At 42.5% G+C, this 72089-nt stretch overlaps 2 protein-coding genes across 2 annotated transcripts in view; one reads left to right on the forward strand and one right to left on the reverse strand.

Moving 5' to 3' along the window:
• Positions 1-19874: 19874 nt before the first annotated feature.
• Positions 19875-39849, forward strand: mex3a (mex-3 RNA binding family member A). Its single transcript, XM_061916584.1, has 2 exons — positions 19875-20390; positions 36237-39849. The coding sequence occupies exons 1-2, from the start codon at positions 19904-19906 to the stop codon at positions 37295-37297; spliced, it is 1548 nt and encodes a 515-aa protein (XP_061772568.1). The 5' UTR covers positions 19875-19903; the 3' UTR covers positions 37298-39849.
• Positions 39850-55569: 15720 nt separating this feature from the next.
• Positions 55570-72089, reverse strand: part of rab11al (RAB11a, member RAS oncogene family, like) — a 39336-nt gene continuing 22816 nt past the window's right edge. The window contains exons 2-5 of the mRNA XM_061916585.1: positions 62653-62848; positions 62387-62580; positions 60098-60178; positions 55570-56216 (exon numbers count right to left, since the gene is read on the reverse strand). Of these exons, the coding sequence (XP_061772569.1) occupies positions 56077-56216; positions 60098-60178; positions 62387-62580; positions 62653-62848 (611 nt within the window). The 3' untranslated portion in view covers positions 55570-56076. The remainder of the gene's footprint in view (positions 56217-60097; positions 60179-62386; positions 62581-62652; positions 62849-72089) is intronic.

Raw genomic sequence — 72089 nt, forward strand, 5'->3', positions numbered from 1 at the left:
CTTTATGTCCATACTTTAGATACTTTATGTCCATACTCTAGATACTTTATGTCCATACTTTTGATACTTTATGTCCCTACTTTGGATACTTTATGTCCATACTCTAGATACTTTATGTCCATACTCTAGATACTTTATGTCCATACTTTAGATACTTTATGTCCATACTTTAGATACTTTATGTCCATACTTTAGATACTTTATGTCCATACTTTAGATACTTTATGTCCATACTCTATATACTTTACGTCCATACTCTAGATACTTTATGTCCATACTTTTGATACTTTATGTTCATACTTTAGATACTTTATGTCCATACTCTAGATACTTTATGTCCATACTTTTGATACTTTATGTCCATACTTTAGATACTTTATGTCCATACTCTGGATACTTTATGTCCATACTCTAGATACTTTATGTCCATACTTTAGATACTTTATGTCCATACTTTAGATACTTTATGTCCATACTCTAGATACTTTATGTCCATACTCTAGATACTTTATGTCCATACTTTTGATACTTTATGTCCATACTTTAGATACTTTATGTCCATACTTTAGATACTTTATGTCCATACTCTAGATACTTTATGTCCATACTTTTGATACTTTATGTCCATACTTTAGATACTTTAGTTCAGGGGTGTATAAAGTGGGGTGGCCACATACTGAAAGGTCAAAGTATGTGGGGGCCAGTTTGATACTTTTTATTTGAACAAAAATGCTAAAACAGATATTGTGTCAGCTATGTGTTAGAGGTGAATAAGTATATTATTAATAATAATTATTATTATTTTGCTCTTTTTTCTTAAATTTTTACTATTGTTTTTCCCCATGTAAGAATATAATAATAATAATATTAATAATAATACGATTGTTTAACTTAGTGTTTAAAAATTCTACCTGTATGAAAAAAATAAATAAATCTATATATACATACGTATGTATGTATGTTTATATATATATACATATATATATATATATATATATATATATATATATATATATATATATATATATATATATATATATATATATATATATACACCCTGTTTCCATATGAGTTGGGAAACTGTGTTAGATGTAAATATAAACAGAATACAATGATTTGCAAATCCTTTTCAAGCCATATTCAGTTGAATATGCTACAAAGACAACATATTTCATGTTCAAACTCATAAACGTTTTTGTTTTGCAAATAATTATTAACTTTAGAATTTGATGCCAGCAACACGTGACAAAGAAGTTGGGAAAGGTGGCAATAAATACTGATAAAGTTGAGGAATGCTCATCAAACACTTATGTGGAACATCCCACAGGTGTGCAGGCTAATTGGGAACAGGTGGGTGCCACGATTGGCTATAAAAACAGCTTCCCAGTCTTTCACAAGAAAGGATGGGGCGAGGTACACCCCTTTGTCCACAACTGCGTGAGCAAATAGTCAAACAGTTTAAGAACAACCTTTCTCAAAGTGACATTGCAAGAAATTGAGGGATTTCAACATCTACGCTCCATAATATCATCAAAAGGTTCAGAGAATCTGGAGAAATCACTCCACGTAAGCGGCATGGCCGGAAACCAACATTGAATGACCGTGACCTTCCGTACCTCAGACGGCACTGTATCAAAACCCCACATCAATCTCTAAAGGATATCACCACATGGGCTCAGGAACACTTCATAAAACCACTATCACTAAATACAGTTGGTCGCTACATCTGTAAGTGCAAGTAAAGGCTCTACTATGCAAAGCCAAAGCCATTTATCAACAACATCCAGAAACGCCGCCGGCTTCTCTGAGCCCGAGATCATCTAAGATGGACTGATGCAAAGTGGAAAAGTGTTCTGTGGTCTGACGAGTCCATATTTCAAATTGTTTTTGGAAACTGTGGACGTTGTATCCTCCGGAACAAAGAGGAAAATAACCATCCGGATTGTTCTAGGCACAAAGTGTAAAAGCCAGCATGTGTGATGGTATGGGGGTGTATTAGTGCCCAAGGCATGGGTAACTTACACATGTGTGATGGTATGGGGGTGTATTAGTGCCCAAGGCATGGGTAACTTACACATGTGTGATGGTATGGGGGTGTATTAGTGAACAAGACATGACTAACTTACACATGTGTGATGGTATGGGGGTGTATTAGTGAACAAGACATGGGTAACTTACACATGTGTGATGGTATGGGGACGTATTAGTGAACAAGACATGACTAACTTACACATGTGTGATGGTATGGGGGTGTATTAGTGAACAAGACATGGGTAACTTACACATGTGTGATGGTATGGGGGTGTATTAGTGAACAAGACATGGGTAACTTACACATGTGTGATGGTATGGGGGTGTATTAGTGAACAAGACATGACTAACTTACACATGTGTGATGGTATGGGGGTGTATTAGTGAACAAGACATGGGTAACTTACACATGTGTGATGGTATGGGGGTGTATTAGTGAACAAAACATGGGTAACTTACACATGTGTGATGGTATGGGGGTGTATTAGTGAACAAGACATGACTAACTTACACATGTGTGATGGTATGGGGGTGTATTAGTGAACAAGGCATGGGTAACTTACACATGTGTGATGGTATGGGGGTGTATTAGTGAACAAGACATGACTAACTTACACATGTGTGATGGTATGGGGGTGTATTAGTGAACAAGGCATGGGTAACTTACACATGTGTGATGGTATGGGGGTGTATTAGTGCCCAAGGCATGGGTAACTTACACATGTGTGATGGTATGGGGGTGTATTAGTGAACAAGACATGACTAACTTACACATGTGTGATGGTATGGGGGTGTATTAGTGAACAAGACATGGGTAACTTACACATGTGTGATGGTATGGGGGTGTATTAGTGAACAAGACATGACTAACTTACACATGTGTGATGGTATGGGGGTGTATTAGTGAACAAGACATGGGTAACTTACACATGTGTGATGGTATGGGGGTGTATTAGTGCCCAAGACATGACTAACTTACACATGTGTGATGGTATGGGGGTGTATTAGTGAACAAGACATGACTAACTTACACATGTGTGATGGTATGGGGGTGTATTAGTGAACAAGACATGGGTAACTTACACATGTGTGATGGTATGGGGGTGTATTAGTGAACAAGACATGGGTAACTTACACATGTGTGATGGTATGGGGGTGTATTAGTGAACAAGACATGACTAACTTACACATGTGTGATGGTATGGGGGTGTATTAGTGAACAAGGCATGGGTAACTTACACATGTGTGATGGTATGGGGGTGTATTAGTGAACAAGACATGACTAACTTACACATGTGTGATGGTATGGGGGTGTATTAGTGAACAAGACATGGGTAACTTACACATGTGTGATGGTATGGGGGTGTATTAGTGAACAAGACATGACTAACTTACACATGTGTGATGGTATGGGGGTGTATTAGTGAACAAGGCATGGGTAACTTACACATGTGTGATGGTATGGGGGTGTATTAGTGAACAAGACATGACTAACTTACACATGTGTGATGGTATGGGGGTGTATTAGTGAACAAGGCATGGGTAACTTACACATGTGTGATGGTATGGGGGTGTATTAGTGCCCAAGGCATGGGTAACTTACACATGTGTGATGGTATGGGGGTGTATTAGTGAACAAGACATGACTAACTTACACATGTGTGATGGTATGGGGGTGTATTAGTGAACAAGACATGGGTAACTTACACATGTGTGATGGTATGGGGGTGTATTAGTGAACAAGACATGACTAACTTACACATGTGTGATGGTATGGGGGTGTATTAGTGAACAAGACATGGGTAACTTACACATGTGTGATGGTATGGGGGTGTATTAGTGCCCAAGACATGACTAACTTACACATGTGTGATGGTATGGGGGTGTATTAGTGAACAAGACATGACTAACTTACACATGTGTGATGGTATGGGGGTGTATTAGTGAACAAGACATGGGTAACTTACACATGTGTGATGGTATGGGGGTGTATTAGTGAACAAGACATGGGTAACTTACACATGTGTGATGGTATGGGGGTGTATTAGGGAACAAGACATGACTAACTTACACATGTGTGATGGTATGGGGGTGTATTAGTGCCCAAGGCATGGGTAACTTACACATGTGTGATGGTATGGGGGTGTATTAGTGAACAAGACATGGGTAACTTACACATGTGTGATGGTATGGGGGTGTATTAGGGAACAAGACATGACTAACTTACACATGTGTGATGGTATGGGGGTGTATTAGTGAACAAGACATGGGTAACTTACACATGTGTGATGGTATGGGGGTGTATTAGTGAACAAGACATGGGTAACTTACACATGTGTGATGGTATGGGGGTGTATTAGTGAACAAGACATGACTAACTTACACATGTGTGATGGTATGGGGGTGTATTAGTGAACAAGACATGGGTAACTTACACATGTGTGATGGTATGGGGGTGTATTAGTGAACAAGACATGGGTAACTTACACACGTGTGATGGTATGGGGGTGTATTAGTGAACAAGACATGGGTAACTTACACATGTGTGATGGTATGGGGGTGTATTAGTGCCCAAGGGATGGGTAACTTACACATGTGTGATGGTATGGGGGTGTATTAGTGAACAAGACATGGGTAACTTACACATGTGTGATGGTATGGGGGTGTATTAGTGAACAAGACATGGGTAACTTACACATGTGTGATGGTATGGGGGTGTATTAGTGAACAAGACATGGGTAACTTACACATGTGTGATGGTATGGGGGTGTATTAGTGAACAAAACATGACTAACTTACACATGTGTGATGGTATGGGGGTGTATTAGTGAACAAGACATGGGTAACTTACACATGTGTGATGGTATGGGGGTGTATTAGTGAACAAGACATGACTAACTTACACATGTGTGATGGTATGGGGGTGTATTAGTGAACAAGACATGACTAACTTACACATGTGTGATGGTATGGGGGTGTATTAGTGAACAAGACATGGGTAACTTACACATGTGTGATGGTATGGGGGTGTATTAGGGAACAAGACATGACTAACTTACACATGTGTGATGGTATGGGGGTGTATTAGTGCCCAAGGGATGGGTAACTTACACATGTGTGATGGTATGGGGGTGTATTAGTGAACAAGACATGGGTAACTTACACACGTGTGATGGTATGGGGGTGTATTAGTGAACAAGACATGGGTAACTTACACACGTGTGATGGTATGGGGGTGTATTAGTGAACAAGACATGGGTAACTTACACATGTGTGATGGTATGGGGGTGTATTAGTGCCCAAGACATGGGTAACTTACACATGTGTGATGGTATGGGGGTGTATTAGTGAACAAGACATGGGTAACTTACACATGTGTGATGGTATGGGGGTGTATTAGTGCCCAAGACATGACTAACTTACACATGTGTGATGGTATGGGGGTGTATTAGTGAACAAGACATGACTAACTTACACATGTGTGATGGTATGGGGGTGTATTAGTGAACAAGACATGACTAACTTACACATGTGTGATGGTATGGGGGTGTATTAGTGAACAAGACATGGGTAACTTACACGTGTGTGATGGTATGGGGGTGTATTAGTGAACAAGACATGACTAACTTACACATGTGTGATGGTATGGGGGTGTATTAGTGAACAAGACATGGGTAACTTACACATGTGTGATGGTATGGGGGTGTATTAGTGAACAAGACATGGGTAACTTACACATGTGTGATGGTATGGGGGTGTATTAGTGCCCAAGACATGGGTAACTTACACATGTGTGATGGTATGGGGGTGTATTAGTGAACAAGACATGACTAACTTACACATATGTGATGGTATGGGGGTGTATTAGTGAACAAGACATGGGTAACTTACACATGTGTGATGGTATGGGGGTGTATTAGTGCCCAAGACATGGGTAACTTACACATGTGTGATGGTATGGGGGTGTATTAGTGAACAAGACATGGGTAACTTACACATGTGTGATGGTATGGGGGTGTATTAGTGAACAAGACATGGGTAACTTACACATGTGTGATGGTATGGGGGTGTATTAGTGAACAAGACATGGGTAACTTACACATGTGTGATGGTATGGGGGTGTATTAGTGAACAAGACATGGGTAACTTACACATGTGTGATGGTATGGGGGTGTATTAGTGCCCAAGACATGGGTAACTTACACATGTGTGATGGTATGGGGGTGTATTAGTGAACAAGACATGACTAACTTACACATGTGTGATGGTATGGGGGTGTATTAGTGAACAAGACATGGGTAACTTACACATGTGTGATGGTATGGGGGTGTATTAGTGAACAAGACATGGGTAACTTACACATGTGTGATGGTATGGGGGTGTATTAGTGAACAAGACATGACTAACTTACACATGTGTGATGGTATGGGGGTGTATTAGTGAACAAGACATGACTAACTTACACATGTGTGATGGTATGGGGGTGTATTAGTGAACAAGACATGACTAACTTACACATGTGTGATGGTATGGGGGTGTATTAGTGAACAAGACATGGGTAACTTACACATGTGTGATGGTATGGGGGTGTATTAGGGAACAAGACATGACTAACTTACACATGTGTGATGGTATGGGGGTGTATTAGTGAACAAGACATGGGTAACTTACACATGTGTGATGGTATGGGGGTGTATTAGTGAACAAGACATGACTAACTTACACATGTGTGATGGTATGGGGGTGTATTAGTGAACAAGACATGGGTAACTTACACATGTGTGATGGTATGGGGGTGTATTAGTGAACAAGACATGGGTAACTTACACATGTGTGATGGTATGGGGGTGTATTAGTGAACAAGACATGACTAACTTACACATGTGTGATGGTATGGGGGTGTATTAGTGAACAAGACATGACTAACTTACACATGTGTGATGGTATGGGGGTGTATTAGTGAACAAGACATGACTAACTTACACATGTGTGATGGTATGGGGGTGTATTAGTGAACAAGACATGGGTAACTTACACATGTGTGATGGTATGGGGGTGTATTAGGGAACAAGACATGACTAACTTACACATGTGTGATGGTATGGGGGTGTATTAGTGAACAAGACATGGGTAACTTACACATGTGTGATGGTATGGGGGTGTATTAGTGAACAAGACATGGGTAACTTACACATGTGTGATGGTATGGGGGTGTATTAGTGAACAAGACATGACTAACTTACACATGTGTGATGGTATGGGGGTGTATTAGTGAACAAGACATGGGTAACTTACACATGTGTGATGGTATGGGGGTGTATTAGTGAACAAGACATGGGTAACTTACACACGTGTGATGGTATGGGGGTGTATTAGTGAACAAGACATGGGTAACTTACACATGTGTGATGGTATGGGGGTGTATTAGTGCCCAAGGGATGGGTAACTTACACATGTGTGATGGTATGGGGGTGTATTAGTGAACAAGACATGGGTAACTTACACATGTGTGATGGTATGGGGGTGTATTAGTGAACAAGACATGGGTAACTTACACATGTGTGATGGTATGGGGGTGTATTAGTGAACAAGACATGGGTAACTTACACATGTGTGATGGTATGGGGGTGTATTAGTGAACAAGACATGGGTAACTTACACATGTGTGATGGTATGGGGGTGTATTAGTGAACAAGACATGGGTAACTTACACATGTGTGATGGTATGGGGGTGTATTAGTGAACAAGACATGACTAACTTACACATGTGTGATGGTATGGGGGTGTATTAGTGAACAAGACATGACTAACTTACACATGTGTGATGGTATGGGGGTGTATTAGTGAACAAGACATGGGTAACTTACACATGTGTGATGGTATGGGGGTGTATTAGGGAACAAGACATGACTAACTTACACATGTGTGATGGTATGGGGGTGTATTAGTGCCCAAGGGATGGGTAACTTACACATGTGTGATGGTATGGGGGTGTATTAGTGAACAAGACATGGGTAACTTACACATGTGTGATGGTATGGGGGTGTATTAGTGAACAAGACATGGGTAACTTACACACGTGTGATGGTATGGGGGTGTATTAGTGAACAAGACATGGGTAACTTACACACGTGTGATGGTATGGGGGTGTATTAGTGAACAAGACATGGGTAACTTACACATGTGTGATGGTATGGGGGTGTATTAGTGCCCAAGACATGGGTAACTTACACATGTGTGATGGTATGGGGGTGTATTAGTGAACAAGACATGGGTAACTTACACATGTGTGATGGTATGGGGGTGTATTAGTGAACAAGACATGGGTAACTTACACATGTGTGATGGTATGGGGGTGTATTAGTGCCCAAGACATGACTAACTTACACATGTGTGATGGTATGGGGGTGTATTAGTGAACAAGACATGACTAACTTACACATGTGTGATGGTATGGGGGTGTATTAGTGAACAAGACATGACTAACTTACACATGTGTGATGGTATGGGGGTGTATTAGTGAACAAGACATGGGTAACTTACACGTGTGTGATGGTATGGGGGTGTATTAGTGAACAAGACATGACTAACTTACACATGTGTGATGGTATGGGGGTGTATTAGTGAACAAGACATGGGTAACTTACACATGTGTGATGGTATGGGGGTGTATTAGTGAACAAGACATGGGTAACTTACACATGTGTGATGGTATGGGGGTGTATTAGTGCCCAAGACATGGGTAACTTACACATGTGTGATGGTATGGGGGTGTATTAGTGAACAAGACATGGGTAACTTACACATGTGTGATGGTATGGGGGTGTATTAGGGAACAAGACATGACTAACTTACACATGTGTGATGGTATGGGGGTGTATTAGTGAACAAGACATGGGTAACTTACACATGTGTGATGGTATGGGGGTGTATTAGTGAACAAGACATGACTAACTTACACATGTGTGATGGTATGGGGGTGTATTAGTGAACAAGACATGGGTAACTTACACATGTGTGATGGTATGGGGGTGTATTAGTGAACAAGACATGGGTAACTTACACATGTGTGATGGTATGGGGGTGTATTAGTGAACAAGACATGACTAACTTACACATGTGTGATGGTATGGGGGTGTATTAGTGAACAAGACATGACTAACTTACACATGTGTGATGGTATGGGGGTGTATTAGTGAACAAGACATGACTAACTTACACATGTGTGATGGTATGGGGGTGTATTAGTGAACAAGACATGGGTAACTTACACATGTGTGATGGTATGGGGGTGTATTAGGGAACAAGACATGACTAACTTACACATGTGTGATGGTATGGGGGTGTATTAGTGAACAAGACATGGGTAACTTACACATGTGTGATGGTATGGGGGTGTATTAGTGAACAAGACATGGGTAACTTACACATGTGTGATGGTATGGGGGTGTATTAGTGAACAAGACATGACTAACTTACACATGTGTGATGGTATGGGGGTGTATTAGTGAACAAGACATGGGTAACTTACACATGTGTGATGGTATGGGGGTGTATTAGTGAACAAGACATGGGTAACTTACACACGTGTGATGGTATGGGGGTGTATTAGTGAACAAGACATGGGTAACTTACACATGTGTGATGGTATGGGGGTGTATTAGTGCCCAAGGGATGGGTAACTTACACATGTGTGATGGTATGGGGGTGTATTAGTGAACAAGACATGGGTAACTTACACATGTGTGATGGTATGGGGGTGTATTAGTGAACAAGACATGGGTAACTTACACATGTGTGATGGTATGGGGGTGTATTAGTGAACAAGACATGGGTAACTTACACATGTGTGATGGTATGGGGGTGTATTAGTGAACAAGACATGGGTAACTTACACATGTGTGATGGTATGGGGGTGTATTAGTGAACAAGACATGGGTAACTTACACATGTGTGATGGTATGGGGGTGTATTAGTGAACAAGACATGACTAACTTACACATGTGTGATGGTATGGGGGTGTATTAGTGAACAAGACATGACTAACTTACACATGTGTGATGGTATGGGGGTGTATTAGTGAACAAGACATGGGTAACTTACACATGTGTGATGGTATGGGGGTGTATTAGGGAACAAGACATGACTAACTTACACATGTGTGATGGTATGGGGGTGTATTAGTGCCCAAGGGATGGGTAACTTACACATGTGTGATGGTATGGGGGTGTATTAGTGAACAAGACATGGGTAACTTACACATGTGTGATGGTATGGGGGTGTATTAGTGAACAAGACATGGGTAACTTACACACGTGTGATGGTATGGGGGTGTATTAGTGAACAAGACATGGGTAACTTACACACGTGTGATGGTATGGGGGTGTATTAGTGAACAAGACATGGGTAACTTACACATGTGTGATGGTATGGGGGTGTATTAGTGCCCAAGACATGGGTAACTTACACATGTGTGATGGTATGGGGGTGTATTAGTGAACAAGACATGGGTAACTTACACATGTGTGATGGTATGGGGGTGTATTAGTGCCCAAGACATGACTAACTTACACATGTGTGATGGTATGGGGGTGTATTAGTGAACAAGACATGACTAACTTACACATGTGTGATGGTATGGGGGTGTATTAGTGAACAAGACATGACTAACTTACACATGTGTGATGGTATGGGGGTGTATTAGTGAACAAGACATGGGTAACTTACACGTGTGTGATGGTATGGGGGTGTATTAGTGAACAAGACATGACTAACTTACACATGTGTGATGGTATGGGGGTGTATTAGTGAACAAGACATGGGTAACTTACACATGTGTGATGGTATGGGGGTGTATTAGTGAACAAGACATGGGTAACTTACACATGTGTGATGGTATGGGGGTGTATTAGTGCCCAAGACATGGGTAACTTACACATGTGTGATGGTATGGGGGTGTATTAGTGAACAAGACATGACTAACTTACACATATGTGATGGTATGGGGGTGTATTAGTGAACAAGACATGGGTAACTTACACATGTGTGATGGTATGGGGGTGTATTAGTGCCCAAGACATGGGTAACTTACACATGTGTGATGGTATGGGGGTGTATTAGTGAACAAGACATGGGTAACTTACACATGTGTGATGGTATGGGGGTGTATTAGTGAACAAGACATGGGTAACTTACACATGTGTGATGGTATGGGGGTGTATTAGTGAACAAGACATGGGTAACTTACACATGTGTGATGGTATGGGGGTGTATTAGTGAACAAGACATGGGTAACTTACACATGTGTGATGGTATGGGGGTGTATTAGTGCCCAAGACATGGGTAACTTACACATGTGTGATGGTATGGGGGTGTATTAGTGAACAAGACATGACTAACTTACACATGTGTGATGGTATGGGGGTGTATTAGTGAACAAGACATGGGTAACTTACACATGTGTGATGGTATGGGGGTGTATTAGTGAACAAGACATGGGTAACTTACACATGTGTGATGGTATGGGGGTGTATTAGTGAACAAGACATGACTAACTTACACATGTGTGATGGTATGGGGGTGTATTAGTGAACAAGACATGACTAACTTACACATGTGTGATGGTATGGGGGTGTATTAGTGAACAAGACATGACTAACTTACACATGTGTGATGGTATGGGGGTGTATTAGTGAACAAGACATGACTAACTTACACATGTGTGATGGTATGGGGGTGTATTAGTGCCCAAGACATGACTAACTTACACATGTGTGATGGTATGGGGGTGTATTAGTGAACAAGACATGGGTAACTTACACACGTGTGATGGTATGGGGGTGTATTAGTGAACAAGACATGGGTAACTTACACATGTGTGATGGTATGGGGGTGTATTAGTGCCCAAGACATGGGTAACTTACACATGTGTGATGGTATGGGGGTGTATTAGTGAACAAGACATGGGTAACTTACACATGTGTGATGGTATGGGGGTGTATTAGTGCCCAAGACATGACTAACTTATACATGTGTGATGGTATGGGGGTGTATTAGTGAACAAGACATGACTAACTTACACATGTGTGATGGTATGGGGGTGTATTAGTGAACAAGACATGACTAACTTACACATGTGTGATGGTATGGGGGTGTATTAGTGAACAAGACATGGGTAACTTACACGTGTGTGATGGTATGGGGGTGTATTAGTGAACAAGACATGACTAACTTACACATGTGTGATGGTATGGGGGTGTATTAGTGAACAAGACATGGGTAACTTACACATGTGTGATGGTATGGGGGTGTATTAGTGAACAAGACATGGGTAACTTACACATGTGTGATGGTATGGGGGTGTATTAGTGCCCAAGACATGGGTAACTTACACATGTGTGATGGTATGGGGGTGTATTAGTGAACAAGACATGACTAACTTACACATATGTGATGGTATGGGGGTGTATTAGTGAACAAGACATGGGTAACTTACACATGTGTGATGGTATGGGGGTGTATTAGTGCCCAAGACATGGGTAACTTACACATGTGTGATGGTATGGGGGTGTATTAGTGAACAAGACATGGGTAACTTACACATGTGTGATGGTATGGGGGTGTATTAGTGAACAAGACATGGGTAACTTACACATGTGTGATGGTATGGGGGTGTATTAGTGAACAAGACATGGGTAACTTACACATGTGTGATGGTATGGGGGTGTATTAGTGAACAAGACATGGGTAACTTACACATGTGTGATGGTATGGGGGTGTATTAGTGCCCAAGACATGGGTAACTTACACATGTGTGATGGTATGGGGGTGTATTAGTGAACAAGACATGGGTAACTTACACATGTGTGATGGTATGGGGGTGTATTAGTGAACAAGACATGGGTAACTTACACATGTGTGATGGTATGGGGGTGTATTAGTGAACAAGACATGGGTAACTTACACATGTGTGATGGTATGGGGGTGTATTAGTGAACAAGACATGGGTAACTTACACATGTGTGATGGTATGGGGGTGTATTAGTGAACAAGACATGGGTAACTTACACATGTGTGATGGTATGGGGGTGTATTAGTGCCCAAGACATGACTAACTTACACATGTGTGATGGTATGGGGGTGTATTAGTGCCCAAGACATGGGTAACTTACACATGTGTGATGGTATGGGGGTGTATTAGTGAACAAGACATGACTAACTTACACATGTGTGATGGTATGGGGGTGTATTAGTGAACAAGACATGACTAACTTACACATGTGTGATGGTATGGGGGTGTATTAGTGCCCAAGACATGACTAACTTACACATGTGTGATGGTATGGGGGTGTATTAGTGAACAAGACATGGGTAACTTACACATGTGTGATGGTATGGGGGTGTATTAGTGAACAAGACATGGGTAACTTACACATGTGTGATGGTATGGGGGTGTATTAGTGAACAAGACATGACTAACTTACACATGTGTGATGGTATGGGGGTGTATTAGTGCCCAAGACATGACTAACTTACACATGTGTGATGGTATGGGGGTGTATTAGTGAACAAGACATGGGTAACTTACACATGTGTGATGGTATGGGGGTGTATTAGTGAACAAGACATGACTAACTTACACATGTGTGATGGTATGGGGGTGTATTAGTGAACAAGACATGGGTAACTTACACATGTGTGATGGTATGGGGGTGTATTAGTGAACAAGACATGGGTAACTTACACATGTGTGATGGTATGGGGGTGTATTAGTGAACAAGACATGGGTAACTTACACATGTGTGATGGTATGGGGGTGTATTAGTGAACAAGACATGGGTAACTTACACATGTGTGATGGTATGGGGGTGTATTAGTGCCCAAGACATGACTAACTTACACATGTGTGATGGTATGGGGGTGTATTAGTGAACAAGACATGGGTAACTTACACATGTGTGATGGTATGGGGGTGTATTAGTGAACAAGACATGACTAACTTACACATGTGTGATGGTATGGGGGTGTATTAGTGAACAAGACATGGGTAACTTACACATGTGTGATGGTATGGGGGTGTATTAGTGAACAAGACATGGGTAACTTACACATGTGTGATGGTATGGGGGTGTATTAGTGCCCAAGACATGACTAACTTACACATGTGTGATGGTATGGGGGTGTATTAGTGAACAAGACATGGGTAACTTACACATGTGTGATGGTATGGGGGTGCATTAGTGAACAAGACATGGGTAACTTACACATGTGTGATGGTATGGGGGTGTATTAGTGCCCAAGACATGACTAACTTACACATGTGTGATGGTATGGGGGTGTATTAGTGAACAAGACATGGGTAACTTACACATGTGTGATGGTATGGGGGTGTATTAGTGAACAAGACATGGGTAACTTACACATGTGTGATGGTATGGGGGTGTATTAGTGAACAAGACATGGGTAACTTACACATGTGTGATGGTATGGGGGTGTATTAGTGCCCAAGGCATGGGTAACTTACACATGTGTGATGGTATGGGGGTGTATTAGTGAACAAGACATGGGTAACTTACACATGTGTGATGGTATGGGGGTGTATTAGTGCCCAAGACATGACTAACTTACACATGTGTGATGGTATGGGGGTGTATTAGTGAACAAGACATGGGTAACTTACACATGTGTGATGGTATGGGGGTGTATTAGTGAACAAGACATGGGTAACTTACACATGTGTGATGGTATGGGGGTGCATTAGTGAACAAGACATGGGTAACTTACACATGTGTGATGGTATGGGGGTGTATTAGTGCCCAAGACATGACTAACTTACACATGTGTGATGGTATGGGGGTGTATTAGTGAACAAGACATGGGTAACTTACACATGTGTGATGGTATGGGGGTGTATTAGTGAACAAGACATGGGTAACTTACACATGTGTGATGGTATGGGGGTGTATTAGTGAACAAGACATGGGTAACTTACACATGTGTGATGGTATGGGGGTGCATTAGTGCCCAAGGCATGGGTAACTTACACATCTGTGAAGACACCATTAATGCTGAAAGGTACATACAGCTTTTGGAACAACATATGTTGTCATCCAAGCAGCGTTATCATGGACCCCCCTGCTTATTTCAGCAAGACAATGCCAAGCCACATTCAGCACGTGTTACAACAGCGTGGCTTCGTAAAAAAAGAGTGTGGGTACTTTCCTGGCCCGCCTGCAGTCCAGACCTGTCTACTAATGAAAATGTGTGGCGCATTATGAAGCGTAAAATAGGACAGCGGAGACCCCGGACTGTTGAAGGACTGAAGCTCTACATAAAACAAGAATGGGAAAGAATTCCACTTTCAAAGCTTCAACAATTAAGTTTCCTCAGTTCCCAAACATTTATTGAGTGTTGTTAAAAGAAAAGGTGATGTAACACAGTGGTGAACATGCCCTTTCCCAACTACTTTGGCACGTGTTGCAGCCTTGAAATTATAAGTTAATTATTATTTGCAAATAAAAAAAAACGTTTATGAGTTTGAACATGAAATATGTTGTCTTTGTAGCATATTCAACTGAATATGGCTTGAAAAGGATTTGCAAATCATTGTATTCTGTTTATATTTACATCTAACACAATTTTCCAACTCATATGGAAACGGGGTTTGTATATATATACAGTATATATATATATATATATATATATATATATATATATATATGTATATATATATATGTATATATGTATATATTTATATACAAACAATAACTGATTATATATATATATATCTATATATATTCATATTGTATTGTATAAGTGTGTGTACTGTATGTGTGTGTGTACTGTATGAGTGTGTACTGTATGTGTGTGTATTGTATAAGTGTGTGTAGTGTATGAGTGTGTGTACTGTATGAGTGTGTGTGTACTGTATGTGTGTGTATTATATAAGTGTGTGTACTGTATGAGTGTGTGTACTGTATGTGTGTGTGTACTGTATGTGTGTGTATTGTATGAGTGTGTGTACTGTATGTGTGTGTATTATATAAGTGCGTGTACTGTATGAGTGTGTACTGTATGTGTGTGTGTGTGCTGTATGTGTGTGTATTATATAAGTGTGTGTAGTGTATGAGTGTGTGTACTGTATGAGTGTGTGTGTACTGTATGTGTGTGTATTATATAAGTGTGTGTACTGTATGAGTGTGTGTACTGTATGTGTGTGTGTACTGTATGTGTGTGTATTGTATGAGTGTGTGTACTGTATGTGTGTGTATTATATAAGTGCGTGTACTGTATGAGTGTGTGTACTGTATGTGTGTGTATTGTATAAGTGTGTGTACTGTATGTGTGTGTGTACTGTATGTGTGTGTATTGTATGAGTGTGTACTGTATGTGTGTGTGTGTGATTTATGTGTGTGTATTATATAAGTGTGTGTACTGTATGAGTGTGTGTACTGTATGAGTGTGTGTGTACTGTATGTGTGTGTATTATATAAGTGCGTGTACTGTATGAGTGTGTACTGTATGTGTGTGTGTGTACTGTATGTGTGTGTATTATATAAGTGTGTGTACTGTATGAGTGTGTGTACTGTATGAGTGTGTGTGTACTGTATGTGTGTGTATTATATAAGTGTGTGTACTGTATGAGTGTGTGTACTGTATGTGTGTGTATTATATAAGTGCGTGTACTGTATGAGTGTGTGTACTGTATGTGTGTGTGTGTACTGTATGTGTGTGTATTGTATAAGTGTGTGTACTGTATGTGTGTGTATGTATGTGTGTGTACTCTATGAGTGTGTGTACTGTATGTGTGTGTGTACTGTATGTGTGTGTACTGTATAAGTGTGTGTACTGTATGTGTGTGTATACTGTATGTGTGTGTGTGTACTGTATGTGTGTTTATTGTATGTGTGTGTACTGTATGAGTGTGTACTGTATGTGTGTGTGTACTGTATGTGTGTGTATTATATAAGTGTGTGTACTGTATGAGTGTGTGTACTGTATGAGTGTGTGTGTACTGTATGTGTGTGTATTATATAAGTGTGTGTACTGTATGAGTGTGTGTACTGTATGTGTGTGTATTACATAAGTGCGTGTACTGTATGAGTGTGTGTACTGTATGTGTGTGTGTGTACTGTATGTGTGTGTGTACTGTATGTGTGTGTATTGTATAAGTGTGTGTACTGTATGTGTGTGTGTACTGTATGTGTGTGTATGTATGTGTGTGTACTCTATGAGTGTGTGTACTGTATGTGTGTGTAATGTATGTGTGTGTACTGTATAAGTGTGTGTACTGTATGTGTGTGTGTGTACTGTATGTGTGTTTATTGTATGTGTGTGTACTGTATGAGTGTGTACTGTATGTGTGTGTGTGTACTGTACCTAATTAGTTGCAGCACGCGTGTCCTGTAACAGTCGGTCATGTGACCTGACTAGTGGTGGCACAGGTAACACACATGAAGATGACTAGTGGTGGCACAGGTAACACACATGAAGATGACTAGTGGTGGCACAGGTAACACACATGAAGATGACTAGTGGTGGCACAGGTAACACACGTGAAGATGACTAGTGGTGGCACAGGTAACACACATGAAGATGACTAGTGGTGGCACAGGTAACACACATGAAGATGACTAGTGGTGGCACAGGTAACACACATGAAGATGACTAGTGGTGGCACAGGTAACACACATGAAGATGACTAGTGGTGGCACAGGTAACACACATGAAGATGACTAGTGGTGGCACAGGTAACACACATGAAGATGACTAGTGGTGGCACAGGTAACACACATGAAGATGACTAGTGGTGGCACAGGTAACACAGGTGAAGATGACTAGTCTTGGGGGAGGGGGTCCCTATCTTCAATCCCACAAGGAGATTGAAGGCGGGTCCAAGCAGGTCCAAGAAGGATGGAGGATTGTGCAGAAACCTGATCCCAGATCTGGTATTGATCCGGCTTCTCCCTTCCCGGCGGACTTCTAATGGACTTGTGGACAGAGCCTCCTATATTAATAAATATACATGCAGACAGTCCCTCCTATATTAATAAATATACATGCAGACAGAGCCTCCTATATTAATAAATATACATGCAGACAGTCCCTCCTATATTAATAAATATACATGCAGACAGTCCCTCCTATATTAATAAATATACATGCAGACAGTCCCTCCTATATTAATAAATATACATGCAGACAGAGCCTCCTATATTAATAAATATACATGCAGACAGTCCCTCCTATATTAATAAATATACATGCAGACAGAGCCTCCTATATTAATAAATATACATGCAGACAGAGCCTCCTATATTAATAAATATACATGCAGACAGAGCCTCCTATATTAATAAATATACATGCAGACAGAGCCTCCTATATTAATAAATATACATGCAGACAGTCCCTCCTATATTAATAAATATACATGCAGACAGTCCCTCCTATATTAATAAATATACATGCAGACAGAGTACAGTAACACTGTCATGCTGCTGCAAAGCTGCTTTACATCCCAGCAGTTATTATTGGGAAGAACACCGGAAATACTCCCCACCCCACCCCACCACACCCCAAACCACCACTCCCCACCCCTCCCCCATCCAATACGAGGAGGAATAAAGTTGACATCATTTGTTCTTCATCCAGCAGCATCTTGTGCAGCCTCACTTCTGCTCTGTCTACATCTTTACGTGGGTTCCTGCATGTAAGAAGAGCCTCCTGTAGAAGGTGGTGGTGGTGGGTTCCTGCATGTAAGAAGAGCCTCCCGTGGAAAGTGGTGGTGGTGGTGGGTTCCTGCATGTAAGCAGAGCCTCCTGTAGAAGGTAGTGGTGGGTTCCTGCATGTAAGCAGAGCCTCCTGTAGAAGGTAGTGGTGGTGGGTTCCTGCATGTAAGCAGAGCCTCCTGTAGAAGGTGGTGGTGGTGGGTTCCTGCATGTAAGAAGAGCCTCCTGTAGAAGGTAGTGGTGGTGGTGGGTTCCTGCATGTAAGCAAAGCCTCCTGTAGAAGGTGGTGGTGGTGGTGGGTTCCTGCATGTAAGCAGAGCCTCCTGTAGAAGGTGGTGGTGGTGGTGGGTTCCTGCATGTAAGCAGAGCCTCCTGTAGAAGGTAGTGGTGGTGGTGGTGGGTTCCTGCATGTAAGCAGAGCCTCATGTAGAAGGTAGTGGTGGTGGTGGGTTCCTGCATGTAAGCAGAGCCTCCTGTAGAAGGTAGTGGTGGTGGTGGGTTCCTGCATGTAAGAAGAGCCTCCCGTGGAAAGTGGTGGTGGTGGTGGGTTCCTGCATGTAAGCAGAGCCTCCTGTAGAAGGTGGTGGTGGTGGTGGTGGTGGGTTCCTGCATGTAAGCAGAGCCTCCTGTAGAAGGTAGTGGTGGTGGTGGGTTCCTGCATGTAAGAAGAGCCTCCTGTAGAAGGTGGTGGTGGGTTCCTGCATGTAAGCAGAGCCTCCAGTGTGATTCTGGAACAGAGAAGATCCACCAAAAAAAAAAAAAACACGGTTGGCGTTGCTCTTTCTTCAGGAGGAGGGGCGCGGCTCGGCGGCCAGACGGGGCGGGGCGTTGCCAAGCCCGGCCCCCGGAGTGTGCAGACGCCCGCCTTCTTCTTCTGTTCTCGCCGACACTGGAGTCACTCTGGGGGTGTGGCAGGGTCCGGGGGCGGGACCAGCGTAGAAGAAGAGGAGGGAGGGGCGGGCAGTGGGCGTGACTAGCGCAGAAGCAGAGGAGGGAGGGGCGGTCAGTGGGCGTGACTAGCGCAGAAGCAGAGGAGGGAGGGGCGGGCAGTGGGCGTGACTAGCGCAGAAGCAGAGGAGGGGGTGTCGCCTGCTCTCCAGTCTCTTTGCCCTCGTCTTTGTCTCCCACACTCTTTGTTAGCCATGCCGAGCCTGCTGGTGCTAGCAGGCATCATGGAGAAGAACGGGGGCTACGCCGGGGATCTGGCCGGCTCCGGCTTCGGAGGCGAGGCTCTCCTGGTGCCGCCCGACGACGAGGAGGACGACTCCCGCGCCCTGCGGGTCGCGCTGGGCCAGCTGTCTCTGCTGGGGCTCGGCGAGGGCGAGGACGGCGGTGGTGTTGGCGGTGGAGGTGGTGGAGGTGGAGGTGGAGGTGGTGGAGGTGGAGGTGCCCCCACGGCGGGAGTGCAGGACCGGAGCAACAACAACAACAACAACAGCCAGCAGCAGCAGCAGCAGCAACATCATCATCAGCATGGCGGGGACGCCAGCATCCTGTCCGGCAAGAGCAAGTTGTGCGCGCTGTACTCCGAGAGCTCGTCCGGCGAACCCAAAGGACGCGGCTGCAACATCACTGAATGTGTGCCGGTGCCCAGCTCCGAACATGTGGCCGAGATAGTGGGCAGGCAAGGTAAAGGGCAAACTTTGTCTCCACCTCGTGTTGTTGGACAAAGAAAAGGGAGTGGTGGGTGCTCCTCTGCTTCTTTGCATCAGTCTCCCGCTTTCAACTTCCAGTCTGCATCAGCATCAACATTCAATATTATATACACCACATTTATACCTCATTCTTACATTCAATATTATATACACCACATTTATACCTCATTCTTACATTCAATATTATATACACCACATTTATACCTCATTCTTACATTCAATATTATATACACCACATTTATACCTCATTCTTACATTCAATATTATATACACCACATTTATACCTCTTTCTTACATTCAATATTATATACACCACATTTATACCTCATTCTTACATTCAATATTATATACACCACATTTATACCTCATTCTTACATTCAATATTATATACTCCACATTTATACCTCTTTCTTACATTCAATATTATATACACCACATTTATACCTCTTTCTTACATTCAATATTATATACACCACATTTATACCTCATTCTTACATTCAATATTATATACACCACATTTATATCTCATTCTTACATTCAATATTATATACACCACATTTATATCTCATTCTTACATTCAATATTATATACTCCACATTTATACCTCATTCTTACATTCAATATTATATACACCACATTTATATCTCATTCTTACATTCAATATTATATACTCCACATTTATACCTCTTTCTTACATTCAATATTATATACACCACATTTATACCTCTTTCTTACATTCAATATTATATACTCAGCACCACATTTATACCTCTTTCTTACATTCAATATTATATACTCAGCACCACATTTATACCTCTTTCTTACATTCAATATTATATACTCAGCACCACATTTATACCTCATTCTTACATTCAATATTATATACTCAGCACCACATTTATACCTCATTCTTACTCCTCTTTGCACTTCCACGCCATCCATGTCACTCAGCACTTGCTCGGCTTCCTTTGTCGTCTGAGACCCACATGCTCTCCACAAGGCAACGTGCTGGGGGGGGGGGGGGGCTTATTGATGTGGCCCACTCACACATTGTTGTTGTTGTTGTTGATGTGGCCCACTCACACATTGTTGTTGTTGTTGTTGATGTGGCCCACTCACACATTGTTGTTGTTGTTGTTGATGTGGCCCACTCACACATTGTTGTTGTTGTTGTTGATGTGGCCCACTCACACATTGTTGTTGTTGTTGTTGATGTGGCCCACTCACACATTGTTGTTGTTGTTGTTGATGTGGCCCACTCACACATTGTTGTTGTTATTGTTGAAGTGGCCCACTCACACATTGTTGTTGTTATTGTTGATGTGGCCCACTCACACATTGTTGTTGTTATTGTTGATGTGGCCCACTCACACATTGTTGTTGTTATTGTTGAAGTGGCCCACTCACACATTGTTGTTGTTATTGTTGATGTGGCCCACTCACACATTGTTGTTGTTATTGTTGAAGTGGCCCACTCACACATTGTTGTTGTTATTGTTGATGTGGCCCACTCACACATTGTTGTTGTTATTGTTGAAGTGGCCCACTCACACATTGTTGTTGTTATTGTTGATGTGGCCCACTCACACATTGTTGTTGTTATTGTTGATGTGGCCCACTCACACATTGTTGTTGTTGTTGTTGATGTGGTCCACTGACACATTGTTGTTGTTGTTGTTGATGTGGCCCACTCACACATTGTTGTTGTTATTGTTGATGTGGCCCACTCACACATTGTTGTTGTTATTGTTGAAGTGGCCCACTCACACATTGTTGTTGTTATTGTTGATGTGGCCCACTCACACATTGTTGTTGTTATTGTTGATGTGGCCCACTCACACATTGTTGTTGTTATTGTTGATGTTGCCCACTCACACATTGTTGTTGTTATTGTTGATGTGGTCCACTGACACATTGTTGTTGTTGTTGTTGATGTGGCCCACTCACACATTGTTGTTGTTATTGTTGATGTGGCCCACTCACACATTGTTGTTGTTGATGTGGTCCACTGACACATTGTTGTTGTTGAAGTGGCCCACTGACACATTGTTGTTGTTGAAGTGGCCCACTGACACATTGTTGTTGTTGATGTGGCCCACTGACACATTGTTGTTGTTGAAGTGGCCCACTGACACATTGTTGTTGTTGATGTGGTCCACTGACACATTGTTGTTGTTGAAGTGGCCCACTGACACATTGTTGTTGTTGATGTGGTCCACTGACACATTGTTGTTGTTGAAGTGGCCCACTGACACATTGTTGTTGTTGATGTGGCTCACTGACACATTGTTGTTGTTGATGTGGTCCACTGACACATTGTTGTTGTTGAAGTGGCCCACTGACACATTGTTGTTGTTGATGTGGTCCACTGACACATTGTTGTTGTTGATGTGGCTCACTGACACATTGTTGTTGTTGATGTGGTCCACTGACACATTGTTGTTGTTGAAGTGGCCCACTGACACATTGTTGTTGTTGATGTGGCCCACTGACACATTGTTGTTGTTGAAGTGGCCCACTGACACATTGTTGTTGTTGATGTGGTCCACTGACACATTGTTGTTGTTGAAGTGGCCCACTGACACATTGTTGTTGTTGATGTGGTCCACTGACACATTGTTGTTGTTGAAGTGGCCCACTGACACATTGTTGTTGTTGATGTGGTCCACTGACACATTGTTGTTGTTGATGTGGCTCACTGACACATTGTTGTTGTTGATGTGGCCCACTGACACATTGTTGTTGTTGAGGTGGCCCACTGACACATTGTTGTTGTTGAAGTGGCCCACTGACACATTGTTGTTGTTGATGTGGTCCACTGACACATTGTTGTTGTTGAAGTGGCCCACTGACACATTGTTGTTGTTGATGTGGCTCACTGACACATTGTTGTTGTTGAAGTGGCCCACTGACACATTGTTGTTGTTGAAGTGGCCCACTGACACATTGTTGTTGTTGACGTGGCCCACTGACACATTGTTGTTGTTGATGTGGCCCACTGACACATTGTTGTTGTTGAAGTGGCCCACTGACACATTGTTGTTGTTGATGTGGCCCACTGACACATTGTTGTTGTTGAAGTGGCCCACTGACACATTGTTGTTGTTGATGTGGTCCACTGACACATTGTTGTTGTTGAAGTGGCCCACTGACACATTGTTGTTGTTGATGTGGCTCACTGACACATTGTTGTTGTTGATGTGGCCCACTGACACATTGTTGTTGTTGAGGTGGCCCACTGACACATTGTTGTTGTTGAAGTGGCCCACTGACACATTGTTGTTGTTGATGTGGTCCACTGACACATTGTTGTTGTTGAAGTGGCCCACTGACACATTGTTGTTGTTGATGTGGCTCACTGACACATTGTTGTTGTTGAAGTGGCCCACTGACACATTGTTGTTGTTGAAGTGGCCCACTGACACATTGTTGTTGTTGAGGTGGCCCACTGACACATTGTTGTTGTTGAAGTGGCCCACTGACACATTGTTGTTGTTGAGGTGGCCCACTGACACATTGTTGTTGTTGATGTGGTCCACTGACACATTGTTGTTGTTGAGGTGGCTCATTGACACATTGTTGTTGTTGAAGTGGCCCACTGACACATTGTTGTTGTTGAGGTGGCCCACTGACACATTGTTGTTGTTGAGGTGGCTCATTGACACATTGTTGTTGTTGAAGTGGCCCACTGACACATTGTTGTTGTTGAGGTGGCCCACTGACACATTGTTGTTGTTGATGTGGTCCACTGACACATTGTTGTTGTTAATGTGGTCCACTGACACATTGTTGTTGTTGAGGTGGCCCACTGACACATTGTTGTTGTTGAGGTGGCCCACTGACACATTGTTGTTGTTGATGTGGCCCACTGACACATTGTTGTTGTTGAGGTGGCCCACTCACACATTGTTGTTGTTGAAGTGGCCCACTGACACATTGTTGTTGTTGATGTGGCCCACTGACACATTGTTGTTGTTGAAGTGGCCCACTGACACATTGTTGTTGTTGAGGTGGCTCACTGACACATTGTTGTTGTTGAAGTGGCCCACTGACACATTGTTGTTGTTGAAGTGGCCCACTGACACATTGTTGTTGTTGAGGTGGCCCACTGACACATTGTTGTTGTTGAAGTGGCCCACTGACACATTGTTGTTGTTGAGGTGGCCCACTGACACATTGTTGTTGTTGAAGTGGCCCACTGACACATTGTTGTTGTTGAAGTGGCCCACTGACACATTGTTGTTGTTGAGGTGGCCCACTGACACATTGTTGTTGTTGATGTGGCTCACTGACACATTGTTGTTGTTGAAGTGGCCCACTGACACATTGTTGTTGTTGAAGTGGCCCACTGACACATTGTTGTTGTTGAGGTGGCCCACTGACACATTGTTGTTGTTGAGGTGGCCCACTGAGGAGTGGAAAGGTCACCTGACCTGGTCCTGCATGTTGTCAAGTTGAGTGCAGGTGTGAGAGTGGCAGGGTGAGGTCAGGCCATCTTCTAGAAAACTAGCAATTAATGTTGGCCTTTTTTGCAAACCGCATGTTGTGTCTCTGGCCTCAGTTAAGTTGAATCGTCCGTGGCTGAAATGGAACTTTTGTCACTTGTGTCTCTTTATGGTGCGGCACGCAGATGAAAAGGACTTGCAGACTGTCAGCTCTGTGTCGACAGCAACTTCATTCCCACAACTCTGTCCTTTTTATTGGACACCTTTGGAGCAGTTTTAGCAGCAGTTTAAGCAGTTTTAGCAGCAGTTTTAGCAGGAGTTTTAGCAGGAGTTGGAGCAGTTTTAGCAGGAGTTTTAGCAGCAGTTTTAGCAGCAGTTTTAGCAGCAGTTTTAGCAGCAGTTTTAGCAGAAGTTGGAGCAGTTTTAGCAGAAGTTGTAGCAGGAGTTTTAGTGGGAGTTTTAGCAGTTGTTGTAGAAGTTTTAGCAGTTGTAGCTGTTGACTTGCACTCTGGATCCATTTATATGGACAATCCGTTTTCACAATTAGTGAACAAGCCTAATTCAGTTGCAGAAAAAATTGGAATATCACTTATGACCAATAAAAAGAATAATTAGAAAATAGTATGAAGGTGTACTTCATTCAGAATGGCGTCCAGTGTGTGGCCTTCTGCAGATTACATTTCTTCCTGACAACATGGCTGGCCAATTAAGGACCAGGAGACCAGGAGACCAGGAGACCAGGAGACCATGGTCCCTAAAGCAGGTACTGCTAGTGTCGGCACTGTTTGGATTGATTGATTGATTGATTGATACTTGTATTAGTAGATTGCACAGTACAGTACATATTCCCTACAATTGAGCACTAAATGGTAACACCCCAATAAGTTGTTCAACTTGTTTAAGTCGGGGTCCACCTTCATCCATTCCTGTGTGCAGGTGTCAAGTCCTGTTGCAAAATACAACCTGCATCTGCATTAAAGTAGCAGGAGAGTTGCCCCTACATTCCAGCTATTATCATAGAAATATACTTTATCCCAGCAAAAGACTTCTAAAATTGTGGAATAAAGAGCTATAATGAAAATAGTATCAAGGTCAGGGAGATTCCACATCTATTTGGAGACTTAACGAGGGGGCCGGCCATGTGATGGGTCCGCCGTGTCCAAACTTTCCCCCTGAGGGCCACACACTGAAAAATCAAAGCATGTGGGGGCCAAGTTGATATTTTTTCATTTTCAAAACCAATACAAGATACAATTTTTTTTTTTCAATTGTTGGGGCTCCCTCAAGTTAGGTCTTAAGGACCCAGAAGGGTTTCAGTCTTAAAAAAGGTTCAAAATAAGTCATATATTATTTTTTTCACAAAACCCTTGAATCGCTACTTCTTCTTCATTATTTGTTTTACTTTTTACAAACTTTTTGTCGAAACCCTATTTTTTGAGGCATAATACACAAGATTTTTCCCAGAAAGATTTTCAAAGTGGAATTTTTAATGTGAAGTAATTGGATCCCTAAATAAGTCAAAAGTTCATATCAAAATTTATTTGAATGTATTATTATTGTTTATTATTATTATTATTATTTTTTTAGCAAAGACAGTTATTAAAATCCACTAAAATCCTTAGGGATCCAAAAGTGCCTCACTCATAAAAAGTCATGGTTTAAAAAAAATAAATTTCATTGAACACTTAAATCTCTATATCAGCTTCAGAAAATATATTGTAATTGGTTTAGTATAGTTATAATAACAACCCATAGGATAATTAGTATTTGTATATAATTAGTATGGATTATTTTTTCTAATTTTCATATTTTTCATGTTTTTATGTTTGTTGTATTTATTTCCTTTTTGTCCTTTAATCAATCAATAATTTATAGCAACATTGATTTTTATTCATTATTATTTTTTGAGAAATTATTTAAAAAAAATGGTGTTATTAGAGTCAACAATGCAACTTTTTCTCGTTGCATTTCACCTATTTCCTCTTTTATTCCAATTTTTAATGTTTAAAAAATCGATATATATTTTAGTCTGATGTGCCGCAGGCCAGTAAAACATGAGCTGCGGGCCACAAATGGCCCCCGGGCCACACTTTCGACACCCTTGTGATAGGTGATGTGGAGGAGGACCACAGATCCCTTCCCCATCAACAACAGTGTTAATCCAGCAGACTTTGTGCGAGTAAACATTTACTTTGGAACAAATGATGATCCAGAACCTCATTATTTTGAGCCCGAAGACAAAGAGGATGAGTAATAAGTTTTAGAAGCTGAGTGCTGAGAGGATGTAGTTTTATTGTGACACACTGAATTGATGAAGGTGGACCCCGACTTAAACAAGTTGAAAAACTTATTGGGGTGTTCCCATTTAGTGGTCAATTGTAGGGAATATGTACTGTACTGTGCAATCTACTAATACAAGTCTCGGTCAATCAATGCAGCATTAGCAGCTTTGCTAGGTGCTACGAAAACAAAGACTCACTGTAATAGTTCCACTCTCGCTGGGATGCTAACCAGCAGGATGCTCACATTCTCCCGTTTAAATGAAGAATCAATTACAATCCTCACCAAGGGTTAAACAAAAGTTGCAGCCATTAGTGTCTTTTTCACCATTTCTGGTGAGGTGATGTGGACCAGCCTGTCGGTCCATGGTCACATGTGTCTACTAGCAGGTGAGACATGCAGGAATTATCATCCAGAATGGACTTTTAGCAACTTTGACACCAAGCAGAAGCAGCTGTCTGCTCAGGGGGTCCACAATAGCAGCTAAGCTAGCATTAGCTCACTGCTATCAATGCACGGCTAAAATAGTCCGTCTGTGTCAGCGCTTGTAATAACAATATCACTCATGTTTGTAATAACAATATCACTCATGTTTGTAATAACAATATCACTCATGTTTGTAATAACAATATCACTCATGTTTGTAATAACAGTATCACTCATGTTTGTAATAACAGTATCACTCATGTTTGTAATAACAATATCACTCATGTTTGTAATAACAATATCACTCATGTTTGTAATAACAATATCACTCATGTTTGTAATAACAATATCACTCATGTTTGTAATAACAATATCACTCATGTTTGTAATAACAATATCACTCATGTTTGTAATAACAATATCACTCATGTTTGTAATAACAATATCACTCATGTTTGTAATAACAATATCACTCATGTTTGTAATAACAATATCACTCATGTTTGTAATAACAATATCACTCATGTTTGTAATAACAATATCACTCATGTTATTAATAACAATATCACTCATGTTTGTAATAACAATATCACTCATGTTTGTAATAACAATATCACTCATGTTTGTAATAACAATATCACTCATGTTTGTAATAACAATATCACTCATGTTTGTAATAACAATATCACTCATGTTTGTAATAACAATATCACTCATGTTTGTAATAACAATATCACTCATGTTTGTAATAACAATATCACTCATGTTTGTAATAACAATATCACTCATGTTTGTAATAACAATATCACTCATGTTTGTAATAACAATATCACTCATGTTATTAATAACAATATCACTCATGTTTGTAATAACAATATCACTCATGTTTGTAATAACAATATCACTCATGTTATTAATAACAATATCACTCATGTTTGTAATAACAATATCACTCATGTTTGTAATAACAATATCACTCATGTTTGTAATAACAATATCACTCATGTTTGTAATAACAATATCACTCATGTTATTAATAACAATATCACTCATGTTTGTAATAACAATATCACTCATGTTATTAATAACAATATCACTCATGTTATTAATAACAATATCACTCATGTTTGTAATAACAATATCACTCATGTTTGTAATAACAATATCACTCATGTTTGTAATAACAATATCACTCATGTTTGTAATAACAATATCACTCATGTTATTAATAACAATATCACTCATGTTTGTAATAACAATATCACTCATGTTATTAATAACAATATCACTCATGTTTGTAATAACAATATCACTCATGTTTGTAATAACAATATCACTCATGTTTGTAATAACAATATCACTCATGTTTGTAATAACAATATCACTCATGTTTGTAATAACAATATCACTCATGTTTGTAATAACAATATCACTCATGTTTGTAATAACAATATCACTCATGTTATTAATAACAATATCACTCATGTTTGTAATAACAATATCACTCATGTTATTAATAACAATATCACTCATGTTTGTAATAACAATATCACTCATGTTTGTAATAACAATATCACTCATGTTTGTAATAACAATATCACTCATGTTTGTAATAACAATATCACTCATGTTATTAATAACAATATCACTCATGTTTGTAATAACAATATCACTCATGTTATTAATAACAATATCACTCATGTTTGTAATAACAATATCACTCATGTTTGTAATAACAATATCACTCATGTTTGTAATAACAATATCACTCATGTTTGTAATAACAATATCACTCATGTTTGTAATAACAATATCACTCATGTTTGTAATAACAATATCACTCATGTTTGTAATAACAATATCACTCATGTTTGTAATAACAATATCACTCATGTTTGTAATAACAATATCACTCATGTTTGTAATAACAATATCACTCATGTTTGTAATAACAATATCACTCATGTTTGTAATAACAATATCACTCATGTTTGTAATAACAATATCACTCATGTTTGTAATAACAATATCACTCATGTTTGTAATAACAATATCACTCATGTTTGTAATAACAATATCACTCATGTTTGTAATAACAATATCACTCATGTTATTAATAACAATATCACTCATGTTTGTAATAACAATATCACTCATGTTTGTAATAACAATATCACTCATGTTTGTAATAACAATATCACTCATGTTTGTAATAACAATATCACTCATGTTTGTAATAACAATATCACTCATGTTTGTAATAACAATATCACTCATGTTTGTAATAACAATATCACTCATGTTTGTAATAACAATATCACTCATGTTTGTAATAACAATATCACTCATGTTTGTAATAACAATATCACTCATGTTTGTAATAACAATATCACTCATGTTTGTAATAACAATATCACTCATGTTTGTAATAACAATATCACTCATGTTTGTAATAACAATATCACTCATGTTTGTAATAACAATATCACTCATGTTTGTAATAACAGTATCACTCATGTTTGTAATAAAAATATCACTCATGTTATTAATAACAATATCACTCATGTTTGTAATAACAATATCACTCATGTTTGTAATAACAATATCACTCATGTTTGTAATAACAATATCACTCATGTTTGTAATAACACTATCACTCATGTTTGTAATAACAATATCACTCATGTTTGTAATAACAGTATCACTCATGTTATTAATAACAATATCACTCATGTTTGCTTCCTTTTCAGTCAACAGAGTATTGTTGTTGGTCAAATGGGAGGAGCTTCTGTCCGTTGACTCAGTTGTTAGATTTTTATTTAACATTTGGAATGCATAAAAACATATGTTTTGTAATCTTACATAAGGTTTGTTAATGATAAACACCACACCTTATGACTGATTTAATAATATTATGACTGATGTAATAACATGATAATAATGATAATAATATTATGACTGATGTAATAACATGATAATAATGATAATAATATTATGACTGATGTAATAACATGATAATAATGATAATAATATTATGACTGATGTAATAACATGATAATAATGATAATAATATTATGACTGATGTAATAACATGATGAGAGTGTAAAAGTGTTACTAGAGTGACTAGAATGTACGGAAATTGGCAAAAATATTCAGAGCTCAATATTCAAATTTTGTGCCATTTTAGAGCATATTTTCACTTCTCTTGTGGTTTGTTCTAATGAAGACAATCTGGCAGTAGAAGTCACGTCTACTTGAAGTAGAAGTCAAGTCTACTTGAAGTAGAAGTCAAGTCTACTTGAAGTAGAAGTCAAGTCTACTTGAAGTAGAAGTCAAGTCTACTTGAAGTAGAAGGCAAGTCTACTTGAAATAGAAGTCAAGTCTACTTGAAGTAGGAGTCACGTCTACTTGAAGTAGGAGTCAAGTCTACTTGAAGTAGGAGTCACGTCTACTTGAAGTAGAAGTCAGGTCTACTTGAAGTAGAAGTCAAGTCTACTTGAAGTAGAAGTCAAGTCTACTTGAAGTAGAAGTCAAGTCTACTTGAAGTAGAAGTCAAGTCTACTTGAAGTAGAAGTCAAGTCTACTTGAAGTAGAAGTCAAGTCTACTTGAAGTAGAAGTCAAGTCTACTTGAAGTAGAAGTCACGTCTACTTGAAGTAGAAGTCAAGTTTACTTGAAGTAGAAGTCAAGTCTACTTGAAGTAGAAGTCACGTCTACTTGAAGTAGAAGTCAAGTCTACTTGAAGTAGAAGTCAAGTCTACTTGAAGTAGAAGTCACGTCTACTTGAAGTAGAAGTCACGTCTACTTGAAGTAGAAGTCAAGTCTACTTGAAGTAGAAGTCAAGTCTACTTGAAGTAGAAGTCACGTCTACTTGAAGTAGAAGTCAAGTCTACTTGAAGTAGAAGTCAAGTCTACTTGAAGTAGAAGTCAAGTCTACTTGAAGTAGAAGTCAAGTCTAGTTGAAGTAGAAGTCAAGTCTACTTGAAGTAGAAGTCACGTCTACTTGAAGTAGAAGTCAAGTCTACTTGAAGTAGAAGTCAAGTCTACTTGAAGTAGAAGTCAAGTCTACTTGAAGTAGAAGTCAAGTCTACTTGAAGTAGAAGTCAAGTCTACTTGAAGTAGAAGTCAAGTCTACTTGAAGTAGAAGTCAAGTCTAGTTGAAGTAGAAGTCAAGTCTACTTGAAGTAGAAGTCACGTCTACTTGAAGTAGAAGTCAAGTCTACTTGAAGTAGAAGTCAAGTCTACTTGAAGTAGAAGTCAAGTCTACTTGAAGTAGAAGTCAAGTCTACTTGAAGTAGAAGTCAAGTCTACTTGAAGTAGAAGTCAAGTCTACTTGAAGTAGAAGTCAAGTCTAGTTGAAGTAGAAGTCAAGTCTACTTGAAGTAGAAGTCACGTCTACTTGAAGTAGAAGTCACGTCTACTTGAAGTAGAAGTCACGTCTACTTGAAGTAGAAGTCAAGTCTACTTGAAGTAGAAGTCAAGTCTACTTGAAGTAGAAGTCAAGTCTACTTGAAGTTGCTCAGCAGCGGGAAAGAAAACTTCCTGGCTCAGAAAGGACTTGGCGCCCCAGAACATCCCCGACTTGACTTGTGCTTCTGGGTCATACTTGATATTTTATTTGTGGAGATTGTTGTAGAGTCTGCTTTAAATGTCACTTAGATGTTGGATGTCACTATGTGAAGCGCTTCGAGTCACTTGAGAAAAGCGCTATATAAATATAATTCACTTCACTTCACTTAGAGTCAACTAGTGATGTGTGTGTAGAGTCAACTAGTGATGTGTGTGTAGAGTCAACTAGTGATGTGTGTGTACAGTCAACTAGTGATGTGTGTGTACAGTCAACTAGTGATGTGTGTGTAGAGTCAACTAGTGATGTGTGTGTACAGTCAACTAGTGATGTGTGTGTACAGTCAACTAGTGATGTGTGTGTACAGTCAACTAGTGATGTGTGTGTACAGTCAACTAGTGATGTGTGTGTACAGTCAACTAGTGATGTGTGTGTACAGTCAACTAGTGATGTGTGTGTACAGTCAACTAGTGATGTGTGTGTAGAGCCAACTAGTGATGTGTGTGTACAGTCAACTAGTGATGTGTGTGTACAGTCAACTAGTGATGTGTGTGTACAGTCAACTAGTGATGTGTGTGTACAGTCAACTAGTGATGTGTGTGTACAGTCAACTAGTGATGTGTGTGTACAGTCAACTAGTGATGTGTGTGTACAGTCAACTAGTGATGTGTGTGTACAGTCAACTAGTGATGTGTGTGTACAGTCAACTAGTGATGTGTGTGTACAGTCAACTAGTGATGTGTGTGTACAGTCAACTAGTGATGTGTGTGTACAGTCAACTAGTGATGTGTGTGTACAGTCAACTAGTGATGTGTGTGTACAGTCAACTAGTGATGTGTGTGTACAGTCAACTAGTGATGTGTGTGTACAGTCAACTAGTGATGTGTGTGTACAGTCAACTAGTGATGTGTGTGTACAGTCAACTAGTGATGTGTGTGTACAGTCAACTAGTGATGTGTGTGTAGAGTCAACTAGTGATGTGTGTGTAGAGTCAACTAGTGATGTGTGTGTACAGTCAACTAGTGATGTGTGTGTACAGTCAACTAGTGATGTGTGTGTAGAGTCAACTAGTGATGTGTGTGTAGAGTCAACTAGTGATGTGTGTGTAGAGTCAACTAGTGATGTGTGTGTACAGTCAACTAGTGATGTGTGTGTACAGTCAACTAGTGATGTGTGTGTAGAGTCAACTAGTGATGTGTGTGTACAGTCAACTAGTGATGTGTGTGTACAGTCAACTAGTGATGTGTGTGTAGAGTCAACTAGTGATGTGTGTGTACAGTCAACTAGTGATGTGTGTGTACAGTCAACTAGTGATGTGTGTGTACAGTCAACTAGTGATGTGTGTGTAGAGTCAACTAGTGATGTGTGTGTACAGTCAACTAGTGATGTGTGTGTACAGTCAACTAGTGATGTGTGTGTACAGTCAACTAGTGATGTGTGTGTACAGTCAACTAGTGATGTGTGTGTACAGTCAACTAGTGATGTGTGTGTACAGTCAACTAGTGATGTGTGTGTAGAGTCAACTAGTGATGTGTGTGTACAGTCAACTAGTGATGTGTGTGTACAGTCAACTAGTGATGTGTGTGTACAGTCAACTAGTGATGTGTGTGTACAGTCAACTAGTGATGTGTGTGTACAGTCAACTAGTGATGTGTGTGTAGAGTCAACTAGTGATGTGTGTGTACAGTCAACTAGTGATGTGTGTGTACAGTCAACTAGTGATGTGTGTGTACAGTCAACTAGTGATGTTTGTGTACAGTCAACTAGTGATGTGTGTGTAGAGTCAACTAGTGATGTGTGTGTACAGTCAACTAGTGATGTGTGTGTACAGTCAACTAGTGATGTGTGTGTACAGTCAACTAGTGATGTGTGTGTAGAGTCAACTAGTGATGTGTGTGTACAGTCAACTAGTGATGTGTGTGTACAGTCAACTAGTGATGTGTGTGTACAGTCAACTAGTGATGTGTGTGTACAGTCAACTAGTGATGTGTGTGTACAGTCAACTAGTGATGTGTGTGTACAGTCAACTAGTGATGTGTGTGTACAGTCAACTAGTGATGTGTGTGTACAGTCAACTAGTGATGTGTGTGTACAGTCAACTAGTGATGTGTGTGTACAGTCAACTAGTGATGTGTGTGTACAGTCAACTAGTGATGTGTGTGTACAGTCAACTAGTGATGTTTGTGTACAGTCAACTAGTGATGTGTGTGTAGAGTCAACTAGTGATGTGTGTGTAGAGTCAACTAGTGATGTGTGTGTAGAGTCAACTAGTGATGTGTGTGTACAGTCAACTAGTGAGGTGTGTGTACAGTCAACTAGTGATGTGTGTGTACAGTCAACTAGTGATGTGTGTGTACAGTCAACTAGTGATGTGTGTGTAGAGTCAACTAGTGATGTGTGTGTACAGTCAACTAGTGATGTGTGTGTACAGTCAACTAGTGATGTGTGTGTAGAGTCAACTAGTGATGTGTGTGTACAGTCAACTAGTGATGTGTGTGTACAGTCAACTAGTGATGTGTGTGTACAGTCAACTAGTGATGTGTGTGTAGAGTCAACTAGTGATGTGTGTGTACAGTCAACTAGTGATGTGTGTGTACAGTCAACTAGTGATGTGTGTGTACAGTCAACTAGTGATGTGTGTGTACAGTCAACTAGTGATGTGTGTGTACAGTCAACTAGTGATGTGTGTGTACAGTCAACTAGTGATGTGTGTGTACAGTCAACTAGTGATGTGTGTGTACAGTCAACTAGTGATGTGTGTGTACAGTCAACTAGTGATGTGTGTGTACAGTCAACTAGTGATGTGTGTGTAGAGTCAACTAGTGATGTGTGTGTACAGTCAACTAGTGATGTGTGTGTACAGTCAACTAGTGATGTGTGTGTACAGTCAACTAGTGATGTTTGTGTACAGTCAACTAGTGATGTGTGTGTACAGTCAACTAGTGATGTGTGTGTACAGTCAACTAGTGATGTTTGTGTACAGTCAACTAGTGATGTGTGTGTACAGTCAACTAGTGATGTGTGTGTACAGTCAACTAGTGATGTGTGTGTACAGTCAACTAGTGATGTGTGTGTACAGTCAACTAGTGATGTGTGTGTACAGTCAACTAGTGATGTGTGTGTACAGTCAACTAGTGATGTGTGTGTACAGTCAACTAGTGATGTTTGTGTACAGTCAACTAGTGATGTGTGTGTACAGTCAACTAGTGATGTGTGTGTACAGTCAACTAGTGATGTGTGTGTACAGTCAACTAGTGATGTGTGTGTACAGTCAACCAGTGATGTGTGTGTACAGTCAACTAGTGAGGTGTGTGTACAGTCAACTAGTGATGTGTGTGTAGAGTCAACTAGTGATGTGTGTGTACAGTCAACTAGTGATGTGTGTGTACAGTCAACTAGTGATGTGTGTGTACAGTCAACTAGTGAGGTGTGTGTACAGTCAACTAGTGAGGTGTGTGTACAGTCAACTAGTGATGTGTGTGTAGAGTCAACCAGTGATGTGTGTGTACAGTCAACTAGTGATGTGTGTGTACAGTCAACTAGTGATGTGTGTGTACAGTCAACTAGTGATGTGTGTGTACAGTCAACTAGTGATGTGTGTGTACAGTCAACTAGTGATGTGTGTGTAGAGTCAACTAGTGATGTGTGTGTACAGTCAACTAGTGATGTGTGTGTACAGTCAACTAGTGATGTGTGTGTACAGTCAACTAGTGATGTGTGTGTACAGTCAACTAGTGATGTTTGTGTACAGTCAACTAGTGATGTGTGTGTACAGTCAACTAGTGATGTGTGTGTACAGTCAACTAGTGATGTGTGTGTACAGTCAACTAGTGATGTGTGTGTACAGTCAACTAGTGAGGTGTGTGTAGAGTCAACTAGTGATGTGTGTGTACAGTCAACTAGTGATGTGTGTGTACAGTCAACTAGTGATGTGTGTGTACAGTCAACTAGTGATGTGTGTGTACAGTCAACTAGTGATGTGTGTGTACAGTCAACTAGTGATGTGTTGTGTGTGTGTGTGTGTCTAGAGTCAACTAGTGATGTGTTGTGTGTGTGTGTGTGTCTAGAGTCAACTAGTGATGTGTTGCTGTGTGTGTGTGCAGGTTGCAAGATCAAAGCCCTGCGGGCCAAGACCAACACCTACATCAAAACCCCGGTCCGAGGCGAGGAGCCCGTGTTCCTCATCACGGGCCGCAAGGAGGACGTGGCCCTGGCTCGCCGCGAGATCATCTCTGCCGCCGAGCACTTCTCCATGCTGAGGGCATCCCGCAACAAGCTGGGGGTGTCTTTCAGCGGCTCCCCGCCCACGCCTCTGCCGGGTCAGACCACCATCCAGGTGAGGGTGCCGTACCGGGTGGTGGGGCTGGTGGTGGGCCCCAAAGGATCCACAATCAAACGCATCCAGCAGCAGACCTGCACGTACATCGTCACCCCCAGCCGGGACCGCGACCCGGTCTTTGAGATCACGGGCTCGCCGAGTAACGCAGAGCGAGCCCGCGAAGAGATCGAAGCGCACATCGCCTTCCGGACAGGAGGTCTGCACGAGCACAACAACGAGAACGACTGCCTGGGCCCCCACAGCCCGGTGGGCGGCGGTCTGGAAAGTCGTCTCCAGCAGGTCTGGGGTCTTCAGGGGGGCCAGCGCAAGCCCCTCAGCAGCAGCTACCGCCAGAACTTCTCCGACGCCATGGTGGAAGGAGGCGGGATCTACCAGAAGGGCAACTTCTCCACCTCCGACGAGAAGCCTTGCCCCTTCTTCTGCTCGGAGGGCAGCCAGAGCTGGGGGGACCCCGGCTACCCCAAACAGATGGCCTTCTACGCCCAGCAGCGCTCCAAGAGCTTCGGAGGCCTCCCGCTGCCCCTCACCAGACTCTCCCCGGGCCTCCCCGACTCCAGCACTAACTCGCCTCACGCCCAGGCTCGCCGCGCCCACAGCGAGCCCACCTCGGCCGGCTTCCCCGGGCGCCTCCCTGCCCCGGACTCGCCGCCGGCCACCATGCGGGACTGCATGACCTGCTTCGAGAGCAAGGTGACGGCCGCCCTGGTGCCCTGCGGCCACAACCTCTTCTGCATGGAGTGTGCCATCCGCATCTGTGAGCTCAAGCAGCCCGAGTGCCCCGTGTGCCACGCCCGCGTCACGCAGGCCATCCGAATATTCTCCTAAGTCCTCCTCCCTTCTTACACCCGCTTCCAGGACTTTGGGAAACCATCAAGCAGATCTTTTATAAGGCGCTGCTTGCTTTGCTAAAAAGTCACAGAAATATTTGTAACTTTTTCTTTTCTAGACATATATATATTTGATAAAACTTTGCTTTATAAGAGAAGTATCTTACCTTTTGTTGGCCCTTCAACAATCTCCGTGCAGGCGGACGTCAGCTCAACATTCCAGCAGGAAGTCTTCTCCGCCAAGGCCGCCCCCCTCCTGCGCTCGGTCTTCAAGACCCCCCGTCACTAATTGGTGGCACCTTGCTAATTGGTGGAACCTTGCTGGAACCTTCTCCTCCCGCCTCAAAGCACTGAGTTCACCTGGGAGGTGCCCAAGCCTCCCTTCTTCTTTCCTAAAGCGCGCGCCATCGCCGTGGGGAGACATCGCCGTGGGGAGACATCGCCGTGGGGAGACATCGCCGTGGGGAGACATCGCCGTGGGGAGACATCGCCGTGGCCAAGGCGGGGTCTCAGCTAAGACAAAATGTGTAATTAGCCCAGGAGCAGGTGTTGTGGGGGTCTTTCTTTGTCCCCGCCCCCATCTCGCTCCTCTGCTGCTTCCAGGGAGAGCTCAAGGGGGCCAGTATTGTTTGTTTTGCTGGTAATTAGGGGGAGGGTCCAGGTGTGTGGACAGTGGGGGGGGGGTGGCTTTATGTGGAAGGGAGGGTCAACACACAGACAAAAAAGATCTGATGGTGTAGCGTGACCCACTCCCACTGTGACATTCTAACAGGGTTTATGTGACAGCACAAGCCCCGCCCACTTGTCCCGTCCTGCAGCTGCCCCGGGTCTCCTCCCCCCCCCCACTGAGGGAGTGAGAGTCAGCTTATTGTGATTGGTGGAAAAGCCAAGGAAACGCCCCCTTTATCAAATCAAACCACACAAGTCTGCGGGGACCACGGCTGGGGGTTTGGGGGAGGGGGGGGGCATTTGGGTCACGTGACTCTGGAGGACACGCCCCCAAGCTTAGGCTGCCTTCACACTTGTGCCACCAAACATTTGTCTACGCACTCTGCAGCTCATTGCACTCTTGTCTCACATGTGAGACGTGTATGGCATTGTCTCACATATGAGACATGTATGGTCTTGTCTCACATATGAGACATGTATGGCATTGTCTCACATATGAGACATGTATGGTCTTGTCTCACATATGAGACATGTATGTCATTGTCTCACATGTGACACATGTATGGCATTGTCTCACATGTGAGACATGTATGTCATTGTGTCACATGTGAGACGTGTATGGCATTGTGTCACATGTGAGACATGTATGTCATTGTGTCACATGTGAGACATGTATGGCATTGTGTCACATGTGAGACATGTATGGCATTGTGTCACATGTGAGACATGTATGGCATTGTGTCACATATGAGACATGTATGTCATTGTCTCACATGTGACACATGTATGGCATTGTCTCACATGTGAGACATGTATGTCATTGTGTCACATGTGAGACGTGTATGGCATTGTGTCACATGTGAGACATGTATGGCATTGTGTCACATGTGAGACATGTATGTCATTGTGTCACATGTGAGACATGTATGGCATTGTGTCACATGTGAGACATGTATGGCATTGTGTCACATGTGAGACATGTATGGCATTGTGTCACATGTGAGACATGTATGGCATTGTGTCAACAGGCCAACTTTTCCCCGGCGTCTCTCTGGTGTGTGTGCATGATTGGGAAGCAGAGTATACTGTACTTACTGTACGCAGAAGCAGAGTATACTGCACTTACTGTACGCCGAAGCAGAGTATACTGTACTTACTGTACGACGAAGCAGAGTATACTGTACTTACTGTACGTGACAGCAGAGTATACTGTACTTACTGTACGCTGAAGCAGAGTATACTGTACTTACTGTACGCAGAAGCAGAGTATACTGTACTTACTGTACGCCGAAGCAGAGTATACTGTACTTACTGTACGTGACAGCAGAGTATACTGTACTTACTGTACGCGGCAGCAGAGTATACTGTACTTACTGTATGCTGAAGCAGAGTATACTGTACTTGCTGTACGCCGAAGCAGAGTATACTGTACCTACTGTACGCGGCAGCGGAGTATACTGTACTTACTGCACGCTGAAGCCGAGTATACTGTACTTACTGTACGCCGAAGCCGAGTATACTGTACTTACTGTACGCGACAGCAGAGTATACTGTACTTACTGTACGCCGAAGCCGAGTATACTGTACTTACTGTACGCGGCAGCAGAGTATACTGTACTTACTGTACGCGGCAGCAGAGTATACTGTACTTGCTGTACGATGAAGCAGAGTATACTGTACTTACTGTACGATGAAGCGGCACATATGCGATAAAAGCGCGTCATGATTATTGTCGAAAATGGCGAGTTAGAAAAGATGTTATTTTAGAAAAGTATTCTTCAGCAGGCTTTTTGTCCGACTGCTGGCCTGCTCGTCTTCAAGCACGTGTCAGAGCCAACATACTTCCTGCTCAGTCTTCTACAACATGTTTACTGTACTGTCACATGCAGCCATGTTTACTGTACTGTCACATGTGGCTGGCAGCCATGTTTACTGTACTGTCACATGCAGCCATGTTTACTGTACTGTCACATGCAGCCATGTTTACTGTACTGTCACATGCAGCCATGTTTACTGTACTGTCACATGCAGCCATGTTTACTGTACTGTCACATGTGGCTGGCAGCCATGTTTACTGTACTGTCACATGCAGCCATGTTTACTGTACTGTCACATGCAGCCATGTTTACTGTACTGTCACATGCAGCCATGTTTACTGTACTGTCACATGTAGCCATGTTTACTGTACTGTCACATGCAGCCATGTTTACTGTACTGTCACATGCAGCCATGTTTACTGTACTGTCACATGCAGCCATGTTTACTGTACTGTCACATGCAGCCATGTTTACTGTACTGTCAAATGCAGCCATGTTTACTGTACTGTCACATGTGGCTGGCAGCCATGTTTACTGTACTGTCACATGTGGCTGGCAGCCATGTTTACTGTACTGTCACATGTGGCTGGCAGCCATGTTTACTGTACTGTCACATGCAGCCATGTTTACTGTACTGTCACATGTGGCTGGCAGCCATGTTTACTGTACTGTCACATGTGGCTGGCAGCCATGTTTACTGTACTGTCACATGCAGCCATGTTTACTGTACTGTCACATGTGGCTGGCAGCCATGTTTACTGTACTGTCACATGTGGCTGGCAGCCATGTTTACTGTACTGTCACATGCAGCCATGTTTACTGTACTGTCACATGTGGCTGGCAGCCATGTTTACTGTACTGTCACATGCAGCCATGTTTACTGTACTGTCACATGCAGCCATGTTTACTGTACTGTTACATGTGGCTGGCAGCCATGTTTACTGTACTGTCACATGTGGCTGGCAGCCATGTTTACTGTACTGTCACATGCAGCCATGTTTACTGTACTGTCACATGCAGCCATGTTTACTGTACTGTCTCATGCAGCCATGTTTACTGTACTGTCACATGTGGCTGGCAGCCATGTTTACTGTACTGTCACATGCAGCCATGTTTACTGTACTGTCACATGCAGCCATGTTTACTGTACTGTCACATGCAGCCATGTTTACTGTACTGTCACATGCAGCCATGTTTACTGTACTGTCACATGCAGCCATGTTTACTGTACTGTCAAATGCAGCCATGTTTACTGTACTGTCACATGTGGCTGGCAGCCATGTTTACTGTACTGTCACATGTAGCCATGTTTACTGTACTGTCACATGCAGCCATGTTTACTGTACTGTCACATGCAGCCATGTTTACTGTACTGTCACATGTGGCTGGCAGCCATGTTTACTGTACTGTCACATGCAGCCATGTTTACTGTACTGTCACATGCAGCCATGTTTACTGTACTGTCACATGCAGCCATGTTTACTGTACTGTCACATGTAGCCATGTTTACTGTACTGTCACATGCAGCCATGTTTACTGTACTGTCACATGCAGCCATGTTTACTGTACTGTCACATGCAGCCATGTTTACTGTACTGTCACATGCAGCCATGTTTACTGTACTGTCAAATGCAGCCATGTTTACTGTACTGTCACATGTGGCTGGCAGCCATGTTTACTGTACTGTCACATGTGGCTGGCAGCCATGTTTACTGTACTGTCACATGTGGCTGGCAGCCATGTTTACTGTACTGTCACATGCAGCCATGTTTACTGTACTGTCACATGTGGCTGGCAGCCATGTTTACTGTACTGTCACATGTGGCTGGCAGCCATGTTTACTGTACTGTCACATGCAGCCATGTTTACTGTACTGTCACATGTGGCTGGCAGCCATGTTTACTGTACTGTCACATGCAGCCATGTTTACTGTACTGTCACATGCAGCCATGTTTACTGTACTGTTACATGTGGCTGGCAGCCATGTTTACTGTACTGTCACATGTGGCTGGCAGCCATGTTTACTGTACTGTCACATGCAGCCATGTTTACTGTACTGTCACATGCAGCCATGTTTACTGTACTGTCTCATGCAGCCATGTTTACTGTACTGTCACATGTGGCTGGCAGCCATGTTTACTGTACTGTCACATGCAGCCATGTTTACTGTACTGTCACATGCAGCCATGTTTACTGTACTGTCACATGCAGCCATGTTTACTGTACTGTCACATGTGGCTGGCAGCCATGTTTACTGTACTGTCACATAGTCTTCACATTGTTGTCTCCGAAAGTCAACTGCCACTAAAAAGATGAAATTTGATTTGAAAAATTCGAACTGCAGTGTGAACTTAGTGTAATATTCAATAACATATTTAATTGTATTGTTTTTTATTGCCCTAGTGTAATATTTAATATTATATCTCATTGCATTGTTTTTACAATATGCAGAGTGCCAATAAAAGTTCTAATTTTGGGCCTAAAATGGCCCCTGTGCCACACTTTGGACAACCCCGGCACAAAGTAAGGACTTGATTGAGCAAGTTTGCTTACATATGTTATGTAATTTAATGAGAATGTTACGTAACTCAATGAAAATGTTACGTAACTCAAAGAAAATGTTGCGTAACCCATTGGAAATGTTACGTGAACCAATGAAAATGTTACGTAACTCAAGGAAAATGTTACGTAACCCAATGAAAATGTTGCGTAACCCAATGAAAATGTTGCGTAACCCAATGGAAATGTTACGTGAACCAATGAAAATGTTACGTAACTCAAGGAAAATGTTGCGTAACTCAATGAAAATGTTCCGTAAACCAATGAAAATGTTACGTAACTCAATGAAAATGTTACGTAACCCAATGAAAATGTTGCGTAACTCAATTAAAATGTTGCATAACCCAATAAAAATTTTACGTACACCAATGAAAATGTTACGTAACCCAATGAAAATGTTACGTAAACCAATGAAAATGTTACATAACTCAATGAAAAAGTTGCGTAAACCAACGAACATGTTACGTAAAGAAATGAAAATGTTACGTAACTCAATGAAAATGTTACATAACTCAATGAAAATGTTACGTAACCCAATGAAAATGTTATGTACACCAATGAAAATGTTGCTTAACTCAATGAAAATTTACGTAACCCAATGAAAATGTTACGTACACCAATGAAAATGTTGCTTAACTCAATGAAAATGTTACGTAACCCAATGAAAATGTTACGTACCTTAATGAAAATGTTGCTTAACTCAATGAAAATGTTGCTTAACCCAATGAAGTGTTACGTAACTCATTGAAAATGTTGCGTAACTCAATGAAAATGTTGCGTAACTCAATGAAAATGTTGCGTAACTCAATGAAAATGTTACGTAAACCAATGAAAATGTTCCGTAACTCAATGAAAATGTTGCTTAACTCAACGAAAATGTTGCTTAACCCAATGAAGTGTTACGTAACTCAATGAAAATGTTGCGTAACTCAATGAAAATGTTACGTAACCCAATGAAGTGTTACGTAACTCAATGAAAATGTTGCGTAACCCAATGAAAATGTTACGTAACCCAATGAAGTGTTACGTAGCTCAATGAAAATGTTGCGTAACTCAATGAAAATGTTGCGTAACCCAATGAAAGTGTTACGTAACTTAATGAAAATGTTGCTTAAGTCAATGAAAATGTTGCGTAACCCAATGAAAGTGTTACGTAACTCAATGAAAATGTTACGTACCTCAATGAAAATGTTGCTTAACTCAACGAAAATGTTGCTTAACCCAATGAAGTGTTACGTAACTCAATGAAAATGTTGCGTAACTCAATGAAAATGTTGCGTAACTCAATGAAAATATTGCGTAACTCAATGAAAATGTTGCGTAACCCAATGAAAGTGTTACGTAACTTAATGAAAATGTTGCTTAAGTCAATGAAAATGTTGCGTAACCCAATGAAAGTGTTACGTAACTCAATAAAAATGTTACGTACCTCAATGAAAATGTTGCTTAACTCAACGAAAATGTTGCTTAACCCAATGAAGTGTTACGTAACTCAATGAAAATGTTACGTAACTCAATGAAAATGTTGCGTAACTCAATGAAAATGTTGCGTAACCCAATGAAGTGTTACGTAACTCAATGAAAATGTTGCTTAACTCAACGAAAATGTTGCGTAACCCAATGAAGTATTACGTAACTCAATGAAAATGTTGCTTAAGTCAATGAAAATGTTGCGTAACCCAATGAAAGTGTTACGTAACTTAATGAAAATGTTGCTTAAGTCAATGAAAATGTTGCGTAACCCAATGAAAGTGTTACGTAACTCAATAAAAATGTTACGTACCTCAATGAAAATGTTGCTTAACTCAACGAAAATGTTGCTTAACCCAATGAAGTGTTACGTAACTCAATGAAAATGTTACGTAACTCAATGAAAATGTTGCGTAACTCAATGAAAAGGTTGCGTAACCCAATGAAGTGTTACGTAACTCAATGAAAATGTTGCTTAACTCAACAAAAATGTTGCGTAACCCAATGAAGTGTTACGTAACTCAATGAAAATGTTACGTAACTCAATGAAAATGTTGCGTAACTCAATGAAAATGTTGCGTAACCCAATGAAGTGTTACGTAACTCAATGAAAATGTTGCTTAAGTCAATGAAAATGTTGCTTAAGTCAATGAAAATGTTGCGTAACCCAATGAAAGTGTTACGTAACTCAATGAAAATGGCGTCTGTTGATGGGCTACTTCAATTTTCCGCTAAAACCTCCTTTTGAAGCGCTTTCAATGGCTTTTATTAGTCAGAGCTGCAGGATTTGTGCTGCGTAACACTTTGAGGTCCGCCGGGGTTCCAAGGCCAGCAAGACCAGAGTTGTTTTGAACGCAGGCAAAGCTGACAAGTGTGAATGCAGCCTATCCAACACAACAAAGTTTACCAAGAGAGAGTATACCATTAAAGAATAGTTATCATTTTATGGAGAACTTGCACATCACGTCCAATTCTTAGTATTTCTTCTTGTTTTATGCCTTAATATTTCTTCTTCTGCCATTTTGGCCGAAGACGACTTGTTTTCTGGAGAATGTGAATCAACTTGGGCTTACAGGAGGGAAATTAGGCCTTTAAAAACGCAAATATTAAGCACCTTATTTACCCAACATTTCATTCATACCAAACCGACCACTGATGGTGATTTATCAAGACATGCACATCATTTGTATTTGTGGGAGGCTCTCTTTGGAAAGACAGCAGGTGCATCACAGGCCTGCCAACATTCCCTCAATTAAACCACTTTTTAGGGAGAGTCAAACCTCTGATTGTCCACGGCCGTCCTCCTGCTCACTCCGAACAGTAGATCAGATAGAGCCGTACATTTAAGAACTATTATTTAACGTGTAGATGAAAGGGATAACCGGACTAGAAACTCTCTAGTGTAGAAATCCAAGCTCAATAAATACAAATGGCCATGAAGTGTGTGTGTGTGTAATAACCCTGACTGAATACATCGCTTTCTGTGTACGTCAGGATAAGAAGCAATAAAGAAAATGAAGCAAGTCCAGTGTTGGAATAATATTTTATCCAGACTTGAACTGTTAGCGTTTCAACTGTCGGCGTACAACACGCCTGTTAGCGTTTCAACTGTCGGCATACAAGGGAGAGCGGCGGCTGGGCTCTTCACGGTATTTCTTGTCTCATCTCCTGTGGGATATTTATTAGCTTCCGAGGTGGTGTCGACATAGTTAGTGAGCAGAGGTGGTGTCGACATAGTTAGTGAGCAGAGGTGGTGTCGACATAGTTAGTGAGCAGAGGTGGTGTCGACATAGTGAGCAGAGGTGGTGTCGACATAGTTAGTGAGCAGAGGTGGTGTCGGGCAAATGAGGAGCAGACTGATGCTGTGTCTTAATTGCTGCACTTCTCCACTTAATTGCTGCACTTCTCCACTTAATTGCAGCACTTCTCCACTTAATTGCAGCACTTCTCCACTTAATTGCTGCACTTCTCCACTTAATTGCTGCACTTCTCCACTTAATTGCTGCACTTCTCCACTTAATTGCTGCACTTCTCCACTTAATTGCTGCACTTCTCCACTTAATTGCTGCACTTCTCCACTTAATTGCTGCACTTCTCTACTTAATTGCAGCACTTCTCTACTTAATTGCAGCACTTCTCCACATAATTGCTGCACTTCTCCACTTAATTGCAGCACTTCTCCACTTAATTGCTGCACTTCTCTACTTAATTGCTGCACTTCTCCACTTAATTGCTGCACTTCTCCACTTAATTGCAGCACTTCTCTACTTAATTGCAGCACTTCTCCACTTAATTGCTGCACTTCTCTACTTAATTGCTGCACTTCTCTACTTAATTGCTGCACTTCTCCACTTAATTGCAGCACTTCTCTACTTAATTGCTGCACTTCTCTACTTAATTGCAGCACTTCTCCACTTAATTGCAGCACTTCTCTACTTAATTGCAGCACTTCTCTACTTAATTGCAGCACTTCTCCACTTAATTGCTGCACTTCTCTACTTAATTGCTGCACTTCTCCACTTAATTGCAGCACTTCTCTACTTAATTGCAGCACTTCTCCACTTAATTGCTGCACTTCTCTACTTAATTGCTGCACTTCTCCACTTAACACTTTGTCACTTAAGTGCTCAAGTGCGTGCTGGTCCACTACCGCCACGCTGGGTGTGCGGCCATCTTGGCTACCTAGGCAGCGCTACACGCTCAACATTGAGCATACACCTGTGCACCTGTACACCTGTGCACCTGTACACCTGTGCACCTGTACAGACATTGTTGCACTGTGGGGAGATGTCGAGTGCAAGACAATAGGGCCTGATTTACTGATTTACTGATGTGCAGGAAGTAGCAAACAGAAGAAGACGTGCAATCCACTTGTCTTCATCAACATTTGCTGATCATCCAAACTGCCAAAATACTGGGAGGAGAAAAGAAGTTGTAGAGCACGCGTAGTGATTTATCAACAAAGAAGTTGTAGAGCACGCGTAGTGATTTATCAACAAGGAAGTTGGAGAGCACGCGTAGTGATTTATCAACAAAGAAGTTGTAGAGCACACTGACACACTCCCACAGTGTGCTGGGAGAGAAGTGTACTCACGCTGCAAATACACAGCAGAGACAGACAATCCTCTGTCCTAAAAGTACATTTCAACATATTTGGATGCTTAGACATAAACCTTAAGGAGTGGTGTCTTTGTTCATGTGTGACATCGCTTGCATGTTTGACCTTGTGCAGTAAATGAGTGTCTCCATGGTGATACTCTGTACAGTACTGGCCAAATCCTCCTTTAAATAAGGCGGTCTGCACCACTTTTCAATTGCACACGCAGTCTTAGTAGATCACATGCGGTATTTGGAACTTAGTAAATCAGGCCACCCTAAATTGGCTACAAGTGAGAGACTTGTCTTAGCTGAGACATAAAAGGAGTCATTGAAAAGTTTTACGAGGCCTAGTACAAGTGAGACCATGTTTCAGGCACTCGGGAACTAAGTCACAGCAACTATTGCACTTGAGACACAGCTGGCCTGCGACTTGTCCAGGGTGTGCCCCGCCTTCCACCCGAGTGTAGCTGAGATGGGCACCGGCGCCCCCCGCCACCCCAAAGGGAATCAGCGGTAGAACATGGATGGCGTTCATTGATAGATGTTTGGGAGGAAGAGCACCTGAAGTGACAGGTAGAGGGCGCCGCTGCCTTTGAACAGCACCTGAAGTGACAGGTAGAGGGCGCCGCTGCCTTTGAACAGCACCTGAAGTGACAGGTAGAGGGCGCCGCTGCCTTTGAACAGCACCTGAAGTGACAGGTAGAGGGCGCCGCTGCCTTTGAACAGCACCTGAAGTGACAGGTAGAGGGCGCCGCTGCCTTTGAACAGCACCTGAAGTGACAGGTAGAGGGCGCCGCTGCCTTTGAACAGCACCTGAAGTGACAGGTAGAGGGCGCCGCTGCCTTTGAACAGCACCTGAAGTGACAGGTAGAGGGCGCCGCTGCCTTTGAACAGCACCTGAGGCGACAGGTAGAGGGTGCCGCTGCCTTTAAACAGCACCTGAAGTGACAGGTAGAGGGCGCCGCTGCCTTTCAAAGCTTGGGCCTGCATGCTGGCAAGATGTCTTCGCTAAGACCTAAAAGGAGTCATTGAAAAGCTTTAGGAGGCCTCAAGATGATGTCTTCGGGGAACAAATGTTGTATTTGCAGCGTAGTTGAAGGACATGTAGGTGTAAGTCGTAGGTGTAAGTTTGATTTGTGCAGCTCGCCCCGCCCACTACTAAATACTTTGGACGCAGGCGAGCGACTTAAGGCTGCGTTGACTCTGGAGTCAGTCCTTCATTTCTTCTTAGTATTATTCATTCCCATATTGTATTACGCTTTCTGTTCTAGTCAAGTGTTGCTGTTTTGGAAGTTGATGCATTTATGTAGAATCTCTTTGAAGGAACTTTCTTCTCGATGGATGCACTTAAGCAATTGTAAGCAACTTTTACAAACTCTCACACCAAGCAAGTAACACATTTGAATGTACAAAGTTAAAAAAAAACACTCGACTTAATGCACTCCTTTTCTTAAATACAAGCTTTAAGTTTTTTTTGGGGGGGGGATTTGTGACAAGTTCAGACTATATTTGAGTTCTTCCACATGCATTTATAGAAAATACCTAAAGATTACTTAAAAAAACATATTACGGTTTCTCTAATCTATTTTGCTAACATTGGTTTTTATTTCTTAGAACGCGGAGGAAAATGAAAAAAAAGAGTCAGTATGTGGATGTTATTTATGGAAACAAATGAAGCAACATATTTAAAAGACCTTTTGTTTTTTAATTCAAATGACAAGAAGTTAATATATTTCTAAACAGGGGCGAGTCCGTTTCTACAAATGACGTAAATGGAGAAGTTTTATTTATGACAGTTGTTAACTTCACCACAGAATAGACTATTTTTTACAATTTGGGAGATATTTCAGTGTTGGAGCATGGATCTTGTGTGCCTGGATGATAGTTGCCCTGCCTTCAACTGGCACTGAGCGGGAGATCCTGCCTTCAAGCAGCTCTATGCTAGTGACCATCATATTGTAGTGGAAAATTGTCGGATCCTGTTTTATGGAGTAGAAAAGTCTGAATCTTAAACAGGAACAGTAGAGAATTTGTTACAGGAGTTTATTTACTCATAATCAGATGGTACAAAGTTGGATTGAATGGAAATGTTTATAGACATTGTCTCATGAGACGAAAGATGGTGCCTCTCGTGAAGGAATTAAGAAAGAGTACACACTAGGCTTGGGCTTTCCTTCTTATTTATACGCTCCCTGATGGCCTGATTGTAGCATAACGACTTATGTAACTGTCCAATGTTCAAACATCAACCCACCGACACAACAAGCCCTTGGTCACGCTGACTTCACCTCTTGGGTTGTGTGCCTCCCAATACATTCAGTTGACAAATAACCCGAGGACACACAGTTTTCCACTACAATATCCTGCCTTCAAGCAGCCCTATGCTAGTCACTATGAGACTATGCTAGTCACTATGAGACTATGCTAGTCACTATGAGACTATGGTAGTCACTATGAGACTATGGTAGTGACCAACACACATTTCCTCTGTGACACAAAATGGCTTCTTGGAACACAACACGTACGTCTTTCCTTTTGGACGTCTGCTACTCCTTTAGTTGGTGGCCTGGATGGAAAAGGAAAGAGAGTGTAGTAGACGTATGTTATCACACACACACACACACACACACACACACACACACACACACACACACACACACACACACAGATACACACACACACAGACAGACACACACACACACAGACAGACAGACAGACACACACACACACACAGACGTGTACTATTTTGCATGTATGTGGTTAGGGTCAGTTAGGCGGGAGGGGCGACACAAAAGTGCCTCGCCCTTCGCCGCCGCTCCTTTGTAGATTTTCATAGTCTGGATTCTCTTGGGAGGTGAAAAGTTTGAGAAGTTTAACAACAGGCGAGGACGCCACTTTGGTCCCAGCGTCAAAATATTCCTAAGCGCCTCACAAAGAAATCCACTTGACCTTCCTGTGGTTGGAAAGGTAGATGACAGTCTGTCCTGCTGAACGCCAAGGGACTCAAGTGGCGCCCGCCGGTGAAGAAAGCTGCCATCTTGCCCCCAACACGTAGTCTTTGCAGCACCGTGGGTGTGTCATAGAGGTGGTGCTGCTACTTTCTGGTGGGACACCACCAGCAGCACCGTGGGTGTGTCATAGAGGTGGTGCTGCTACTTTCTGGTGGGACACCACCAGCAGCACCGTGGGTGTGTCATAGAGGTGGTGCTGCTACTTTCTGGTGGGACACCACCAGCAGCACCGTGGGTGTGTCATAGAGGTGGTGCTGCTACTTTCTGGTGGGACACCACCAGCAGCACCGTGGGTGTGTCATAGAGGTGGTGGTGCTGCTACTTTCTGGTGGGACACCACCAGCAGCACCGTGGGTGTGTCATAGAGGTGGTGCTGCTACTTTCTGGTGGGACACCACCAGCAGCACCGTGGGTGTGTCATAGAGGTGGTGCTGCTACTTTCTGGTGGGACACCACCAGCAGCACCGTGGGTGTGTCATAGAGGTGGTGCTGCTACTTTCTGGTGGGACACCACCAGCAGCACCGTGGGTGTGTCATAGAGGTGGTGCTGCTACTTTCTGGTGGGACACCACCAGCGTGCCCCGAGCAGCCGTGTGATGATGATGATGATGATGATGATGATGATGCAGCTTTATCTCCTACAGCACAGCTTCTTTTGCTCAATTACATTTTTGGAAGACATTATTATTATTATTATTATTATTATTGTATCTGCTCCATGTTAGTTCTGGTTGTTTGTTATTTTTCCAAGATACGAGATGTATTGTAAATGTTTGTAATAAAAACAAGAAAATGAAAATGAACCCTGATGGACGACTGCTGCCTTTTTCCACCAAGCAATTGTTGATGTTTTTGTTGTTTGTTTCACTTCAGCTCAAACAGGAAAAAAGAAGGTGACATTGAAAGAAATCCTTCATGAAAAGGAGTCCAACTTATATTATTGCCAACATTTAGACTAATCAGCCAATGTCTCTTCATAACATGCAACAAAATAAAGAAACAACAATTGACTAAAAGTGATATCTCTCCACGTTTACATTCCCAATGTTTTGTTCCATCAACTACCACCTTTGACTGAAAGGCTTCTTTCAACTGTTCCAGAACCCACTTCCTCTGAAATTAGAGCTACTTTCTCTGTGAAGAAATGTGATGAGAAGGTTGTTTGGTAGAATGTTTGAATGTGCGACACCAGCCCACCGAGTCCACTTCATGCTTGCAGCTCTTTAGCAAGATGGCGTTGAAACAGGTAAACACTACAAGGCTGTTTTGAGCTAACTGACAGGAGCCTGATGGCGAGGACATTGGCGGACTAACAGAGGGCATCAAAGACTATATCAACTTCTGTGTGGACTCAAATGTTCCATCAAAGACGCTCACCTGGAGGGTTGGGTATCCTTTCAATTCAAACGATTCCGATTCTTTGTTTCGATTCCGATTCCTGACGATTCTCGATTCCAATTCTTCTAGTACCATGCCGGGATCAATGTGTCTGCCAGGTAGTCCCTGGAAGGTGGTTTGTATTTTGGGTTGAGAGTTTTCACCATATCCCTGCAAACATAAACAAAGATGTAATATTGCTGTTACTGTTTAGCCCAGTATCAATTAGCTTAGCTCTAACGTTATTGTTTAACTAAGCTAAATGTTGGAGATTCCACCTCTGAAAAGGGATGCAGTCTTTGGACTATGTGTGCAGTGACCTTTCTGTGGCACTCTCCCGTCTGTGGCAGCGACATCTTCCCCATTGCCGCTGCGGTGAACGGAGTACGCTGAGCTCATGGCGGATCTTGGCTAGCAGCTTGGAAATTGTCTATGAGAAAATATGCGGGCTAATTTGTTAGCTGCCTCAACATTGGCGCAAAACACATTATTTATTGCATATATATTGTTTTACTTACCGGATTCGGACTGCAGTGCAGTCACCAAGGTGCCAGGCTGGGCGCCGGAGCCAGAGGAAGAGGCAGAGGAGGACGGTCGGCGCAGCATTTCGAAGACGGGACACGCATTTATTTGTACTCCATGAAGTCGGAGGTGCTTCATCATGTTGGACGTGCACCCTCCTAAGCACCAAACAGTCCTGTCGCACGTGTTACATTTCACCGATATTTCATCTTTTTTAGTAAAATAAAGCCACACTTTCGACCGCGGACGCTCGCTATCCATGCTTGACTGACTCGCTCGGCTACATAGGCTCAGCTATGCTAACACTTCCGGCGGTGGGCGCTTCTTCGTTGGTGTTCAGCGGCTTCTTCTTCCGGTCGGCGGACTTATTCTTTTTTTCCCGGTCGGCGGACTGGGTATCAAAACTAGGAATCGAAATTTAAACTTTTGAACGATTCTGGGAAAATCAGAAAGTTAGTCCCAGTTACAATCAATACTCGATACTCGATGCCCAACCCTAGTCACCTGCTACCCAAACAACAAGCCGTGGGTGACCAAAGACATCAAAGCCATACTGAATGAGAAGAAGAGGGACTTCAATGCTGGCAACAGAGAGGAAGTGAAAATAGTTCAGGTGCTGCTGAAGACCAAACTAAAGGAAGCCAAGGAGAACTACAGGAGGAAGCTGGAGGACAACAACATGAAGGCGGTCTGGAGAGGTATGCAGACCATCACTGCCCTCAAACCGTTGGACGGAGACAATGAGCTAAACCAGTTCTTTAACAGGTATGACACAGTGGCTCCGACAAGCTCCTGCCCCCCCCCAAAAAAAACATGCAAGCCGGTCCCCAGACAACTTCAGCGAACCAATCCAACCCCCCCCCATCCCCTCCTCACAGCCCCCCAACTCCAAAGACTACCTCCCCCCACCTAACACCTCACCCTCAGACGTCAGAAGGAGGACCCTGCCCGCCCCCAACAACCACCTGAGACCCCCCCCCCAGTGTGTCTGTCTGCAGAACAGGTGAATGCACAGCTAAATAAATTAGACACAGGCAAGGCCGCGGGTCCTGACGGTGTGAGCCCCAGGGTGCTTTAAAACCTGCGCCCCACAGCTGTTTGGTGTGCTCCAGCACACCTGCAACCTGAGCCTTAGGCTGCAGAAAGTCCCCACACTGTAATAAAACCTCATGCGTGGTCCCCACCCCGAGTGCACGCGACCCAGCACATCAAAGGACTAGCAGGTTGGTCCTGGAACATACTGGGTGTGAAGTTGGAGAAGATGCAGGTGGAGGCCCCCTTGGTGTCCTGGGTGGTAGATGACCTGACTGACAGACCACAGTATGTTGGACTGCAGGACACAGGGTACAGTCCTCTCCCCTTCCTCTTCACCATTTACACCACCCATTTACACCATCAGTCAGAGTCCTGCCACCTTCAGAAGTTTTCTGATGACTCTGCGATAGTGGAGTGTTTTGAGGATGGTGATGATGAGGAATACAGGACTTTGTCACATGGTGTGGAAAGAACCACCTCCAGCTCAATGTGACCAAGACCAAGGAGCTGGTTGTGGACCTGGGAAGGAGGAGGAGTACTTCGGCGACCCCTGTTTCCATCAGGGGGGTGGATGTGGACATGGTTGAGGATTATAAATAGCTAGGAGTACACCTGGACAACAAGCTGACTGGGTCAAAAGACGCTGAGGTCCTCGACAAGAAGGGACAGAGCCGCCTCTACTTCCTCAGGAGGCTAGGATCCTTCAACGTCTGTACAAAGATGTTGAAGATGTTCTACGAGTCGGTGGTGGCGGGCGCCTTTTTGTACGCCGTGGCTTGTTGGGGCAGCGGGCTGAGAGTGAGGGACACAAACAGACTGGACAAGTTGGTAGAGAAGGCCAGTAACGTGGTGGGAGTGGAGCTGGACTCTCTGGCCGTGGTGTCAGAGAGGAGAAGTCTAGCAAAACTTCTGGTCATTCCGGACAACACCTCCCACCCACTACACTCCCACCTTGTGGAGAGAATGAGCACCTTCAGTGGAAGGCTCAGACTCTCTAAATGTAACACAGGAGGTCCTTCATACCGACAGCCATCAGACTGTATAATGCATATGTTCCTTGACTGCACTTAAATGTAGAATATATTTATACTATTCATATATCATATATATGTTATATATTATTATTATTGTCTATTGTGAGCAAACTGTGGTGCTGAATTTCCCCCCAGGATCAATACAGTACTTTCTATTCTATTCTAAACACAGCTCCTATATATTCGATGTCACAATTATACGAGCCTTTTTGATTGACAAATTCCTTCTCTTTCTGTAAAATGGAAATAGTTTTAGATACTTTAGCCTTTTTTTTGATTTCTCTGACAATTGTTCATCAACCAAAATTAATGAAAGAATTATAATAATCTAATAATTAAAGACTTGTTTTGGCAATAACTCAAATGTTGTTTCACCAACTTCTAAAGAGTTGGAATGAGCAGTTAAACATATTTTCTAAATTCCAAAATATGGAAATGCCCTTGAGGTTTTCTACAAATAAAACAATCCAGTTTCCTCCCTTCAACATTTGTGAATGTGAAGCTGACCTTTGACTTTGTGCACAAAGCAACAACAAAAGAAATCCTATTATTTTAGGGGCTATAATTAATATATGTATTATTTAAAAAATCCTGAACTGCAAAACATTCACTGGCAATGACGGACGTGCATGTGATTTTTGGGGCAGTAAAAATGAGTCATTATTTGTTTCCAGTCAAGCCAGATAACTTCCTACAAGGATGTTTGTGATTCCGTGGCTGCTGTCACTCAAGCACAAATGGAGTTTGACTTCCTTGCTCCGACAAAATACTGAATGACGGCGGCATTGTCCAACACAAGACGTGACACCTTGATGTGTGTGTGTGTCACTTGAAGAAAACACAGCTGCTGTGCGAGGCCAAACTGTGTTCAACAGGAAGCACTTCTTTGGGACTTTGGGACAGGAAGCACTTCTTTGGGACAGGAAGTAGCGGGCCGTCTTCTGACATCCATGAAGCAAAAGCTTTGGAACTGTAGGATCATGTTGAACTTCCAGTAATGTTTTATTACTTGGCATGTATTTAACTTTCTGTACAGATATGAGTTGCATGAGCAGGTCGGATGTTTGAGTCCAGCAGATGGCGCTGCAGAGTAGCGGTGGTGTCATGATGCCAGTGATCAGCTTTGACCTTTTGGAGCTCAATACTTTTGCCTCCCTGGTGGAATGTTGCCAATGTTTATTTACTGCGAGCTTCCAGGACGTTTAGCGTAAAGAAGGAGCGCTCAATCTGCTCACCCTCAGCAGCCTGCAGCACAGTACGGGTAAGTCCACCTCTTTGGGGTGTGGCGCATGCATCCTCATATCACTCGGTTGGTGAGCAATTTGAGGGTTGCAGGTTCGATCCCCGCTTCCGCCTTACTAGTCACTGCCGTTGTGTCCTTGGGCAAGACACTTGAGCCACCTGCTCCCAGTGCCAGCCACACTGCTTTAAATGTCACTTAGATATTGGCTTCCACTATGTAAAGCGCTTTGAGTCACTTGAGTAAAAAGCGCTATATAAATATAATTGACTTCACTTCCCATTAAATACATGACACAGGTGTTCCAGGTATAAAAGCAGGTATGCCGGCTGAGCTGAAGGCATCCTTGTGTTATCAGAATGGCTTTTGTCTAATTAGTGATCAGAACCACTGGGACTGTGGCTTGTTGTGTCAAAGACAGCAGATTAGAGACGGTCTATTACAAAAGAGATTTATTTCTACAGATGCAGTCCAATAGACAGATTAGAATAAACGCTCTGTTTCTTTTCAAAGTAAAAGCCCCAACCTACAAGGACCGTGTGCACACATTTCAATCGAGCCCTTACTTACTAACAATCTGTAGCCGCTATTTAACGCTAATCTGAGAGAGAAGAAGAAGGCAAAGAGAAGAAGGGTCCTGGGTACCACCCGCCACCATTCATTTAAGGGTGCAGCCTAGCATAAATCATCAAGAAGGTACAATGACACGTTAGCATTGTCATCTAGTGTTGAATAAATATGTCTGTCGCCCTACAATCTTTATTGGGGGAGTTGTGACTGCTCAGGGGATGGAAAGATGACCTTTCAAAAGAGAAAAAAGGCTAGAAGGAAACTGTGATTAGTTGGAGCTGCACCACCTGGCTGTTATCTCCACCTGGCCCTCCAAACACCTAGAGTGCTCCAGGTGGGAGGTGCTTGTCTCCACCCACCTCTTCTTCTTCTGCTCAGTTATTCTGGCAGCACATGCCCTTGCTGGCCGAGTTCTGGGTGGGTTCCACCGTGATGGGAACCACGTTGGAGGCCGGAGAGAAGTCCGAGTCACTTCGACCTGACATCTGACGCTGGGACACGATGTTGTAGATGGCTGTGGACAGATGGAGGGATGGAGGGAACGAGGGATGGAGGGATGGAGGGAAGGAGGGAAGGAGGGATGGAGGGATGGAGGGAAGGAGGGAAGGAGGGATGGAGGTAAGGAGGGATGGAGGGATGGAGGGAAGGAGGGATGGAGGGATGGAGGGAAGAAGGGATGGAGGGAAGGAGGGAAGGAGGGATGGAGGGATGGAGGGATGGAGGGAAGGAGGGATGGAGAGAAGGAGGGATGGAGGAAAGAAGGGATGGAGGGATGGAGAGAAGGAGGGATGGAGGAAAGGAGGGATGGAGGAAAGGAGGGATGGAGGGATGGAGGGATGGAGGGATGGAGAGAAGGAGGGATGGAGGGATGGAGGGATGGAGAGAAGGAGGGATGGAGGAAAGGAGGGATGGAGGAAAGGAGGGATGGAGGGATGGAGGAAAGGAGGGATGGAGAGTGTGAGCTCATGTTGGGAGCAGCTGCCTACCAAAGGAAGATGACCTTCCATCAGGTGGTAAGTTGACACTTTGCTGGCTTTGTCCTCATCTCCCAGCTCATTAGCGCCACCTTTTAGGATTGAGACAATTTTGTTTTGCAAGCTAATGTAAGTTGATGGCTGAGGGAAGCACAGCAACTGAAGTCACTCCAGCACACTTACACTGTTCATCTGCCTGGCAACTTCATGCACTAATGTCAACATGTGCAGTCTTGCTGTTTGCAGGTGTTTGGAGGACATTACTGCCATCTAGTGGCTAGCACACTTTTACACATTGGCTGCCACAGGAGAGCAACTCTTCTTTTCTTACATTTCTGCATCTTCTCAGGTGTTGCGTGAAACATGGTAGTGATGGTGTGTGATTCAGGAGTTGGCAGACAGTTATGACGTCACATTAGTGCCAATAATCCAAGCGCATAAAAACTGTTATCGCGCGCTGATTCTCCACTTCGCGCGCACGTGACCCCCTTTTATGTGCGCTCCGTCTCGGTCTGGCATCTCTCCTCCCGCTGTCATGTTTGTTTTGGCACTTTGGGGGCGGGAAGGCTTAGACGGCTCCTTCTTTCTGATTGGCTCTTAGCGCTGTCAATCAATGGCAACGTGGCGGCCATCTTACCTCAGGCAGCTGGTCCCGCCCACTACATACTTGTCAAGGAACATCCATCCATCCATTTTCTACCGCTTATTCCTTTTTGGGGTTGTGGGGGGCGCTGGCGCCTATCTCAGCTACAATCGGGCGGAAGGCGGGGTACACCCTGGACAAGTCACCACCTCACCGCAGGGCCAACACAGACAGAAAACATTCACACACTAGGGACCATTTAGTGTTGCCAATCAACCTATCCCCAGGTGCAGGTGGGAGGGGCCTATCCCCAGGTGCATGTCTTTGGCGGTGGGAGGAAGCCAGAGTACCCGGAGGGAACCCACGCAGTCACGGGGAGAACATGCAAACTAGTCAAGGAACATGTACTATTTAAATAAGCACAACTAGTCAAGGAACATGTACTATTTAAATAATCACAACTAGTCAAGGAACATGTACTATTTAAATAATCACACCTAGTCAAGGAACATGTACTATTTAAATAAGCACAACTTGTCAAGGAACATGTACTATTTAAATAATCACACCTAGTCAAGGAACATGTACTATTTAAATAATCACAACTAGTCAAGGAACATGTACTATTTAAATAATCACAACTAGTCAAGGAACATGTACTATTTAAATAAGCACAATTCATTTCCAAACGGTTTAATTAGTTATAAATGTCATGTTTTCCTGGGACTATCATGGCTGAACAAGTAAGTCTTACACTATTATCTCTCAGATTTAATTTGCCTAATGTATGGAGTTAGATTTTTTTTTTTTTTTTTAAATACATATTTCTAACTCTGCCATCTATACTGATCTGGGCTGATGTCTAATTCTCCATAGTTTCAGTTTGCAGTAACCTAAATACTTTTTATAGTAATATTAAAACCATATTCATTAATTGTAGTGATAACCTGTCATTCATTATTCTACTAAAATAGTCATTGCAATCATAACATCAATAATTAGGCCCATATGCTAATCATGTGGTCCTGATATGAAGTACACCTAGGTAAGTGGCTTCAGGTACACTCCTCTTATTAATGCACGGCAACTTTTAAATAACTTCTGAAAATATGCCAGTAAGCAGCAGAGTTTAACCCACAATGTTGGCAAGAGAAGTGCTGCTCACATCTTCAAGTAGCAGTGATTGGCACACACACACGCACGCACGCACGCACGCACGCACGCACGCACGCACGCACGCACGCACGCACGCACGCACGCACGCACGCACGCACGCACGCACGCACGCACGCACGCACGCACGCACGCACGCACGCACGCACGCACGCACGCACGCACGCACGCACGCACGCACGGACGCACGCACGCACGCACGCACGCACGCACGCACGCACGCACGCACGCACACGCACACACACTATGTGTGGTGAGACTTGTCCTCTGCATTTGAGCCATCATCCTTGATCACCCCCTGGGAGGTGAGGGGAGCAGTGAGCAGCAGCGATGGCCACGCCCGGGAATCAGGCAGAGAGGTAATGGCTCCCATTTCTGTAGTCTTTGGTGTGAACTCCCAACCTCCCACCTGAGGGCAGACACTCTAACCACGACACCACTGAGCACTTTGAGGGGACCTGCATGAGTACCAGGACTGGATGAAGGTGGACCCCGACTTCAACATGTTGAACAACTTATTGGGGTGTTAGCATTTAGTGCTCAATTGTAGGGAATATGTACTGTACTGTACTATCTACTAATACTAGTATCAATCAATCAATCAATCAGTCAATCAATCCGATATGGAGCTAAGGTTGTTGTAACACCTGACTGTACCAGAGGACACCTGACTGTACCAGAGGACACCTGACTGTACCAGAGGACACCTGACTGTACCAGAGGACACCTGACTGTACTAGAGGACACCTGACTGTACCAGAGGACACCTGACTGTACCAGAGGACACCTGACTGTACCAGAGGACACCTGACTGTACCAGAGGACACCTGACTGTACCAGAGGACACCTGACTGTACCAGAGGACACCTGACTGTACCAGAGGACACCTGACTGTACCAGAGGACACCTGACTGTACTAGAGGACACCTGACTGTACCAGAGGACACCTGACTGTACCAGAGGACACCTGACTGTACTAGAGGACACCTGACTGTACCAGAGGACACCTGACTGTACCAGAGGACACCTGACTGTACCAGAGGACACCTGACTGTACCAGAGGACACCTGACTGTACCAGAGGACACCTGACTGTACCAGAGGACACCTGACTGTACCAGAGGACACCTGACTGTACTAGAGGACACCTGACTGTACCAGAGGACACCTGACTGTACCAGAGGACACCTGACTGTACCAGAGGACACCTGACTGTACTAGAGGACACCTGACTGTACCAGAGGACACCTGACTGTACCAGAGGACACCTGACTGTACTAGAGGACACCTGACTGTACCAGAGGACACCTGACTGTACCAGAGGACACCTGACTGTACTAGAGGACACCTGACTGTACCAGAGGACACCTGACTGTACCAGAGGACACCTGACTGTACCAGAGGACACCTGACTGCACCAGAGGACACCTGACTGTACCAGAGGACACCTGACTGTACTAGAGGACACCTGACTGTACTAGAGGACACCTGACTGTACCCTAGGTGAGCAGAAGCAAGTAGTAAGTCCAAGATGGTCCACTGACAGGGGACAAGACTCTAGCAAGCCAGGAAGGAGGATTACCAAGTCCTGCACAAGACTAGTTCCAGAATAATGCTGAATGTGACGAGCAGGAAGAGGAAGGAAGTGAACATCAGCTAGAATCACCTGTGAGGATGGTCTGGAAGGCCAGCTCCACATTAGACGAGTCCAACGCCGACGTCTCCAAAAAGGACAAGCCATGTTTTTCTGTGCAAAAGACACACACACACATTAAATATAATACTGACACTAAATACTTGCTGGGAGGACAATAAAGTACCAGCACTAATTGGCTGAAATACTCTCCTCTTTCCCAAGTGGCTTCTTCTCTTCTCTGCTGGACTATTTATCTCTCTACAAGTATCATGTGTATTGTAGTATTTATCTATGTACAAGTATCATGTGTATTGTAGTATTTATCTATGTACAAGTATCATGTGTATTGTAGTATTTATCTATGTACAAGTATCATGTGTATTGTAGTATTTATCTATGTACAAGTATCATGTGTATTGTAGTATTTATCTATGTACAAGTATCATGTGTATTGTAGTATTTATCTATGTACAAGTATTGTGTGTATTGTAGTATTTATCTATGTACAAGTATCATGTGTATTGTAGTATTTATCTATGTACAAGTATTGTGTGTATTGTAGTATTTATCTATGTACAAGTATCATGTGTATTGTAGTATTTATCTAAGTACAAGTATCATGTGTATTGTAGTATTTATCTAAGTACAAGTATTGTGTGTCTTGCAGTACAAACAAGACTGTTCCCAATAGGAATGAAGAGGGTTTGATAAAAACTAGCATTTAGTTTTGAGTTTGTTGACTTACTTGGCATTAGTTAGTTAGTTAACTAGTCAACCTGCGAAAACCTTGGCCTCGTCTTAGTCTTGAGTTTGTTGACTTGGCGTTAGTTAGTTAGTTAGTTAGTTAGTTAGTTAGCTAGCTAGTTTACCTACGAAAGCCTTGGCCTTGTCTTACTCTTGAGTTTGTTGGCTTACTTGGCGTTAGTTAGTTAGTTAGTTGGTTGGTTAGTTAGTTAGTTAGTTAGCTAGCTAGTTAGCTAGCTAGTTAACCTGTGAAGGCCTTGGCCTTGTCTTAGTCTTGAGTTTGTTGACTTGGCGTTAGTTAGCTAGCTAGTTAACCTGTGAAGGCCTTGACCTTGTCTTAGTCTTGAGTTTGTTGACTTACTTGGTGTTGGTTAGTTAGCTAGTTTACCTGCAAAAGCCTTGGCCTCGTCTTAGTCTTGAGTTTGTTGACTTACTTGGCATTAGTTAGTTAGTTAGTTAGCTAGTTTACCTGCGAAAGCCTTGGCCTCGTCTTAGTCTTGAGTTTGTTGACTTACTTGCCGTTAGTTAGTTAGTTAGCTAGTTAATCTGCGAAGGCCTTGGCCTCGTCTTAGTCTTGAGCTCGTTGACTTACTTGCCGTTAGTTAGTTAGTTAGCTAGTTAATCTGCGAAGGCCTTGGCCTCGTCTTAGTCTTGAGTTTGTTGACTTACTTGGCGTTAGTTAGTTAGCTAGCTAGCTAGTTACCTGCGAAGGCCTTGGCCTCGTCTTAGTCTTGAGTTTGTTGTCTTACTTGGCGTTAGTTAGTTAGTTAGTTAGTTAGTTAGTTAATCTGCGAAGGCCTTGGCCTCGTCTTAGTCTTGAGTTTGTTGACTTACTTGGCATTAGTTAGTTAGTTAGTTAGCTAGTTTACCTGCGAAAGCCTTGGCCTCGTCTTAGTCTTGAGTTCGTTGACTTACTTGCCGTTAGTTAGTTAGTTAGCTAGTTAATCTGCGAAGGCCTTGGCCTCGTCTTAGTCTTGAGTTTGTTGTCTTACTTGGCGTTAGTTAGTTAGTTAGTTAGTTAGTTAACCTGCGAAGGCCATGGCCTTGTCTTAGTCTTGAGTTTGTTGACTTACTTGGCGTTAGTTAGTTAGCTAGTTACCTGCGAAGGCCTTGGCCTCGTCTTAGTCTTGAGTTTGTTGACTTACTTGGCGTTAGTTAGTTAGCTAGCTAGCTAGTTACCTGCGAAGGCCTTGGCCTCGTCTTAGTCTTGAGTTTGTTGTCTTACTTGGCGTTAGTTAGTTAGTTAGTTAGTTAGTTAGTTAGTTAATCTGCGAAGGCCTTGGCCTCGTCTTAGTCTTGAGTTTGTTGACTTACTTGGCATTAGTTAGTTAGTTAGTTAGCTAGTTTACCTGCGAAAGCCTTGGCCTCGTCTTAGTCTTGAGTTCGTTGACTTACTTGCCGTTAGTTAGCTAGTTAATCTGCGAAGGCCTTGGCCTCGTCTTAGTCTTGAGTTTGTTGTCTTACTTGGCGTTAGTTAGTTAGTTAGTTAGTTAACCTGCGAAGGCCATGGCCTCGTCTTAGTCTTGAGTTTGTTGACTTACTTGGCGTTAGTTAGTTAGCTAGTTAGCTAGTTACCTGCGAAGGCCTTGGCCTCGTCCGTGGGCACCGCCCTGAGATGGCGCAGGTCGCTTTTGTTTCCCACCAGCATGATAACGATGTTGTTGTCGGCGTGGTCTTGGAGCTCCTTCAGCCAGCGCTCGGCGTTCTCGTAGGTCAGGTGCTTGGCGATGTCGTAAACCAGGAGCGCTCCCACGGCGCCGCGATAGTAGCTGCAGACAGGACAACTAGCGCTGTTGTCTTGGCTCTTCTTCTTTGACACAGGTGTGGCAGGTGAAACTCACGCAGAAGTGATGGCTCTGTAGCGCTCCTGTCCGGCCGTGTCCCAAATCTGAGCCTTGATGGTCTTGCCCTCCACTTGGATGCTCCGTGTAGCAAACTCCACCCCGATGGTGCTCTTGCTCTCCAGGTTGAACTCATTGCGGGTGAAGCGAGACAACAGGTTGCTTTTGCCCACGCCCGAATCTCCAATCAGGACCACTTACAAAAGACAAAACAGAGAAAGGGTCTTCAACAATGCTATCAGGAGCATTTACACGTCGCTTTTCCCCAGCATTTGGACCAAAGACAACATTGTGCAAACTTCCTGTCGAGTCCTGCAATTTATGAGAAGTACATATTTCTGTCCTGGGAAAGATCTTCTGTAATGTGGATTACAGAAGATGGACTGCTTTTGTCCTGCTGGTCCCACAACACAAGAATGCAGTAAGTTCTGCTACCTCTACACTTCATAAAGCTAAAGCTTTGGAACTTTCTTAGAATTTGGCCCATCACCAGTTCCAGGTCTTACATGGCGGTCAATGTGTCCCAACTTGTCAGATTATATCAAGGCCACCTTCTGTCCAGGTGACAAGCAGGATTGATGACCTCCAGGAAACTCACGGGGGCAGCAGACCACTCCATCATGCAAACATGGGGAATGGCGTGGCGCAGTGGGAGAGTGGCCGTGCGCAACCACAGGGTCCCTGGTTCAATCCCCACCTAGTACCAACCTCGTCATGTCCGTTGTGTCCTGAGCAAGACACTTCACCCTTGCTCCTGATGGGTGCTGGTTGGCGCCTTGCATGGCAGCTCCCTCCATCAGTGTGTGAATGTGTGTGTGAATGTGTGTGTGAATGTGGAAGTAGTGTCAAAGCGCTTTGAGTACCTTGAAGGTAGAAAAGTGCTATACAAGTACAACCCATTTATCATTTAAACAGGAAGTGTGTGTTACTACTTATAATATTCATATCACTAATACTTGAAAGTGCACTTTTATTTCATCTTTCGAAAGACGTCTCCATCCGTGGTAGATCTTTCATAAGGATTGTGAAGCAGAGGCAAAAGGAGCAGTTCCCCTTTAAAGTCCACCACTGAGGAGAAGGATTTATTTCTACTTCCTCAAATTCAGATGTTGTCTTTAAAATGCTGGAGATAAAGAAAGGCCAAGGTGACTCAGTCTCACGCCATCCTTGCTATTAGGAAATAGGAACTTTAATGTCGGAGTGGCAAACTTCTTGCAATTGCATTGACAAAGAAGCAAGTCATGTTTCAACACTAGTTTGCTGCAAAGTGTAGTTAGTCAGGGCCAGGATGGCACAGAAAGACAAGAGGACGGGGTATGCCATCCCAATCACTGCCCTTGTGTCCTTGAGCAGGACGCTGGTGAATGGTGGTCAGAGGGGCAAACTAGCACTCTACTCCACATGTAGCTTACCACCACCACCATGACGGCTTCTTTCTTCTTTCTAGAAAAGTGTGATATTAATCCAATCCCAGATTATTACATAAACACTAGTGTTCTGAAGGTTTGGATCCTAATATATTAGTTTCTTTAAGTTCTACATTCAGGAGATAACTTATGTTATGGGATTATTATTATTATTGGTTTCTATTTTTCTAGGTTTTGTTTGGGAATCTTAAATGTGCATATTTAAGCTTGTTTACTGTTGCTATGGTTTTGGTTGCCACGGTAACGGGCATTTCCGTTTCCGCCAGCTGGTAGGAAAAAACTGTTGAAATATTTCCGGCACGAGCAGTGCAACGCAGCGTCGGTAGTAAATGGATGGATGTTTACCACCACTGCAGATTGGAGAAAGAAACCACAGTAGAAGTGTTATTAGTTCAGAGTGATTAGTGACCGTGTATCATTTATACTCGTTTAAGTTTAGGACGTTTGGGCGCTACATGTTGCCAGCATACGTGACGTGCATGCTAACGGCTAGTAAGCTAACCGCAGCTAGCACATGGTGTTTGTGTGCTGCACCGTGACTTAACGAAGGGCAAGTTTAGGCACGTTACCTAAGTTTCAATCAATCAATGTTTACTTATATAGCCCTAAATCACTAGTGTCTCAAAGGGCTGCACAGTTTGTTTGGATAGACCCTCTCCCTGTTGACTGTATAATTTGGAGAGCGAGTGTGGGACAGTATAGCAAGGTAGTTGCGTCATATTGTTGCTACATCGCTGCGAGGGACGTGGACACGCGAGGTGGGTGTGTCCATTGCACGCGCTTAAAGGGCAACATTATCACAATTTCAAAAGGGTTAAAAACAATATAAATCAGTTCCCAGTGGCTTGTTTTATTTTTTGAAGTTTTTTTTTTTTGAAGTTTTTTTTCTAAAAAAAGCTTTAAAGTTCTTGATTTTCGCTATTTGCGATGCGACTGTCCATGTCCCTGTGACGTCATACAGTGCTGCCAATACAAACAACATGGCGGTTACCACAGCAACATATAGCGACATTAGCTCGGATTCAGACTCGGATTTCAGCGGCTTAAGCGATTCAACAGATTACGCATGTATTGAAACAGATGGTCGGAGTATGGAGGCAGATAGCGAAAACGAAATTGAAGAAGAAATTGAAGCTATTCAACCATAGCATGGGTGTACCTAATGAAGTGGCCCATAGCATGGCTGCCTTGTTAGCATCGGCGGTAAAATGTGCGGACCAAACGATCAGGACTTCCGCATCTTGTGACATTAGAGCAACCTAAATCCGTCGATTGGTAAGTGTTTGTTTCGCATTAAATGTGGGTATCTAGTTTCAAATGTACATACAGCTAGCGTAAATAGCATGTTAGCATCGATTAGCGTAGCATGCTAACATCAATTAGCTGGCAGTCATGCCGTGACCAAATATGTCTGATTAGCACATAAGTCAACAACACCAACAAAACTCACCTTTGTGATTTTGTTGACTTAATGGTTGCAAATGCATCTGCAGGTTATCCATACATCTCTGTGCCATGTCTGTCTTAGCATCGCCGCTCAAATGTGAAGACACTCTGGTACATTCAATGGGGGTCTGGCGGCAGATTTCTTGCCAGTGGTGCAACTTGAATCCCTCCCTGTTAGTGTTGTTACACCCTCCGACAACACACCCACCAGGCATGATGTCGCCACGGTTACAAAAAATAGTCGAAAAAACGGAAAATAACAGAGCTGAGACCCGGTGTTTGTAATGTGAAAATGAAAATGGCGGGTGTGTTACCTCGGCGACGTCACGTTCTGACGTCATCGCTAAAAGACCGATAAACAGAAATTATTGGGGAGGTAGCGTGTGAGTGGGGGGGAGTGTCTGAGTGTAATTCATGTCGGATTATTGTATCTTTATTTAGGTGTACAGTCAATTGTTGAACTTTCTAAGCCGTCACCTCTCACTCTCTCTTAGATTAGATTCTTAAATAAATATTAAATAATTGGAGTCAAGGTGAAATAATATACAGTCCTTTATAGGCTCCCGTACAAGTAGTTCAGCTCCAATGGTCTTTACCTTGTCAGAGTAGAGTTGACTGCTGACTTTCATTAGCTACTGTAAGTTATATATTTTTGACAAAGCTTGTTGGCTTAGTTAGAAGACATCCAACTGGAATTGCAGCTGCAACATTGGATCAAGTAATGATCATAAAGCAGTTGAGCCCAGGCCTGCATGTTCACGTCAAGTCTGATGCTAATTCTGGGAGGATCAACCTGTTTGGTCAGATTAGTTGTTGCTTTAAATGGCTTTAAAAAAAAGATATGAAATGCTAGAAGAGGTTACATCATTTTTAAATGGACGAGTGCAGCCTTAATTAAAGACAAGTTCTTGTATCAGAATTGTGGTCTATGCGTTAGGACTCCTTTTTCAAAAGTATATGGAGGTTTTTTGGCAGACTTTTGCAGAGTTTCCCCTTAATGTGAGTGAGAGTGGCCCGCCGCCTCACTTTAATGAAAGTAATACCGGGTATGGAAGAAGTGTCACACGATTTTTTACTTTTACTACCAATTTCATGATAACATCTGGCCCAATTCCAACAGGTTTTTCCTACCGTGCAAACACATTTGTCTCAATGTTTTCCCGACGCAAAACAACACTTCCTCATTCTCCACCAATCACTTGCAAGCACTGCCATCATGGGAACAATGAAGGTCAAATGAAAGCAGACCACCAGTATGGGAACAATGAAGGTCAAATAAAAGCAGACCACCAGTATGGGAACAATGAAGGTCAAATAAAAGCAGACCACCAGTATGGGAACAATGAAGGTCAAATAAAAGCCCACCACCAGTATGGGAAGAATGAAGGTCAAATAAAAGCAGACCACCAGTATGGGAACAATGAAGGTCAAATAAAAGCAGACCACCAGTATGGGAACAATGAAGGTCAAATAAAAGCAGACCACCAGTATGGGAACAATGAAGGTCAAATAAAAGCAGACCACCAGTATGGGAACAATGAAGGTCAAATAAAAGCAGACCACCAGTATGGGAACAATGAAGGTCAAATAAAAGCAGACCACCAGTATGTGAACAATGAAGGTCAAATAAAAGCAGACCACCAGTATGGGAACAATGAAGGTCAAATGAAAGCAGACCACCAGTATGGGAAGAATGAAGGTCAAATAAAAGCAGACCACCAGTATGGGAACAATGAAGGTCAAATAAAAGCAGACCACCAGTATGGGAACAATGAAGGTCAAATAAAAGCAGACCACCAGTATGGGAAGAATGAAGGTCAAATAAAAGCAGACCACCAGTATGGGAACAATGAAGGTCAAATGAAAGCAGACCACCAGTATGGGAAGAATGAAGGTCAAATAAAAGCAGACCACCAGTATGGGAACAATGAAGGTCAAATAAAAGCAGACCACCAGTATGGGAACAATGAAGGTCAAATAAAAGCAGACCACCAGTATGGGAACAATGAAGGTCAAATAAAAGCAGACCACCAGTATGGGAACAATGAAGGTCAAATAAAAGCCCACCACCAGTATGGGAACAATGAAGGTCAAATAAAAGCAGACCACCAGTATGGGAACAATGAAGGTCAAATAAAAGCCCACCACCAGTATGGGAACAATGAAGGTCAAATAAAAGCAGACCACCAGTATGGGAACAATGAAGGTCAAATAAAAGCAGACCACCAGTATGGGAACAATGAAGGTCAAATAAAAGCAGACCACCAGTATGGGAAGAATGAAGGTCAAATAAAAGCAGACCACCAGTATGGGAACAATGAAGGTCAAATAAAAGCAGACCACCAGTATGGGAAGAATGAAGGTCAAATAAAAGCAGACCACCAGTATGGGAACAATGAAGGTCAAATGAAAGCAGACCACCAGTATGGGAAGAATGAAGGTCAAATAAAAGCAGACCACCAGTATGGGAACAATGAAGGTCAAATAAAAGCAGACCACCAGTATGGGAACAATGAAGGTCAAATAAAAGCAGACCACCAGTATGGGAACAATGAAGGTCAAATAAAAGCAGACCACCAGTATGGGAACAATGAAGGTCAAATAAAAGCCCACCACCAGTATGGGAACAATGAAGGTCAAATAAAAGCAGACCACCAGTATGGGAACAATGAAGGTCAAATAAAAGCCCACCACCAGTATGGGAACAATGAAGGTCAAATAAAAGCAGACCACCAGTATGGGAACAATGAAGGTCAAATAAAAGCAGACCACCAGTATGGGAACAATGAAGGTCAAATAAAAGCAGACCACCAGTATGGGAAGAATGAAGGTCAAATAAAAGCAGACCACCATGAAACATCACCAACAGTAGGATGCCACCCAAAAAAAGACTTGGATCAGTAAAAACATGGCTACCAAAAAGCGGATGTTGTCAATCCATCAAATATTTATATTTATATAGCCCTAAATCACCAGTGTCTCAAAGGGCTGCACGAGCCACAACAACATCCCAGGCTCAGATCCCACATCAGGGCAAGGAAAAACTCAACCCAATGGGATGACAATGAGAAACCTTGGACCCACACACACACACAACTGTTGTGATGACAGGAAGACAAACACAATTGTCTGCAGCGTAGTCAGCATGTGGACACAACTTGAATATATTCCAGATATAGTCAGCATGTGGACACAACTTGAATATATTCCAGATATAGTCAGCATGTGGACACAACTTGAATATATTCCAGATATAGTCAGCATGTGGACACAACTTGAATATATTCCAGATATAGTCAGCATGTGGACACAACTTGAATATATTCCAGATATAGTCAGCATGTGGACACAACTTGAATATATTCCAGATATAGTCAGCATGTGGACACAACTTGAATATATTCCAGATATAGTCAGCATGTGGACACAACTTGAATATATTCCAGATATAGTCAGCATGTGGACACAACTTGAATATATTCCAGATATAGTCAGCATGTGGACACAACTTGAATATATTCCAGATATAGTCAGCATGTGGACACAACTTGAATATATTCCAGATATAGTCAGCATGTGGACACAACTTGAATATATTCCAGATATAGTCAGCATGTGGACACAACTTGAATATATTCCAGATATAGTCAGCATGTGGACACAACTTGAATATATTCCAGATATAGTCAGCATGTGGACACAACTTGAATATATTCCAGATATAGTCAGCATGTGGACACAACTTGAATATATTCCAGATATAGTCAGCATGTGGACACAACTTGAATATATTCCAGATATAGTCAGCATGTGGACACAACTTGAATATATTCCAGGTATAGTCAGCATGTGGACACAACTTGAATATATTCCAGATATAGTCAGCATGTGGACACAACTTGAATATATTCCAGATATAGTCAGCATGTGGACACAACTTGAATATATTCCAGATATAGTCAGCATGTGGACACAACTTGAATATATTCCAGATATAGTCAGCATGTGGACACAACTTGAATATATTCCAGATATAGTCAGCATGTGGACACAACTTGAATATATTCCAGCTATAGTCAGCATGTGGACACAACTTGAATATATTCCAGATATAGTCAGCATGTGGACACAACTTGAATATATTCCAGATATAGTCAGCATGTGGACACAACTTGAATATATTCCAGATATAGTCAGCATGTGGACACAACTTGAATATATTCCAGATATAGTCAGCATGTGGACACAACTTGAATATATTCCAGATATAGTCAGCAGACAGCCAACTACAAAATCTACAAATATGAAAAGGAGGGCAAGGAAGCAGCGCCGAGCGAGTGTGACATCAATTTCCTCGGGGACAAATAGTCTGTAAACTGCAGGACATTTTAGAATAAGAACAGAAAAAGATGCTAGATTAGTTGCTAGCAGTTTTGATGAAGAAAAAGTCCCTAAAAGTCTGTAGAGCAGAGCTTCTCAAACTTGTTTCACTTTATACCCGCTCAGAAGAAACTTTTCTGAGGCTTTTCAAGTCCCATTATAATGTGCAACATGTTGCGTAACAGGCCTAAGTATTCATTAAAAACAAGGCAGATGTTTTTTTTAACAAGTGTATCTAATATTTTAGCCACTGTAAGATTGCAAACAGTTTGAACAGTAACACTGTATTCGAATATTTCATGAAGTGATTATTTGGCGTAGCACTGGATGGAAGCCGCGTATCAAAGTTTGACAATCACTGCACTCGACACTTGAAACATTCTCAACAGAGGACATTACACCACGAAACAGCAACAATTGAACAAATATCAAAATATATGCTAGTGTCATTTAATAACATTTGTTTTGAAACGTATGCATACATTGTTTTAACCCTTTTCAAAGAAAATCTCAAGATAGCAAATTATGCAAAATATACGATGATTTCATGATGACCACACCCCCACCCCTAACCACGCCCCCACCGCCACAGGTGGGGGCGTGGTCATCATGAAATCATCGTATATTTTGCATAATTTGCTATCTTGAGATTTTCTTTGAAAAGGCTCAAAAAATGTATGCATTCATTTCAAAACCAATGTGGGTCGTTATTAATTTTAGTTAGCGAGCTGATAGACATCTGTTTCATCCTGGGACTTTTCTGGGGCTCCAACATTGATCCCTGTGGGACACCATTCAGAAGTACACTCAACTGCAATGTAGTCAGAAGTACACTCAACTGCAATGTAGTCAGAAGTACACTCAAGTGTCAGAAGTAGTTAGAAGTACACTCAAGTGTCAGAAGTAGTTAGAAGTACACTGATGTGTCAGAAGTAGTTAGAAGTACACTGAAGTGTCAGATGTAGTTAGAAGTACACTGAAGTGTCAGATGTAGTCAGAAGTACACTGAAGTGTCAGATGTAGTCAGAAGTACACTGAAGTGTCAGATGTAGTCAGAAGTACACTGAAGTGTCAGATGTAGTCAGAAGTACACTGAAGTGTCAGATGTAGTCAGAAGTACACTGAAGTGTCAGATGTAGTCAGAAGTACACTGAAGTGTCAGATGTAGTTAGAAGTACACTGAAGTGTCAGATGTAGTTAGAAGTACACTGAAGTGTCAGATGTAGTCAGAAGTACACTGAAGTGTCAGATGTAGTTAGAAGTACACTGAAGTGTCAGATGTAGTCAGAAGTACACTGAAGTGTCAGATGTAGTCAGAAGTACACTGAAGTGTCAGATGTAGTCAGAAGTACACTGAAGTGTCAGATGTAGTTAGAAGTACACTGAAGTGTCAGATGTAGTTAGAAGTACACTGAAGTGTCAGATGTAGTTAGAAGTACACTGAAGTGTCAGATGTAGTTAGAAGTACACTGAAGTGTCAGATGTAGTTAGAAGTACACTGAAGTGTCAGATGTAGTTAGAAGTACACTGAAGTGTCAGATGTAGTCAGAAGTACACTGAAGTGTCAGATGTAGTTAGAAGTACACTGAAGTGTCAGATGTAGTCAGAAGTACACTGAAGTGTCAGATGTAGTCAGAAGTACACTGAAGTGTCAGATGTAGTCAGAAGTACACTGAAGTGTCAGATGTAGTTAGATGAAGAAGTTTGCATGCAGGTAAAGACCCAAGGTTGCTGACACAAAGTATACACAAGTCGTCATCTTGAGCTCCAGCCAGTAAAGCGGAAGGAAGCCTGGCGTTGGCGAGTTGGACAACTTCCTGTGCGGATGGCTGACAAGGTGGAAGTAACTCGGACAAAAGGAGAAGCGTTACACAAAGTTGAAAAGCAGTAGAAATCAAACGGCCAACATTCATTTATCTGAATGGTGCTCACACCTTGTCTCTGCTGGCTGACAAAGCTTTGCATGCAGGTATTTCCAGTTTGACAACTCAGGCTGCTTCTTTTACCTTCTCAACCTCCCCTTGCTCTGTCTCGCCATCAACGGACGACCAAATCTACTTCTTTGTTACACTGCTGCTTGACCACCACATATGTCTTTTTGCATGTGTGCTTGACCACCACATATGTCTTTTTGCATGTGTGCTTGACCACCACATATGTCTTTTTGCATGTGTGCTTGACCAC

Source organism: Nerophis ophidion, linkage group LG11, assembly GCF_033978795.1.
Source record: "Nerophis ophidion isolate RoL-2023_Sa linkage group LG11, RoL_Noph_v1.0, whole genome shotgun sequence".
In the NCBI taxonomy this organism is placed as follows: domain Eukaryota; kingdom Metazoa; phylum Chordata; class Actinopteri; order Syngnathiformes; family Syngnathidae; genus Nerophis; species Nerophis ophidion.

Excerpts from the sequence above, each read along its gene's own strand:
- mex3a (XM_061916584.1), top strand. The coding sequence starts at position 19,904 with ATGCCGAGCCTGCTGGTGCTAGCAGGCATCATGGAGAAGAACGGGGGC. Across the intron at positions 20,391-36,236 it reads CGAGATAGTGGGCAGGCAAG|GTTGCAAGATCAAAGCCCTG; the intron begins GTAAAGGGCAAA and ends GTGTGTGTGCAG.